The sequence below is a fragment of the Malus sylvestris genome, chromosome 12 (genome assembly GCF_916048215.2).
Source record: "Malus sylvestris chromosome 12, drMalSylv7.2, whole genome shotgun sequence".
NCBI classification, from domain to species: Eukaryota; Viridiplantae; Streptophyta; class Magnoliopsida; order Rosales; family Rosaceae; genus Malus; species Malus sylvestris.
Window position 1 is genome coordinate 21,130,936 of NC_062271.1, and position 69,120 is coordinate 21,200,055.

The 69,120-nt window shown below is 36.1% G+C and overlaps 8 protein-coding genes across 24 annotated transcripts; 5 read left to right on the top strand and 3 right to left on the bottom strand.

Moving 5' to 3' along the window:
• The first annotated feature begins 7,503 nt into the window (after nt 1-7,503).
• LOC126593277 (oxysterol-binding protein-related protein 3A-like) lies at nt 7,504-12,430 on the top strand. Its single transcript, XM_050259300.1, has 10 exons — nt 7,504-7,754; nt 8,202-8,295; nt 9,194-9,310; nt 9,408-9,480; nt 9,587-9,705; nt 9,901-10,022; nt 10,120-10,296; nt 10,879-11,023; nt 11,385-11,563; nt 11,902-12,430. The coding sequence occupies exons 1-10, from the start codon at nt 7,651-7,653 to the stop codon at nt 12,146-12,148; spliced, it is 1,377 nt and encodes a 458-aa protein (XP_050115257.1). The 5' UTR covers nt 7,504-7,650; the 3' UTR covers nt 12,149-12,430.
• Nucleotides 12,431-14,431: 2,001 nt separating this feature from the next.
• LOC126592505 (telomere repeat-binding protein 5-like) lies at nt 14,432-19,776 on the top strand. 7 transcript variants are annotated; one of them, XM_050258198.1, is made up of 12 exons: nt 14,432-14,568; nt 15,186-15,275; nt 16,147-16,283; nt 16,388-16,754; nt 16,839-17,162; nt 17,365-17,556; nt 17,686-17,739; nt 17,832-17,911; nt 18,509-18,744; nt 18,901-19,215; nt 19,310-19,373; nt 19,474-19,776. In XM_050258198.1, exons 3-12 carry the CDS (start codon nt 16,203-16,205, stop codon nt 19,624-19,626), a joined length of 1,866 nt encoding a protein of 621 aa, XP_050114155.1. In that variant the 5' UTR covers nt 14,432-14,568; nt 15,186-15,275; nt 16,147-16,202; the 3' UTR covers nt 19,627-19,776. The 7 variants fall into 7 exon arrangements, with proteins under 7 accessions (XP_050114155.1, XP_050114156.1, XP_050114151.1 ...); XM_050258199.1 differs by having other exon boundaries at nt 16,851-17,162; XM_050258194.1 differs by having other exon boundaries at nt 16,388-17,162.
• A 2,520-nt stretch (nt 19,777-22,296) lies between these two features.
• Nucleotides 22,297-25,751, top strand: LOC126592504 (scarecrow-like protein 9). Of its 2 annotated transcripts, none has more exons than XM_050258192.1 (3): nt 22,297-22,460; nt 22,787-25,229; nt 25,341-25,751. In XM_050258192.1, exon 2 carries the CDS (start codon nt 22,902-22,904, stop codon nt 25,155-25,157), a length of 2,256 nt encoding a protein of 751 aa, XP_050114149.1. In that variant the 5' UTR covers nt 22,297-22,460; nt 22,787-22,901; the 3' UTR covers nt 25,158-25,229; nt 25,341-25,751. The 2 variants fall into 2 exon arrangements, with proteins under 2 accessions (XP_050114149.1, XP_050114150.1); XM_050258193.1 differs by lacking the exon at nt 22,297-22,460 and adding an exon at nt 22,498-22,663.
• Nucleotides 25,752-25,946: 195 nt separating this feature from the next.
• Nucleotides 25,947-27,266, bottom strand: LOC126592508 (UPF0161 protein At3g09310). The gene is made up of 4 exons (XM_050258203.1): nt 27,017-27,266; nt 26,892-26,951; nt 26,442-26,582; nt 25,947-26,329 (listed from the first exon to the last, which is right to left on the bottom strand). Exons 1-4 carry the CDS (start codon nt 27,201-27,203, stop codon nt 26,262-26,264), a joined length of 456 nt encoding a protein of 151 aa, XP_050114160.1. The 5' UTR covers nt 27,204-27,266; the 3' UTR covers nt 25,947-26,261.
• A 2,327-nt stretch (nt 27,267-29,593) lies between these two features.
• LOC126592507 (uncharacterized protein At5g02240-like) lies at nt 29,594-33,602 on the bottom strand. The gene is made up of 7 exons (XM_050258201.1): nt 33,241-33,602; nt 31,170-31,441; nt 31,021-31,057; nt 30,835-30,932; nt 30,625-30,686; nt 30,052-30,175; nt 29,594-29,905 (listed from the first exon to the last, which is right to left on the bottom strand). Exons 1-7 carry the CDS (start codon nt 33,497-33,499, stop codon nt 29,786-29,788), a joined length of 972 nt encoding a protein of 323 aa, XP_050114158.1. The 5' UTR covers nt 33,500-33,602; the 3' UTR covers nt 29,594-29,785.
• A 6,470-nt stretch (nt 33,603-40,072) lies between these two features.
• On the top strand, nt 40,073-44,459 carry LOC126592509 (protein BREAST CANCER SUSCEPTIBILITY 1 homolog). 8 transcript variants are annotated; one of them, XM_050258207.1, is made up of 6 exons: nt 40,073-40,593; nt 41,242-41,282; nt 42,376-42,509; nt 42,664-42,717; nt 42,854-42,924; nt 43,986-44,459. In XM_050258207.1, exons 3-6 carry the CDS (start codon nt 42,442-42,444, stop codon nt 44,033-44,035), a joined length of 243 nt encoding a protein of 80 aa, XP_050114164.1. In that variant the 5' UTR covers nt 40,073-40,593; nt 41,242-41,282; nt 42,376-42,441; the 3' UTR covers nt 44,036-44,459. The 8 variants fall into 8 exon arrangements, 7 of the variants coding, with proteins under 7 accessions (XP_050114164.1, XP_050114161.1, XP_050114162.1 ...); XM_050258204.1 differs by lacking the exon at nt 41,242-41,282 and having other exon boundaries at nt 40,073-40,274; nt 40,367-40,593; nt 42,376-42,505; XM_050258205.1 differs by lacking the exon at nt 41,242-41,282 and having other exon boundaries at nt 40,073-40,274; nt 40,375-40,593; nt 42,376-42,505.
• Nucleotides 44,460-44,849: 390 nt separating this feature from the next.
• On the top strand, nt 44,850-47,610 carry LOC126592511 (proteasome subunit beta type-7-B-like). Of its 3 annotated transcripts, XR_007612661.1 has the most exons (5): nt 44,850-45,684; nt 46,290-46,378; nt 46,667-46,771; nt 46,940-46,989; nt 47,295-47,610. XR_007612661.1 is itself a non-coding variant. In XM_050258211.1 (4 exons), the coding sequence occupies exons 1-3, from the start codon at nt 45,506-45,508 to the stop codon at nt 46,732-46,734; spliced, it is 336 nt and encodes a 111-aa protein (XP_050114168.1). In that variant the 5' UTR covers nt 44,851-45,505; the 3' UTR covers nt 46,735-46,771; nt 47,295-47,379. The 3 variants fall into 3 exon arrangements, 1 of the variants encoding a protein (XP_050114168.1); XR_007612660.1 differs by having other exon boundaries at nt 44,851-45,684; nt 46,667-46,989; XM_050258211.1 differs by lacking the exon at nt 46,940-46,989 and having other exon boundaries at nt 44,851-45,684; nt 47,295-47,379.
• Nucleotides 47,611-51,448: 3,838 nt separating this feature from the next.
• On the bottom strand, nt 51,449-54,189 carry LOC126594238 (suppressor of disruption of TFIIS-like). The gene is made up of 8 exons (XM_050260452.1): nt 54,032-54,189; nt 53,179-53,249; nt 53,023-53,088; nt 52,788-52,885; nt 52,556-52,681; nt 52,120-52,443; nt 51,953-52,018; nt 51,449-51,775 (listed from the first exon to the last, which is right to left on the bottom strand). The coding sequence occupies exons 2-8, from the start codon at nt 53,237-53,239 to the stop codon at nt 51,623-51,625; spliced, it is 894 nt and encodes a 297-aa protein (XP_050116409.1). The 5' UTR covers nt 53,240-53,249; nt 54,032-54,189; the 3' UTR covers nt 51,449-51,622.
• Between the last annotated feature and the right edge of the window lie 14,931 nt (nt 54,190-69,120).

The following is a 69,120-nucleotide window of genomic DNA, read 5'->3' on the forward strand; positions in this document are numbered from 1 at the left end:
AAATTGTCTAAAACTTGCCTCGACTGAATTTTCAAGTTTTTCTAATCCATTATGTCATGTTCATTTAACATTGGTTACTCATGTGCATGCATTAATTTTGATATATAATTGCATGAATTATTTCTTAATTTTCCATGTGATTTAATATAGCAATTAGACCCTAATTTTTCCAACACTTATGTGCATAAAGAGTACTGCAACGTGCGTGGAGCTGCCTTATTTTAGATTTCTAGCAATTTTTTTTTTTTTGGTATACAATGATATATTCACACGAATGAGTGGAGAGGTTTAAATCAATAAAAACTCATCATTCACGAGATTAGAGATTCAAGTTATCTTGTGAATTAGATGCACAAAACCAAGGTTTTAAAAGACACTAAGCGCTAGTCGGATGGTGGGTTGGGGTCTAGTGCCTAGGCAGACTATGCAAATTTAAATAAATCTACTATATTTCGTGTAAATAAATGTCTGTTTATACTTAAAATATATGTAATTTCATCATAAACTACAAAATAGAATGACATATATATTATGAAGTATTGGAACATATTGAAAACATGGGTAACGAGCATATAATGTATGTTCATTTAAGTATTCAACAAGTCTCTTACAATTTATTGAAACAAATAAAATGCAAAATGAAAGTTATCTATTTTCTGTCTAATTAAGTCACAACCTAGGTTGGTGCCTAGGCGGTTTAGGTGACACACCCTGACCCGAAATGTCCATAAGGACTTCGAATCGAGTTGTGCTAGCCGACACTTGGAAGGTGACGAAGTCATAAAGTGTGATGATGTGGAAAAATATGAATAAATTTGAACCTAAGAGTGCCTAAATACCAGAGTGCGTTTGTCACATCCCGCCCTGGGCCCCCATCACATCCCTGGCTCAACACCACCGTAGCATGATATTGTCCGCTTTGGGCCCCAACCACGCCCTCACGGTTTTGTTTATGGGAACTCACATGAGAACTTCCTAGTAGGTCATCCATCATGGGATTACTCTCGTGCAAACTCACTTAACTTCGGAGTTCTGATTGAACCCGAAGCCAGTGAGCTCCCAAAATGTCTCGTGCTAGGTAGAGATGAGAATATACATATAAGGCTTACAGGATCCACTCCCTTAGGCAATGTGGGATGTTACACTTGTGGTCTGTACGACAGACTGGGTGTAAATAATTACGCCCAAGTGCTACGATCACGTGAAGGCTGTGTGAAGTATCGCAAGTCACGTACGAGTCGGAACCACCTAATGTGGTATGTACAACAGGCTGGCACCTACCTTAAATCCAAGATGAGCATGTGGTGCAGGAGGTGAACGATCACGTGAAGGCTAGGTCCTGTTCTCGGGCGAGAGCACAAACATCGGGGTGCAGGGTTATGAGCTGTAAATGTATCTAATATGGCATGTACGACTTACATACAACCTGTACGACCATGTCTGAGTTGCTTAAAACATAAATATAGTCATGCCATCACTCAATCATTCCAAATAAAATATAATCTTAACCATGCATCCCACATTTCACAACATATACTCACCTAAACTTATTTGTGCATCATGCGTTCACCTTCGTACTTTAAAGCATTCATAATAATTATGCGCAATAATATACTTATGGACATGCCCTAATGCAATCCAAAACTTAACCATATCGTAGTGCTTCCAAATATATATATATATATATATATCAATAATGTGGCGTAAAACGCACAATCTATAATGCCTTACTCCCGAACTATTAATTGTCGGGAATAATTATCGGTGACAAGCTCAACTAAACACTAATTTGACTAACTATCAATACTTACAATTCTTTACTTCAATTTCTCGATCATTCACACAATGATTTATGATCAACATCCAATCACTAAGTTATAAGATTAAACCTCACATTTTCCACCAATGTCCCTCATATTGCACATTTTCCCAAATAAGGCTATTGTCTCAATTATTTAGTCTCATTTATGATATGGCTGCATCTAATGTCTCGTTAGACTGCCTATGTACCCTAAACAGGAATCAAGCCATTTGTAGTTCGCATTAGTACTTCAAGGCATTCATAGTAATTATATGCAATAATCAATTTGTAACTGTTTGTGGAATTATCAATCATATATATATATATATATATATATATATCTATATATATATATATATATGTACGATAGAAAGGAAAATACTCACTTACCTGAGGTCCTCGCTATGACTTCCTAGCACAAATATCGAGACGTCACGAACCATCGTCGCCTAGAACAATTATCAAATCACGTCTCAGAGTTCTTACCGATAGAATACATAATTTATATAAAACACCTCCCTACAAAATTCAATCCGGAAGATCTGCATCACAGAATTTCGATTTGTTACTTCCAAAGATCCACATTATGTTCTTAGAACAACGTCCAAATGTTGCATTACGATCCAACGGTCGGATCTCTGCCAATTGCTAAAATCAAGTGGCGGTCAATATTTTATTTTATGAACTTACAAATCCAATTCGGGAAGCTCCGTACTTCGGATTCCTGATCCATAAGTTTCTATGGTTCTCAAATATTATGTACTATAATGTATTAAAGTTTGGTGACGATCCAACGGTTGGATCATCAATTCATACAATGACCTATTAATGTACTGTAGAGATTTTAGGTTCCAACCATCAACCTATGTCATAAAATTACCAAAACTGAACTCAAGGCATCTAATTTAACCTAAAATTGACATCGATGGTCTCCTGGCCACGCACCGCCGCGGGTGGCGGTTGGCCACACCAACTCGCTGAAAATTTTAATTATTTCCAAAAATTACCAAAATTTACAAAAATGAAGATCTCAATGAGTAGAGTAACTTTCATACTTGTGGCCATGGCCAATTTGGCCTGGAAGAGCCCTGATTTTGATAAAACCCGTCGGAAACCCTAGTTTTGGGTGCCCTCAATTCGGCTCCATAGCAACTCCAACGCCCCCAAACTTGTTTGGACTTTGTTCCTGAGCTTCAGAGGAGTATTTTTGTGGTGGTAATTTAAGGGTTTTGTTTCAGAATTTGAGGGATGACCACCACGAACCCTTAACCCCGCCGTCTGCTTTTTGATGAATTTACACCCAAATTCCTTCAAATTTTAGGTGGATATGGAAGAGGGAAGACTAGGGAGTAGTTTCTAGGTAGTGGTTTGCTTTGATTTGTCAGAAAAATGATCGAATTTAGCCGTGATTCTCTTCGGGTCGCATGGGTCATGGGATGACCCATTTTCCCCTTCCTTTTCTCTTTTCCTCCTTTCCCTCCTTTCTTCTCTTTCTGATTAGGCAGTTTCTTCCTCTCCCCTCTCCCAATTCGTCCATCTCCCTCCTGTGCTCTCTTCCTCCCATCTCCTTTTTCCTTTCTTTCTAAAAACTCATTGGTTCCTCCTCCCACAATATGGAAGTTCAATTTAATTAACACTAAACTTAACATAACTAATTTCAAATGTTCGTAACTATACCGATATAAACTGAACTCGCAAACGGCTTTCGTCTATGTGTTCGTACCAACGGGTACTACACAAATACGCTAAAAGAATAAGTCTTACGTTTCTCTAGACGATGGTCAATGCAAGTCAAAGTCCTTGTCTCTAGGGTATTTTCGTCAATTCCCTCGATTAAAATAAATAAAAACGTAAATTTAGAGACGGGTTGTCACACCAAGCGCCCCTTCTTAATTTTTAAATGTCTGGGCATTAATTGGGACGGTGACTAGCCGCCTAGCGCCTTTTAGAACAGTGCATAAAACGAATGAAATTGACATGTTTGAATAATAGTCCACAAAATAATACTTCAATCAAAACTTTGTTAATCAAATCTGCTTTACAACTAAATGTGTTTTTTTTTGGCTGAAAATGAGGGTAAAAGCAAGCGTTCAAACAAACTATTAAATAATAAGGATAATGCCAAGAAGATCAAATTTTTATGTGTCATCAACATGAAATAAACACGCTAATAAAAACTTAAGCAATAATCTAATTATTAACATACACATAATTTGGTTTGCAAAATTTTGTTTAGAAATTTCGTATCCCTAGCATTACCCCAATAATAAATCAAGAAGGGAATATCCCAAGTCGATTCTCATGAATAAAACTAACTGAACAAGAAGGACGAGTATCAAAATAAAATATCTTAAATCAAAATCAAGACTATAAGTCGCTAAACTATCCGCTACAAAATTATTTTCTCTATAGACATGACGAAGTTTGCATTGCCAAGGTCTTAAAAGTAATTATCAGTAGGCCAAAACAAGGGGACCTAAAGGATGATTATTGTCAGCAGCTTACAACACCAGATGAACTGTGACTACAGAGTTTAATTCTGTCAGTAATTTATCAATCCTTAATCTCCATGCCAATTGTAAGCCTAAGTAGAGACCCTATAGGCACAACTTTTTTTTGGGCTTTTTATACAATTGGACTTCGTCATTTGTAAATTTTAGTGTGTGTGTGTGTGTTTTTTTTTTAAATAATAAATCTACCGCTTTTACAAAAAAGCAAAAAAGTATACTTTACAGCAATGATCAATTACAATTTGCAACATGTATCAATCGGTGACTTTACTGATCACCAACCTTTGGAAGATAATATTGATAAAAATGAAAGGGAAGAAGAGGACAAATGCTCGGTTGCTTTAAATTGAGGTTTAAGGTTGAGAGGAAGCACAAGTAATCATGTTTTTTATTAGTCACCAAAACAAGCCAACCCCATAACTGTATTATCCATTGGTGGCAAAATGATGTAAGCTTCTTCAATTCGTTCGATCTGACGGTCAAAAAGTGAGAGTGATGTGTAAGAAATAAAAATGGGTGTATGGATAGCATTATCCATATTGAAGTTAGTTATAACTGAAACAAGGCAAAATTAATAAAAGTGGGAATATGAAAGCAATGTAATCGTCAAACTAATCATCCATACCCATGAGAACAACTTACGTAAGACGAGTTCACTTTTATTGTAACACCTCGATTCAATATTGAATCCCCTTGTCCATACCTAGAATTCCCATTAAATTGTCTTGGTGGTGGTGGTGCGTATATTCATCAAATGAGTTTGCCCTACATTTTCTCCTCTCTTTTGGACGAAGAGTTCGGCCTTTGCATAAAAAAGGTAACCAAAAAAAAGAAAAAAAAGGCCGATAAGAAATGGGCCTTAGTTGATTGAACGGGCTATATTCCGGCCCAACGTTTTCGTATTTTAAACCCTGTTTAGGCCAGCCATTTAGTCCACCAACCCAACCCATTTTACCATCTTGATTCCCTGCCGGTGAGAACAAAGCATGGTGATCCAATTGCATGGTAACAAAATAAAATGGGTAAATTACATAGTAGCCCCTCATGTTTGAGGTTTATTACAACCTCATACAACATCTTTAAAACATTTCACTTTCATACCTCAATTACTATTTTATTTCAATATAATACATCTATTAGATTTTCCATCCATTAATCCGTTAAGCGCTGACATGACTGCCACATTTGTGCCACGTGGCTGCCAAATGTGTGTCATGTGGCAAAAAAAAAATTTTAATTTTTTTTAACCTGAATTTTCTCAACCAAAAAAAAAAAAAATTAAAACCCATCCCATCTCCCCACAACCCCCACACCAAGAACAAACCCATATCCTTTTTCCCCCACCCCCACCCTAACCCACCCACCTCACAGAAACCTCATTCCTCTTCCTCACCCCCTCATCCTCTTCTCTTTTCCCTCATATTCATCTTTTTCCCCTGCAACCCAGCCTAGCCCACCCCCACCTTTCCCGAGCGCACCCTCACCCACCCTCTTCCCTCCTCTACACACTCCACTCCTTAAATCCACACTCATTCCTCCCATTTTCACCTCACGAACCCGACGATGGTGGATGGGATATGGGTTTTGTTTTGTTTTAATTTTTTTTCTTCTTCTAGGTTGCAGGTAGGGGGTCAGGCGCACCCGCACCCACCCTCTTCCCTCCTCTACACACCCCACTCCTTAAATCCACACCCATTCCTCCCATTTTCACCTCACAAACTCGACGATGGCGGACAGGATCTGAGTTTTTTTTTTTTTTTTTTTTCTTCTAGGTTACAGGTAGGGGTTGGGGGAAGAAGATGAAGATGGGGGAGAAAAGAGGGGAGGAGGAGGGGGGAAGACGAACTTAAGGGGTGTTTTTTTGTTTTGTTTTTTTTTCTGGGTTGCGGAGAAGATGAAGATAGGGAAGAAGATGGGTGCGGTGGGGCGTGTAGAGGATGGAGGGAGGGAGGGAAGACGAAGTGGGTTTTGGTTTTTGGTTTTTTTTTTTTTTAATTTTATAATTTATTTAGAAGATTTAGGTTTAAAAAAAAAATTAATTATTTTTTAGCCACGTGGCACACATTTGGTTGCCGCGTCAACATTTAACGGATTAATGAATGGAAAATCTAACGAATGTATTATATTGAAATAAAATAGTACTTGATGTATGAAAGTAAAATGTTTTAAAAATGTTGTATGAGGTTGTAATAGACCTCAAACTTGAGAGGTTACTATGTAATTTACCCAAATAAAATTGACTCTATTTTATCAACTCGAGAGATCTCTAAAATCCGATGTCGTAGGTTTACATCCTACAAAGCGTGATTCTGTGTCACTACTCCCTATATTTCCAATTAATATAACAGAATCTTCATTTTCTTCACGACGTCATAACAAATTACTGTATGTCTAAAATCTAACAGGACCACAAGTATTCCACATATCTAATTTGTGTTGTTTACCCACATGGCCTAATAACACGTTCAATGATAATGGACAACGGGGCGGGGCGAGCCCAGCCGATTCTTCTAATTTGCGCCCACGTGTCTTGCGCGTCAATACACAAATCTTTCTTTGCTTTGCTTGCGCTGCCGGCTTTCCAGTGTTGGGACTTGGGACCTGGATCGATTTGATGCTTCCGCCAGCCGCCTTTATGGATTTCTTTCCCACCTCCCACGCTCTTGCCCAAACGCGTCGCCTCCGCAAATTCACTTATACTTTTGTATCTCTTGCTAATAATTCATTGGCAACAAGTCATAATAAATTGAATTTTCATACTTAATTTATTATATTTGTACAATTTATGTTCACGTGAATCAAATATAAGATATCTTTTAACAAACTGAAAGTAGACTGACGAAGCTAAAATAACTAATAATATGTATACGTCGATCGCCACATAAATATTTTCACAATGAGTTGTTGATTTGTTCATAACAAATTACAAATGAACCACAATTTACCATTAAATGTTTTTTCCAGTATACTGGTCCATAAGATAAACTAATATTTAACGACTAATTTGAGGCTGTTATAATCTAAACAATGTCAAATACACCGATACGTTGTAAAATTTTCAAAATTGAAAATGCGCGTACTCGTCAAAAGTTTGAAATAAAATTCAAAGGGAGAAAATATCTTTTCGTTGAAGTTGACTTCAAACACAAGTAGCGCCACCAGGAGTCGTTACAAATCCTCGCTGTTTCCGCTCTGAATTTAAAATCTTTGGAAAATCCAACATTTCCACCTCGCCCCTCTCTTTCTCTCCCTCTCTCTCCCTCGCTCGCTCGCTTTGTATTCCTCTTCTCCATAAGCTGCTGTGAGAGCAAACCAGAATCTAGGGTTTTTACATCGGCGATGGCTTCCAATCCCGATGATCCGAAGCAAAGCGGAGGTTTCTTCGCCTCCATGGCTTCCACTTTGACCAATCTCGGTAGCGCCATGACCAAATCCGTCAACGGGTATAAGTCAAATCCCTTTTTGATTTCATCTTTCGAGCTGATTTGATTCGTTTGGAGTTTTTGGGCACGGGGATTTGGATTTATTTTTTTGTTGAATTATGCTTTCTTGGTGTCACTTTTTAGCTTTGTTAGTGTTAGCTGTTAATATGTGCTTCCAATCTGATTCAGTTAGTTACTAATTTGGGATTTCTTTTGATTTGTTTTAGTGTTTTGATCAAATTGGGTGTCTAGTTTGCTGGATTTGGGCTGTACTTGGTGCTTAATTACTTGTAGTTCTGCCTAGTTTTGAATCTAATGTCTGCCAAATCGAGGTTTTATGTTATGTGGTTGCTCCGTGCGGTTCTGATTCAATAGCTCAGAAACTAGTTTTTGATGTGTATTGATAAACTAGTTTTTGTATGTATTGAAGATTCAGATTATGACAATCCCTGGTGTTTCAATGTGCAGCATAATGGGTTATGAGGGGCTGGAGGTTATCAATCCAGACGGAAGCCATGAAGATCTTGAAGACGAAGCAAGGAAAGGAAGATGGAAGCAGGAGGTACACTATTTGTCATGCAAATACCAATTTCTCTATATGATAGTAGACATAAAGTTAATGTCTTGGGTTTGTTCTAATATAGGTGTTAAGGGTGCAATGAATATGTTACATTTGCATTTTGAGCACGATGGTCTGCCCTCATAGCTCGTCTTTCATGGCCTTTGAAGCAGTGTTATTACAGAGGACCATACTGTGTACAAAAATAATCACATAGGTGATTTAGTACACCTCTAAAATCATGCATCATGACATTTCTAGTTTTGCATTGGAGAAGGTGGAGTTTCTTCTTTATTAGGTGACTCAGAGGAAAGTTCTCGGAAGAAATGAAATACCCAAAACTAATGATAGATCACCTATGCATTAAGCAGAAATACAATTATTTTAATACTAAAGGAATTTTAGTATTGTTTATCTCATGACGAGGACAGAGCATGATCACAGATATTAGTTAGCCTATCACCATTAGATTGTTTTTGTTTTGGCTAGATAAAATTAAGGGACACAACCTTCGCTAAACCTGGAAAGTATTTCAAAAGATTTGTAAATGTATCTACCAGCAGGCTGCCCTCATCTGGGCTTATCACATTTTTTACTTAGCCTGTTTCATATTATTTTTTTTCCTTCAGCATCAAAACCATTTTGCTGTATTCTCTCTTTGGAAATGACCTTTTATGGCCTTGAAAAGTTTCCAGCTTAGTCTTTCCAAGTCTAGTAATTCAATCAGAGCAACAATAAAGCACATAAGATGTCATTTTATTGTATGGCAGCTTCTATGTGTCCCATGGATTACTTTTATAGTAAGATCGTATTGGTGGTGAAAAAACCTATAAAATAATTCTTTCATATGCGTTCATGCATACTCATACAGAAGCTCTTCCCCTTTTTTCTTTTTTTTCAGGATCGGGATAGTTACTGGAAGATAATGCAGAAGTATATTGGCTCCGACGTCACCTCACTGGTGACCCTTCCAGTACTTATTTTTGAGCCCATGACTATGCTACAGAAAATGGCAGAGGTTTGTGTTATCTGTAATTAAATGGTACTAGAAAATCTTGGTTCAATCCAATACTGTTCTGCCCAGGAAATCTCACAGTTTTCCAATCATGTCACAGCTTATGGAATACTCCCATCTGTTAGATCTTGCAGATGAATGTGAGGATCCATACATGAGATCGGTATATGTTGGTATGTATTCTCTCTCTCCGTGTGTGTGTGTAGACATAGTTGTTTTCCACTCTCCTCTGTTTGGGCATGCACTGTTTGGTGACTAACTTATGATTGCTGTTTGCAGCATCATTTTTCATATCTGTCTACTTTGCCTATCAACGAACCTGGAAGCCATTCAATCCAATACTTGGTGAGACTTATGAAATGGTTAATCATGGGGGCGTTACATTTTTATCAGAACAGGTGTGTTCTAAGCACCAAAACTATCAATTCTATGTTTACTTGAGATTTATGATGCTTAGGCATGGAAATAAAGGAGTGTATTTTGTAAATGAATCTCATATTGTTTGGTTTGTACTTGAAGGCTTACTGTGATCATATAATTGTTGCTGCAATTTGTATTTTATTAAACTTATATTCTTCTCTTATTCCTCCCAGGTCAGTCATCACCCTCCTATGAGTGCTGCTCATGCTGAGAATGAGCACTTTATTTATGACATAACTTCAAAGGTGAAAACCAAGTTTTTGGGGAACTCAGTTGATATCTATCCAGTCGGAAGGTAACCCTATATGATCTTTCTCCATGGAGCTGAAATTGCATAGTGAGCATAATCTTTAGTAATAACTTATACAACCTTTAAATGTTTTTCAATGCAGGACGCATTTGACCCTCAAAAGAGATGGTGTAGAATTTGAATTGGCACCCCCTCCAACAAAAGTTAACAACTTAATTTTTGGACGAACATGGATCGATTCACCAGGAGATATGGTTCTGACCAATTTGACCACGGGGGACAAAGTTGTGCTGTATTTTCAACCATGCGGTTGGTTTGGGTATGACATCTTTCTATTGTAGTGCTCATCACTTGTAACATTGTTTGCATCATATGAAAGCTTATTGGGTAACATCTTGCGAGAGGGTATTTTGGCCATACAGTCAAAGTTCCAGGTCAAAGGATAACCTTATAGCCTTCTATTAAAAAGACGTTATTCTAAAATTGCGAGTCTACCTTGATATTGTCATGTTAGGTACCTACTCCAAATGTGAACAGTTATATATAACTATTTTCCTTAAACACCATGTATAACTTCGTTCTTCCTTTGGTCGTGATTGTGTTATTCAAATTCATGCACCATACGATTACTTATAGAGCATGACTGGTAAGTCGCACTATTCACATGATGCCATGATAAGAAACAAAAATCTGCTAACGCTACGATTTTAGACAAAATTGAGTGGCAGGGGAAAATTCCAAGGATTGAGGACCAAACTGATTTGAAAAAGACATGTAACTAAGCCCAGTCTTTTGGGATGAAGACTTGGTTTGGGTTCAAGGATTTTAATTATTAGTTATCAACTAGTGCATGCTCTATGTTAGTTTCACACTTCTATCTGAAGGAAATTTTTGGTTGCAGATCTGGTCGCTATGAAGTAGATGGATATGTTTATAGTTCTGCCGAGGAACCTAAAATATTGATGACCGGAAAATGGAATGAGTCAATGAGTTATCAACCCTGCGACGCAGAAGGGGAACCACTTCCTGGCACTGAACTGAAAGAGGTTTAGTTTCTTACCAGCTACACGTTGCAGCTTGTTGAATCTTATTTAGGAAAACCTGGAGTGAGCTTCTGTACTGTGCTTGTAAAGAGGAATTGCATGCACTGACTCCTAAAGGAATTGAAAGCTATATTTGTCCTTTATATGTCTGGTGTCCAGTTCATGTATGAAGTTGTAGAAACGAATAAATATTTACAGTTCATAGGTGCTCCTAATGGTTTTGATTGCCATTTTAGAGAACATACGTTAGCTATTTATAAAGCTTCGGTTTGTTTCCGATAGGACAAAAGAAATGCTAGGAAATTATTCTATTTTTTCAGTTCAGGAAGTTATCCTAAGAAATTATTGTATACCTCCATTACAGGTTTGGAGAGTGGCTGATGTTCCACAGAATGACAGTTTCCAGTACACACATTTTGCACACAAAATAAACAGCTTTGACAGTGCCCCTAAGAAGTTGTTGGCATCAGATTCTCGCTTGCGTCCTGATAGATACGCACTGGAGCAGGGTGACCTATCCAAAGCCGGTTTTGAGAAGAGCAGGTCTTGATCTATCTTTAATTCTCTCTCTCTCTCTCTCTCTCTCTCTCTCACACACACACAGACACACACACACACACTCACTCTCTCTCTCTCTCTCTCTCTCTCTCTCTCTCTCTCTCTCTCTCTCTCTCTCTCTCTCTCTCACTCTCACACACACACACACACACACACACACACACACACTCACACACACTCACAAAATACAGTACTGAAGGGATTACGGATATCCACAGCAAGCTTGATGCTTATTTTGACTGTACAATTTTACATCGATTTAGTAACACTAACCCGAATGAGGAAACTGACATCTTAAATACATCTACCTGCTCTTTGACCAGTCTGGAGGAGAGGCAGAGAGCTGAGAAGAAAAATCGACTGGAAAAAGGACACGAGTTTACTCCAAGGTGGTTTGACAAAACAGATGAAGTCTTCAAGACAACATGGGATAACATGGAAGTGTACCGTTATAATGGGAAGTACACCGAACACCGGGCTGCAATAGACAACTCAGACAGCGTCGAAGCGATTGACATCAAATCAATAGAGTTCAACCCCTGGCAATACGAGGATTTGGCTGCTGCTTAAGGTGTATCGTGTGATTGTTTTGCCTGTATAATATTTTTTTTCTTCTTATTTGTTATTCTTACCTCTAGCCGACCTCACTTAGTGGGAAAAGGCTTTGTTGTTGTTGTATTTGTTATTCTTACCTCTGCTCGCTCCCATTCGGAGTTAGTATCATGACGATGGAACTATAAGACCCACAGGCTTTTCCGACTATGATATTGCTGTGTTGTGGTGTATCTCTCGCGATCGTTTATTTATGAATAGAAGTTAAAAAAGTGAAGCCTGACTTCTTGTTTGCCTGAATTTCTTGAAATCAAGTAGCATTGTCTGGTGGGAGCATTTTAGCTCACCACCTTAAATGCAGGTAGGTGTGTATGACTATATGAAGATCCTTGGCTGCTGCATGGGTGGTGTTTTGCCTTTTCGCAAGTCAGTTTCCTGATGATGGTTATATAAGACGGGAGAGAGAGGATTCTCGCCGGATCCTCTTTGGGAGGTTCTGGGGATCTTTCAATCACATCCGTTCATTGTATATCGTGCAGTCGGTTTTTGTTAGGTATTGTTTATATTCAATTTTAAATAAAAAAAATTACAATGATTTTTGACCTTACGATATATGATGAACCGATGTAATTGAAGGATCCTTGTCTGGTAAGACGGGAAATGATTTATGTACACATTTTTTCTTCTTATACACATGGATGGATAGGCTTTTCCTGATATGACACGTGTAAGACAGCGAGCTGCTTCCAAAGTTCATGGCGATGGAGCCGTTTGTTCAGAGAAAGATTAGGGTTTTGTCTTTTGGGATGTCTGATATAAAAAGAGTCGAGAAAGCGGGTGGCCATGCTTTCTTTCTCTTTCAGTTTCTTTGTCCTTCCTGTGACTTCGTTCTTTCTCAAAAGACCTTTTCAGAGTTTTGCTTTCATCACTTGGTCCTCCCTTATCCACTCTCTCTCTCTCACCACAAAAAATTAGGCCTCCCCTTATCCTCTTGTTCTTTGCCTTAAGTTGTGAGCTTGGACCTCATTCTATTGCAAAATATAATGTGGATTCGCGGTTTAATTAGGCTCGTCTGAAAGTGTTTTTAAACTCAATCATTAATAAAAATGTAAGTGAATTATGAAAAAGCACTTGAAGTGTTTTTGAAATCCAGAATTATTTTCTATAAAAATGATTTCGGTCGTTTAAAAAACATTTTCTATAAAAACATTTTAATTTGTTCATATTCACCCGCTACTCTCTTTCTATTAAATTCTTTAACGCACATTTAACAGTTAAATTCAACAATGTATGTCATACATGCATTGATGCACACTCGAATTTTTGTGTGTGGGCATTGGGTTTCGTGGAACTTTCATATATATTGACAACCACATTAATCGCATATTGATAATTGTAAGGCCGAAGTGCAGGCATTATCAATAGTTTCAAAAGTATTATTCAAAAAGTACAGCAAAATTCACATTGGATAATCATAATGATCAATCCACAACCCAAACGTGAAATCAGAAACAAAAGCACAATTTAATTAAAAAAAAAAACGAAGATATTGACAATAAGAGTTTAGCTCTCATAACTCAATGCATGTATTTGTTGAATTATTACCCATTTTCTTCCTTTTTTTTTGGGTAAACGCAGTTTTATCCATTTTCTCCCTTTCTTTTTACGATAGAATTTTTAGTATGATTGGCAATGGTAATGTACCATCCGTACTTATATAACTTAAAAATTAATAGGATATGTGTGTTAAAAAATTATTAACTTTAAAAATAAAATTTTTCACTACTTATATAAAAACACGTAATGTACCATCCGTATTTTCGTCACAGTGAAAAATTTCTCATTTTTTACACATGATTGGTTGGTCAGATCAAAAACGTGGAAGTCGGAGGAAGAACCTGAACAAGTGCAGCAAACGTCGCCCCCCACGTACGTATAGTAAAAGTATCCGTACAGGTACAGTAAATTTTACATTATTTGCAAGTACAAATTTACCACAAAGACATGACTTTGCGACGTGATATCACGCATTCTATTTTACTTCTCATACATCTTTTTAATTTTCGACCTTCAGATTAGATGAATTAAAAAAGATCAACAAACAGAAATTATTAAGAGATGTGTGAGACGTAAAATGAGATATGTGAATAGCACATCCCATGATTTTATGTGAACAAGATAAGATTTTAACCCAGGAACCCGGAGACAGTTACACGTGTCGAGGACGCAAGTGATGTGGCTCAAACGTAGGAACTGGTCCAAACAAGTTTTGGTTTACCTGTGTAGCCGGTAAAAACCCCCACCAGTTACCGGTTGGCTCTGAAATATGGGGACGAGGTCCAAAACTTTATTGGGGGTTTAAGAAACAAGAGAAAAAAGTCGGGTGGTTTTTGTGGGGGGTTTTTGGTGATCCGACACAGACAGACCCATTTTCGTAGGTGAGAGCATTTGTGTTTTTAGACACGGATTTTTGTGTCTTTTTATGAAGAAACAAGTATAATTCTCTCTTTTGGTGCAGAGATTTTTGTGTCTTTTTGTAATTCTCTCTTTTCTTCATGAAAATGAAAACCCAGATCAGATTTTTGAATTTATTTATGTAAAGTTGATTATTTTTTTTGTTTAATTTTGTTTGCTCTGATGTGTTTTTGTGTGTTTGTACATTTGAATTTCTTGGAATTTTTGTCTGCCTAAATCTGGTCACCCTGTCCTTCTCCTGTCAAAATTAAAATATATGAATTCTAGAAACTCTCTCTCTCTCTCTCTCTCTCTCTCTCTCTCTCTCTCTCAAATATAAATATGATTTTCGAGACTGAGCGTAGCCAAGTTGGATAGACGAGGAGAATTCGGATTAGATAAGAATATTGCTCAAATAAAAATATGTAAGTATAATTTTGTGATCTGCCATTTACATTCTGACAGGGTTTAATATTTTGGTTTCATGCTGTGTTATTAAAATATTACATCAATATATATATATATATATATATGTATATATTTTTTTAATTGTTGGTTGAATAAAGAAAGGTGTGATCTTTCATTTTTGTTGGTTTTGCAGAAACTGAGGGTTCCATATCAGGCTCAAGTTATTATATGTTGTAATCTGCAATGGGTTGAATTGGAGGTTTTCCAACTACCCCTTTTACCTGTAAGCCTTCTTTTACCCTTTCGAGTTTCAACTGTCAGCCTTCTTGCCTGCGTTGATGCATTTTGCATTAATTTTTCCTTTTTTTATTTTATTTTTATACAAATGATATGAATTTAGGTCCTAATTCCTACACTTACTTATTTTTTTCCTTATTCTGAACATCTGGAAGTAATAAATAAAATGTTTGGTCAAGAATTAAAACTGCATTGAATCCTTAAAATGCTAAAAAATAAATAATTAACTTCCCAGAGTAAACGAGAGGGAGGCAGGAAAACTACATTTGCTTGCACAGAAGTTTTGGAATTTATTTTGACTATGATCTTTCGTTGTTCAGTGCTTTACTTGGTTGAATTGGTCCCGAAATTAGTCTTCTGTTTGTTTCAGAGCTCAATTTGGCTTTAAAATGTCGGGTTTCGCAGCAATTGGGACAACCACTTAGGAGCATATAAGAACTTATCTACATTATATCAGTGTTGTTAAAAAATAGTATGACTTGTTTGATATATTTCTGTCTTAGTGTTGTTAATCAATTTCCTCTCGAACTTGGTGCGTATCTATTTCGATTATTTGGCACAAGTTCTGTTCTTGTTTCATCAGGATAATCCCGCAATCCACTGCCCAGCTTCACACCATGCGTTTATGATGTGTCCTATCTATGGAACATGACAGAAACGTTAACCTATATTCCGAACGTTAATTGCTGATGAACTTCTGTGGTCTTTTTTTTTTCTTCACATGCATTTGATGCAGGACTTTCCTGGCTGCTAATTTGCTAATTCTTTTGTCTCCAGTTTCTGTGTGTATCATCATTGAATGCAGATGTGAATATCAGGTCATTACTCTTATCATATGTTTTTTTATGTTATTGCAGCGGAGGATGTTACTTTTAGCGGATGACTCTTTGTACTTGCGATGAATGTCTGAGATATGGTATTGCAGCGGAGGTTGGAATATGGCTTCAATGGCTACCGGATGCCTGAGGTTCCTCGAGCTTCTAGATCAGCTAGGGTAAATAAAGGCTCCCATGACCCATCTTAGGGTCGTCTATTGACAATTTTTTTCATGTGTATAAGGAGTCCTGATCGCATTAGTCATTATTATCTTTATTTTAGGGGAGGGGACCTATCAGGAGTAAACTTGAGGCCAATCAGATTCGTGCGTTTGAGAGTTTGGCTAGTGTAGCTGGTAAACTATTGCAGGAGAGCAAAGACCCTCTACCAACTAATGATTCTTGTGGAAAGGACCCGCATTTCAAATTTGACGTTATTACTAAAAGCGAACAATGGGATAAAGGAAACTTGTTGAAGGAAGAACCTTGTGAGTTGGGAAGCTGTGATGAGGAAACCTTTTTATACGTGCACGGGTTGCCAGAGCGCCGAGAAAGCTATACATTGAATGGGGTTTCACATTCTCAGGAAAATTTTAGTTACGAGATCAACTCGGTGTCAAAAAGTTTAGATTCAGAGGGAATGAATATTGGTAAGGGATTGGGTGCAGTTGATAGTAGAATTTTTTGTGGAAGCTATTCTAACAAAGTAGTCAACGACTCTCCCTTGTCTGGAGAGTCCATTGTAGGTCTACTTAAGAGGAAGCGAGCGACTGAACCATCACAGGATACCAGTATAAAGGAAGACAGAATCGAGTTTGTAGGCAGTTCAGAGGATGTAATGGAAGTGGAAGAAAGGCCTCATGAGCTGGTCAGTTCTGGACATGATGTGAAGACTCTGTTTTCAAGGGACTGCAAAAATCAAGGTCCTTTTCTCCGCCACCGTTCTAATATTAGAGTAGTTAATAGAGATGATGACAAAAACACCATGATAAAGGAATTTGAACACCCACCAGACAACGGTGATAGGACAATAATGAATCTGGCTGCATCCGGGCATGGTAATCGGCTTTACAATGCACTGTTGTTTTTAATGTAAAGTAGGTTTTGGGTTCTGTGGTAGCAATTCATGATCATATCAGTGTTCTTGTCTTACAATGGAAACTCTTTTTCTTGTGTACTTTCATTGTAATCACCAAACCTTTCTGGATTTTATGTTATTTATGATAAATAATAGCTCTGATACCGAATTGATGGTTTCAGATGGGAAAATAAGGCAAGTTAACCGCAATTGGAGAACTTGCTACGCACATCAAAGGTCACAAAAGATTTATCCTTTCAAAAAGAGAAAGCTCTTTAATTGGAGTCCACTTAATACATCTGATAGAGGGTGTAACTGTGAAGACATATTCAACTCCCCCGACAAGATAGTAAATGGCGACAACTGCTGCGCAGGTTCAATGATCTGTCTGCTTTCCGTTTTCAACATATGTGTAGATAGTGATATACTCTGCATTTACGTTTAGGGTTTAGATTTTAGGATGTATTCAAGTTTGGCTGAAAAGTCCTAGTTCTTGAGTGCAGCAGTTGGATCATCCTCAACGACGGGTCAGCAAGTGCCTCCCAAGTCTAACAATTGTAATGTTATGAATGTCTGCAGTAAAGCTCTACAACATAATTGTCGTTTTATGTTATGATTGTCTTACACACTCATTTCTTTTGTTAATCAGTGAAGCTTAGTATTAAATCCTTCAAGGTCCCTGAGCTCTTTATTGAAGTTCCTACAACCGCAACTGTTGGTTCATTGAAGGTTTGTGTTATTGGCTTTTCTGATATGTTCATACGTAAACTTTGTGTGCATATTGTTTCTTTAGGCCTAGTTCTATCTTTTGAGGGGATGGCGGTGGTTAAAACTAAAACTACTGTGTGGTTTTTTGAATTTCATATGAAACATCAAGTCAAATCAAATGTGTTACACCCGAGCGATTGAAGATTACTTCAATTTTTGTCATACGATTTTTTGACATTATTCTGGTTTTCCTTGAGCTGGATAAATTAAGCATGGTTGTCATATATTGATGTGGGTGATTGTAATTTCTTACACCGAGCAAGGTTGGTTGGGTGGAGTGTATAGTTTCAGCCCTGGGTTTATACTTTTTGGGAGCACTAGTGGCTGAAGTAAGGAGGCATTTCGCTTTTTTGGTTGTTCATTGCTGGAACTTAACTACTAGGTTATGATTAAGAATCTGCTGAAGGTATGCAAATTCTTTCCTTGTTTGCGTATTTGATGTGGCATCTTAATTGTGTAGGGGAACAAAAATTGATCCATAATACGGTTCAAGATATCTTGTTCTATCATTTTGTCTAGATTTATTTGGTGATATCTAGTTATGTAATTTTTCTGCAGAGGACAGTAATGGAGGCAGTAACGTCAATACTCGGAGATGGATTACATGTTGGCATCCTGGTCCAGGGAAAAAAGGTCAGAGATGACAACAAGACTCTACTTCAGACAGGGATTTCTCAGGATGACAAGCGACATAATTTGGGTTTTATATTGGAGCCCAAACGGGCAAAGCTTACGTACCCTCCATTCAGTGAAGATCCATCTTTGGTATCTGGCAGGTCTCAGGAGTTAACCAGGTGACCATATAAAAATGTGTTAAAACTTATGATTTAAATCATCATATAGTAGTTCATGCCCCACACTGGGTAGCTCATACTCAGAATTACTTCTGGTTTTCAAATCTTAGATTTAATATCGCTGCTTATCTTTATGCCAGTATGTTTTATTGTCAGGCATTCGACATCTTTGGTGTCACAACCGGGGACTTCAGATGTCTCAATGAATCCTCCAGTACTCAGTTTGGGTGGCTGCAATGATGGAGACTTCAAGGAAGTTCCTTCTCTTGCTAGTACTTCGATTGGCAAAACTCCGCCAACATGCCAAGCTCTTGTTGCAGTTCCACCAATTAGCATGAAGGCATTGGCTGTGGTTCCTTTCCATCGGAAATCTGGGCATCAAGAGTATGTACAGCGCCGAATGAGGAGACCTTTCTCTGTTCCAGAAGTAGAAGCATTGGTTCAGGCTGTTGAGAAACTTGGAACGGGAAGGTTGGTTTGAACTTTTATTATAATTATTTCTTTTGTTATGGCTGAGGAAAATTAGTAGCACGATGCTGATTGTGAGAATTTTCTTCGGTTGCAGGTGGCGTGATGTTAAGTTGCGTGCTTTTGAAAGTGAAAAACATCGAACCTACGTGGATTTGAAGGTTGGTGTTTATCTGATAATTTTTTAGTAGAAGCAAAAAAACGGAATGGTTTACAACATTGTTGCCATTTAACAAAATGTGGAAAATGGGAATGGGGCAGGACAAGTGGAAAACACTGGTGCACACAGCAAGGATCTCCCCGCAGCAAAGGAGAGGAGAGCCGGTTCCCCAGGAGCTTTTGGACCGGGTCCTTGCCACCCATGCCTACTGGTCTCATCGGCACGCCAAGCAGCAGGCGAAAGCGGCGGTCTGAGCCCGGAGCTTTGTAAAAGAGAACTGGAAGGAGAAGGGTATATTGTCTATATGTAAAGATTACAGACAGAAAACTTGACATGTAAATGTGACTTGATGTAAAATGCTGCCTTTAACTTGACCCACAAGACACCAAATCTTTTTAACTTGACCCACAAGACACCAAATCTTTTATTTCCCAGTTAAGTAGTGTCTTGTGATTCAATGCACAATTAAATTTTCAAAATTTTGAGGGTTTTGAATTGTCAGGCATACCTTAATCTTGTTGTGTCTACCTAATACTTTGTTTTCTAACCTGTCTCCCTAAAAGTCAATTTCGTCAAGCCATTTGAAGTAATAGTTTTTGAGTTATTCTTACACTTGAAAATTCGAGAGGTACTCTTTTGTAATTAATTTGTCACGGAGCAAGTTTTTATTGGACAGGTGGTTCGGTTTTTTCAACACGTGGCAAATATTGATTGGTTGAGTGACGTTACGAAATTTGAGACTATGAATAGATCATAAGATTGAAATTACGTGTTCATAACATTAAATCAATCAAATTAAACAGTTGATAAGACGGAAGCCTAATCATCAACAGAATCACAAACACACATTATTAAATACATAACTAAGATCTATAAACAAGAATCCTCAGGGTGTTGTACTAGATACACGTGGTTCACCATTGGTGAGACAAAGGAGCATGTGAAGGAATTTCAATTGGTGGATTTCTCATCTGTGTTTTGGGAATCCCATGTGCTTAACTTGAGTTGATCACTTAATTAAGCACTAATTAAAACTAGAATTATTATTTAAATTGAGTATTAGGTAGGATGATCCATAATTAATAATTAGAGGATTCGTTTATAAGAAAGTCTTGTGTATTTGGTTAATGGAAGTTGTGTATAATGCATTGAACTTATAAATTTGATAAAGTATTAGAGTTAATCTTTTGCATCTGCAAATCACGGTTAAATTGTTTGTTTGTGATGAGAAATTTTGTGTAACGGTCACACTGTTACATGGATGCTATTGGTAGTTTGATACGTGTCTACTCCACTTAGTTATGCGGTCTGGTGATTTTTTTTTCACTTGCACTTAAGAGATTTTAGCTAATGAGAGACATTCCGATATCATAACATGAACCGAAAAGCAAACTCTAACAGACCTTCTTCCAAATAACATAATTGTTTTTTCTTCGATCTTTTCTTCTTATCTTTTAATTTATGTATCTTATGTATTCATCTTTTATTAATTTTTTTATTCATAATATTTCTATTTTTGGTCTCATAAATGAAATGACGAATACGATTTTAATTTATTCATGTCATCCTTTAGTGTAAATATATTAGTGTATAAAAAATGTGATAGTGATTAGACACAAATATAAAAATTTAAACTGATCGAATAATAACAGATACAGTGGTGAACAAAAATATTCTAAGTTGAAAACGGCACTAACACTTTTTATCCTATTGCATTTGCCCTTTTGTTTTTAAGTGCAGGATCGAACAAATCGATGAATGATGAACAAAAACCAAAAAGAAGTGCACAGTACACAGACCACAAACGCACAAACGCACAAACGCACAAACGCACAAACACACAAACACATGACCAATCCAAGTGAACGAGTCAACCTCCGACGGGAACGCTACGTTGTGGAAAAGCATTTTCTATCACCTCACCGTCTGTCGATGAGAATTAAAAACTCATCCTTTTCCCTAGGTGCCACTTTCTGTTTGTGCTTTTTGAAAGATAGCCCCATCGTCATTTCTCCTGCTACTTCCACTTGCTATTTCTTTCCAACCAGTTACAAAATAAACAATTTAAGTTGACAGGCTGATAACATAGCTTGGTTACTGTTTAATTAGATAAGATGACGTCATTAAACGACACGAACATGACAAACATGATTATTGCCAAGTTTAATATCATTTGTATGTGCATACACACAACTAGGGAAGGTCAAACTGTATTGGGATCCTTCACTAGATCCCTTTCACCTTCCCTATTACATGAAGTCCTTTTAAATATTGTGTGGGCGTATGAATGATCTAGTTCTAGACCTTAACGCAAGAATTTCTCGATAAATAGAGGGTTTTTTTTTTTTTTCCTTTCAAAAGTGAATGAAACGGGAGAGCAATTTATAAAGATGGGTTTGTTCATTTTATGGTGTCCTATTTCTCTTTTGACCATGTATTATTAGACCAAAACACGACATTAGTAGTATATTTATTTTATATAAGTCGTTCAGGATTTTTTGATGAATTTTTATCCAAAGTTGAAAAGAGTAATGAGCCACGTGGGACAACTCTCTGTTTTCATATCAACACGTGGCCACTAGGAATAAACACCGTAGTTGAAGTTTACGAGAGATTTGAAATGTGCTCTGAATATGAATACGGATGATATACATGTCATTACATAATTGGGGAGACATAGAGAACGTTTGGATGTTTATATATGCTTTTAAAATGACTGAAAGCGTTTTTGGTCAAAATGTTTTTGAAATCAATTTTTAGTAAAAATGCAAGTAAATTCTAGAAAAACATTTAAAGTGCTTCTTGGAAGAAGTACGTAACTAAGGTTTTTGAAACTAAAATACATTTTCTCTAAAAACGCTTTTAATCATTTTAAAAACACGTTTAAACGAACCCATAAAGTATAAAGCAGAAAACTTTTCTCCATTTACATAATCACCCGTCCAAGTTCAATGGACTCCAAATCGACGGTTGCTGTTCCTCCATTAACCCACAAAGGACAACCTTAAAATTCTAAAACCCAATCCTCAGATTTTTCCCTCTCTCTCTTCTGTAATCTCTCAGCGAGCTTAAGAGCTGGAACTTATAGGTAAGTTTTTGTTAATTTTGTTGTTCAATATAATCATAACCCGTTTAGCGGTTTTGTTTGACCAGCATTCCTGTGCATTTCAAGCTTGTTCTGTTCGTAGTTGACTTAATATTGAATTAATTAATTAATTCTGTTTTTTTTAATCGAAAAGTTTGGTCCTTTTCTTCTCATATGCATTTGTCAGTGCTTTTCATCTGTCAAATGTAAGGTTTCTGCTTGCTTTTTATGCTTTAGTTTGTGAATTTCTGAGGTTTCAAGGTTTCCATGTTTGTAGATTTACTTGCAGAGGTTTTGATTTTCATTTTTGTGTTCTAATGGATTTTTAGGGTTGAAGAGGGAAACTGATTTGGTAGGAAATTCTGCTGCTTTTTGGGATTTGGGTTTTCTCTCTTAGTTGAGATTCTAGAGAGAGAAACTGTAGAGAGAGAAATTACAAAGTAGATGGCAATGGATCCTCGTCTTAGGGCTTTCTCTGATTCTTTCAATGGAGTTCAATTGGGGAACCAACCTTTACCCATTCTTTCACAACCAACCGTTGTAGCCGGATCCCGATTCGATAGTAAAACCTGCTTGGACAATAATTACAGAAATTTCGATTACCCTCAACCCGGTCTTACCCCGAATAGTGTATCTTCGTTCTCGAGTGTGAGTCCTGAGGATGATTCTGCCGAAGATTGTGACTTTTCGGATGTAGTCTTGAAGTACATAAACCAGATGCTCATGGAAGAAGATATGGAGGAAAAAACCTGCATGCTTCAAGAGTCGTTGGAGCTTCAAGCGGCCGAGAAGTCATTCTATGAGGTCCTTGGAAAGAAATACCCCCCCTCCCCTGATTTATACCGGGGTTATGCCAGTCAATATGGTGAGAGCCCGGGTGAAAGTTCATCTGGAACTTGGAGTAACTATATCACTAGTAGTTGCAACAGTGGTGGTTATTTCGGTGATAATTCCTCGATTCAAAGTCCAGATGGATATTCGTCTCAGTTACAGGGTCTTCAGGATTATAGCGTTTCTCAATCATTTAGCGGGTCTTCAACTAGGGTCAGTAGCCTCGACGGGCTGGTGGATGCTCCTAGTAGTAGTATTTATACCCCAGATTTGAAGACTGAGAGCCAATCTATTTGGCAGTTCAGGAAGGGGGTTGAGGAGGCTAGTAGATTTCTCCCTTCCGAGACTAATTTGGTTGTTGATTTGGAGGCAAATGGGATGTCGGTACGCGCGCCAAATGTTGGGACAGGTGCGCCATTTGTCAAGGCGGAGAGAAAGGATGGAGGAGGATATTCTTCTGGTAGGTCAAGGGGAAAGAAGAATCTATATAGGGACGACGAAGATGTAGAGGAAAAAAGGAGTAGCAAGCAAGCTGCTGTTTCGTCTGAATCTCCTCTGCGGTCAGAGATGTTTGATGTTGTATTGCTTTGTAGCACAGGGGAGGGTCGGGAGCGTTTGGGTTCTCTTCGTGAGGCCTTGCAAAATGGAATGAGCAAAAGTGTGCCACAGAACAGGCAATCCACAGGATCTAATCGAGGAAAAGGTCGTGGTAAGAAACTGAGTGTTAAAAAGGAGGTGGTGGATTTGAGAACCCTCCTAATTAGTTGTGCACAAGCAGCTGCAGCTGATGATCACAGGACCGCAAATGAACTGCTAAGGAAGGTCAGACAGCATTCCTCACCTTTTGGAGACGGGACACAGAGACTTGCTCATTGCTTTGCTAATGGCCTTGAGGCACGCTTGGCTGGTACTGGTAGCCAGATTTATAAAGGTCTTGTTAGCAAAAGGACATCGGCTGCCGATATCTTGAAAGCTTATCATCTGTACCTTGCTGCATCTCCATTTAAGAAGATGTCTAATTTTGTTTCAAACGTCACAATCAGGAATTTAGCAGAAAAATCGACAAGGCTCCATGTCATTGATTTTGGTATCCTTTATGGTTTCCAGTGGCCCACCCTTATTCAACGGATCTCATGGAGGGAAGGTGGACCCCCAAAGGTTCGGATTACTGGAATTGAATTTCCTCAACCAGGATTTCGGCCAGCTGAGCGAGTTGAGGAAACAGGAAGACGTTTGGCAGCTTATGCTGAGAACTTCAAAGTGCCGTTTGAGTACAATGCTATTGCAAAGAAATGGGAAACCATTACACTTGAGGAACTCAAGATTGACAAGGATGAAGTTCTTGTTGTGAACTTTATATATCGGGGTAAGAACTTGCTTGATGAAAGTGTGTCTGTGGATAGCGTAAGAAACAGAGTTCTTGCTTTGATAAGGAGAATCAATCCAGACATTTTTATCCATGGAATTGTTAACGGAGCGTACAATGCCCCCTTCTTTGTTACCAGATTTCGAGAGGCGTTATTTCATTTTTCTGCACTGTTTGATATGCTTGAAACTGTTGTTCCACGCGAGGATCAGGAGAGGATGTTAATTGAGAAAGAGATCTTTGGTAGGGAGGCTATGAATGTTATAGCCTGTGAGGGCTGGGAGAGAGTCGAAAGGCCAGAAACGTACAAGCAATGGCAAGTTCGTAACTTGAGGGCTGGGTTTGAGCAAATACCTTTTGACCGAGAGCTTGTAAAGCGGGCGGCTAAGAAAGTGAGCTCTCTTTACCACAAGGACTTTGTCATTGATGAAAATAGCCAGTGGCTGTTGCAGGGATGGAAGGGACGAACCGTCTTTGCCCTCTCTGCTTGGAAACCTGCTTAAGAAATGTCAAACGCTACAGTGCTTATAATCTGCTTCTCAGCTTCTTCAACACGGATGCTTGGGGAATTAAAGGTAATCATGTTCCTGGATTTATGTTTTTGTAATCTTTAAATCCTCGTCTCTCCCTCCCTAATCCTCCTCTCTCTCTCTCTTCCCCCCCTAACATATGTTAATTTGTGGCAGGTAAATGGGGTTGCTGACTTTAATTGTTGATTGTTAATTACGGATCAAGGATGCTAAGAGATGTTCATTAGAGATGCTTTGTCTCCTTGGTAGAAATCTTGGGGAATTATCGAGTAACTCTTCTCTTCGGTCAGTTTGGATCGTGCGATGCACTCTTACCATGGCGTCTGATAATCCGATAGACCCCTCCAGCAAATTACAAGTTCGTCGCATGTTCGCAATCTTGTTCGATTTTAACAACCAGAACAACATAATGTGCAGTTTTACACTAGTTGTATTAAAGAAACTCTTTACTTTTGCTCATTAGTCTCCTTCCTCCTTTGTGTTTTTAGTTAGAAAGGAGTGCAGCTGCCTATTTTGAAGTGTCAGTAACAACTTTCGTAACGTATTAGTATTATTATTATTATTTTTGGTACGTCTGGAGTTGTCCTGCATATAACATTTGGTATAGTAGTTGGCATTTCCCTTGTTTCTAAACCCTACATGTCACGGAAGTGATTGTCGCACGCCCTTTGATCTCTATTTTTGCTTTTGGATTGAATAAATCAAAAGGCAGACAAATAGAAGTGAGATTTCCAACATCACAATAATAAAAGAAGCCAACTCTTTTGGGATCAAATGCAAAAATGCCACTTTGATGGAAATTTAATTAATCCTTCACTTAGTACATGAATGATAAACAACTGTTAGTGACTATAATCATTTTGTTAGGAAAACCCATAACATAATGCAATGTAAGCTCATCATTTTACATCTCTTGGTGTGTCACTTGGATGCGCCAAGGGTGTCACACTGACGGTAAACTTGTTCTAAGAAAGTCATTCTGCTTGGACAATCAACCACAGGTTTCCATGTACGAAACTTTCTAATATTTTGGGAGAATCTGCGGTCTTCCGATGTGTATACACCAAAATCTCTATCTCACTCGTCGAGTTCTTCAGGCAAACTTGGCTCGTCAAACCATCGAGGAGGATCATATCCAGTCCCACCTAAGAAAAATGAAAAATGAAAAATGAAACAATTCACCTAAACTTAAGAGACCCACAAAAGGATTAAATGAAATCCCAACAAAGTTAATTAGGAAAGTATTAAGTTAATTACCAAGAGGATTACAACGACAGATTCGCCAAGCAGTCAAGATGGAACCTTTTGCAAATCCATACTTCTTGTAAGCTTGCATCGAGTACTCACTGCAGGTTGGTACATAGCGGCAACTCTTCAACATCAGAGGTGAGATTTCCCCTGCATTTTTTACCCAATTAATTTACTTCATTTTTCTTTTGACAAGCGATATTCTAACTACTCTAATTTAAGTCGAATGGGGAGCACGAACTGCTTTAGCCAATTGGTCTAACCTGAATCGGCTATTAATTGCGTTTTTCTAATACAATTAGAGGTAAGATTTACGCTAAGTTACGCAGTGCATCAACCATAATTTGGTATCGAAGTAGAGTCCATCGCGGCCTATTAGTCTTAGCGAAGAGAAATATCAATAACCCGTAATTCTTACGTTTTAATAAGCGATAAATAATAATTAGAAAAGAAACTTACTTCTGTAGAATTTGAGTAGAGATAGTGCAGCTTTAACCCCCAAGCTGTCCACTTCCTTATCTGATTACAAGCAAACTGCCTTCTGAGCACGGAAATGTTCAAAAATCGAGAGAGAGAGAGAGTACCTTGTGGATTGTTTGGGTCGGACTGCGAGTCTCCATTGGCTCCATGGATTATTGGGCGACGACGAGCCGTACAAGAATTGTATTGAATGGGGTAAATTTTGCGGGAATTGAAGCTAGGGTTTTGGGATTGGGGATGAACAGCTATAGCCAGAGGTTTATGGTAGTTAACCAACATAACGACCGCCATCTTCAGCTACCCTTTTCAGTCATGCGTGCTTATGATATTTTCTTCCTTGTCTTTGTTTTTATCACTTTTTTTTTCAATCATAAATATCAATATGAAATTATTTGGAGAAACTTATTTGAATTTCTTAAATAGTACATAATATTGAATGATACAAGAATGAGAATATATTTTATGGTGCTTTTAAAATGACTTAAAAATGCTTTTAATGAAAGTGATTTTGAAATCAATCATTACTAAAAATACAAGTGAATTTTGAAAAACATTTGAAGTAATTTTTGTTCAAAATGCATTTTTAAGTACTTTTGGAACTCAAAAACACTTTTACCAAAAGCACTTCAATAGTTTTAGCACTTCCAAATAAATCATGAATGGCTGAAACTGAAAATAAAAGAGCTTTATAATAGAAATTAAATTTAACAGTTAAAACACTTTTGGTATTGTATGATAATGTCTTTAAATATTATTTACAACAAGTAGCAAAGAGTTGTAGCCACGAACAACAAAAGGCAGAGGCCGACAAAGCTTCACCAAAGTGGCAACAAAAGACGGAAAGAGTACACCAAGTAAAGCGCAACAGACAAACACTAACTATTCATGGAGGTATTCCATTCCCATGAAATAATCTCATTAGCAACGGAATGGGCAATTTCAAGAAACTTATCAATACTCTAATAGTGGATCTAATTCAGTTGAGAACCACAGCAGTCGGTTGACATCTATTCTTGAATATACGTTTGTTCCGCTTCCTCCAAATATAAAAAACAGTAGCAGCAAGACACAAATACAAACGACAATAGAGATTTTTCCTTTCAACTGTAAGCAACCCACACAAGAAGAGGAGGCCAAGGGAGCTTTAGCCAATACAACACTCGAACACCGCCGAATACTAAATACCATCAATATAAGGACACCGAAAGAAGAGGTGGCAATGAATTTCTGTAGCACTAGAGTAGAGGACGCACACGTGATCGGAGGCAACATAGCAAAAATCAAAATCCTATCCATAGTGAAAAGCTTGCATTTAACGGCCAACCAGAGAGAAGAAACTCGTCTGGGGAATATTTTGATTATACCAGACAAGTTTAGACCAATATACATTAGGCTTAGACTGCCAAAACCTATCCAAAGCAGAGTAGATGCCAAAGGACAAAGGAGTCCATTGAATCATATTAGCCAAGCTAGGATTTTGAACAATATTAGACAAAAATTTGAATTTCCAACCACTCATGAGAAGAAGTATGAGTTCAACACAAATTAAAACCATTCAGAATATTACAAACCAAAGCAGTTTTAGGCAGTGCGGAACACAATGATATTGCAACCCGACAATTTTATAAAAAATATTTTACCTAATGTGAGCTTTTATATAAATTTAGTTTGCTTAATTATTTTTCTCTCTCAACGCTCAAGGTTGAATATCTTTGCTTAAATGAATATCGTATTTGTTAATAGTGGCATACTATGAAACCATTTTATGGCGTAAGCTTAAAAAGGTTTGTTTGTACCATATTTCATTAATCTTGAAACTATCAAGCACCGTCAATTTTATATGTTTAAGGACCCATTGAAGGATTGTGTTGAGGCACTCTTGCCGAAGCACAATAGTTTCTCTCCAACACGAGACCAATCACAACACAACACAGGTCAACATTAGAATAAAACTCAGTCCCACATCGACCGTGAATGAAAGCCGAAGACCCTCCTCATCTATAAAAGGAGATCTTTCTTCCTACAATTAAGGACAAATGCCATTATTGTACTTAAACTCGTAATTAGAACTCACTAATGATGATAATGCTTGAATGTATGTATTTTGTAAACTCTTTACTATTAATGAGAGCTTTACTCCGTGAACGTAGCCCAACTTAGGATGAACCATGTACACTATGTGTTTGCTTTCTTATCTTTATCCTTCTACAAATTCACCCACTTAGTGACCGGAGCAACTGTGCGAAGTCGCAAACTTGACACTTTACGTTGTTCCAAAGTCTCACCAATTTTGTGCATCAACAAGGTTAAAACTTATTATTCCCAAACACGACCACATCCTACATATTTTAATAAGTAAGTTTAGGGCTCATTTGGTAAGTGCTTTTAAATGATTAAAAACGTTTTTAGAGAAGATTTTGGAACCAATCCTTATTAAAAATGCAAGTTAATCATGGAAAGCCCTTAACGGGCTTCCTGCAAGAAGCACATAATTGATTCTTGCAAGAAACACTTCAAATGCTTTTAAAAGTCAAACATTTTCTCTAAACGAGCTTTCAATTATTTAAGGCACTTCCTAAACGAGCCTTTAGTTCTCAATTGGTAAGGCAGACAATAAAGGAGAAACCAAGGTTTCCCTGTCAAAGAACACCAAAATTCATAAGCCAAAATAAGAGAAAAGGTAAAAACAAGCTCTGGCGCATTATTAAAAGTGCAGGCACAGTGACATGCTAGTTCCTTGATCCCTACATAACAAATTAAAAACTGTTCAAGCTACATACACATATGCTACTTCATTTTCTACCCTTTTTGTCCCAGTATAAACAGAAACTCATACGGGGAGATGTTCGCTTTGGCATTACAGAAGCCAAAAATCAAAATCGGGTAGTGATCTGGGAAAATAAAGCCTTAAAATCCTTGGTTGGTGTCCCAGTTCCCTCCGGCTTTGAGGCCAAATCAAAAGCCTTGAACTTGGCCTCCTCGAACTGCAGTGCCTGATCAAAATATAACACGCAAACAGTTCAGTACAATGCATAACAATTGCCCGAAAAGTTGATACTGAGATGCATGCTAGCTTTGAGGTAAGCAGAGAAAAAGGAAACAAAGAAATAATTTATTCGCACACCCCTGTACACAATACCTGAATGCAGACTTCTGCGACATCAGGTCTAGCAATGGTTCTTGTTTCGGTCTTAAGAAGCTCGTCATCCTTCCCTATAAGTAGTTCACGGTTGCCTCCTTCTTTGTCTTGCAAGCCTCCAGCCCTAGTTTAACCATAGATGTCTAAGTCAGTTGGCAGTGAAGGAAAAAAAGGAGACCAGATTGAGGCATAACTAGGTATAGAATTTAGTGATTTGAACTTGTGTTGACACTAGACTGATGCACATAACAAGCAGACAATCTTGAGTAGGAAATGAAATCTAGGTATCGTTCCAGCAGACAAGATTTAGTATCCGTATTCATGAGGGATCACAACAATAAAGGGCTGTTTTGGTGTTTTAGAAGTTCTCAAACATTGTGTTGGATAAAAATATAAAACCCAATGCAAAGTAGCATAAACAATGGCTTCGTATATCTTCATTGTGAGGGTTGTTGTCATAAAAAGACTTCTATTTTTCCGGTAACAGTAGTAAGGAAAGCAACCAGTGATGTTACAAAGTCTATTCAATACAAACATATTGTTTGAACCGAGTCTGAATATAACTGGACCAACCTTATGATTGTGTATGGAATTCCGGAGTCAGCCAAATACTGCTCAGCCTTCCTCTTCCAAACCTGTGTAGTAATATATTGCATAAACATTTATATTTAACATATAAGCAGGAAGGAATAGATCAGCAAAGTCAAATTCCATTTCCACAAACAGAAGGCCGAAAAGCAACCACAAAAGGTGGTAATTCAAATGTAGAAAGGGATTACTAACCAATATGTTGCCATTACCCAATTTGTTCAGGGGATTGTTAAGATCTGTTCCACCCATAGACCCAACTAACACAATCTGCTTCGCTCCCGCAGCCTTAGCTGTTCACATTTATCATATAATTCAAAACTTACGAGTTGAAATGAACCATGTTTCGATTGAATGGAAACAAACAAAAAAAATTCTCACCAGCATCTATTTGGTTCTTCTGTCCAATCCAATCAACCTAAGATGCAAACCATGTATCAGAACAAGGAGCAAACCAGAGATTCTGAACACCACCGTTGTAGAACCACCTACTTACAGTGTCCTAAAGTCATAAAAATGACAGAAATTACCTGTTCAGGATACGACCCGTCTTCAAAATAGAACTCAGGCCTCCCACCTTTGGTTGGATCAAAGCCAGGTTTCATCTTAGGCACAGCGCTTGTAAGGATTATGAGAGCATCAATGCCTTGGATCGCAGGTAGAATGCTGTCAGCATCCCTTATATCTCCAACATAAAGATCATCTGATCCGCCAATGCTCTGTTTGCTCTCTTCAGTCCTAACCAGACCCCTAGCAACATACTGGTCTGACCTCTCCTTTAACTTCTTATAAACTAGTTTACCTGCCAAGTTTCCACCAATAACACATTTCAATCAGAAACCTATCCTTAAACAGAGTGGAAAGACAATTTCCTATCCTGCTTCCGTCGCCATAGATGTTGAGCAAATAAAACCCAAACAAACACATTCACAGTAACAAAACATACTTCCGTTGCCATAGATGTTAAGTCAACTCAAACTACACACATTCACGATAACAAAGCACGCTGACTGTTACCAAAATCACAAAACCCCAAACCCTAAACCAGTCACCTTACGCTTACAGCGTGCAACACACCGGGCATCTCTGCCACTCAACAGACATGCTTATCCACAAAAAACACCCAATTATCTCACACATTTCTGCTCACACTAAGGGACTGCACAGGTCCCATTACCCCACCATTAATCCCACATCCCAAATACTAAAATACACATCTTGTAATGCTTTGTACTAAAAGTTCTTAAATTTATTGAGTCCATGACTCACTCAGGATTATAGATTCATAATCTAGGAAATATAAACAATAATCCACTCGAATTTAGGGAGCTGTTACGCACTCCAAAAATCTCATTTTGCCCTGTGTATTTTTCTTTCTAAATGTAAAAAGTTTGGACGGCTAATAACAATTCCTAAATTTATTGTGTTACAATTTATTAGTTTAGATAAATTTAGTTTAATTATCTTATCGTTTATAAAAAAGAAAACTTGAATTGAGATTAAAACTAGGGATACTTTGAATACGGTCTCTAATCCTTAACATTCTTTGACTAAAACCTTAATGGTACACCTCATTATATTACAATTAATATTTTTTATTTTTACAATTTTGACATTAATTGTTTGATATTTTATGAGATTTATAATCCTATAAATTTAAAATCCCTCGTTATAATACTATTAGAAACGGTTACAATAAAAATATTCAAACATTTTGATTGAATAAATGGATAAAAACTATGTAAAAATAAGAAATAATAAATGGCAAAAGAATGTATCCATAGTGTTAAAAAAATTGGTACATTTCACATATAACAAAGTTGTACATTAATAAAGAAGAATGAGTATATTATAAATAAATTAGGGTACACATAAAAGATTAAAAAATTAAGAGTACAATTGATTTTTTTTTAAATATAAGCGCTAAAAGAAATTAATACATGGTTACAAAATAAAACTAAAAAGAAAATACTATAAATTTAAAAATAAGTTGCAAATTAAAAGTGGGTACAAACTAAAAATATAAATATATGATACAAAGTTTAGGCATAAAATATAAATATACGATATGTAATTTTTCTTTCATTGATTAAATATACAATGTCACGTGATGGTATACACATAGGTACAAACATAAATAAAACTTTAAAAAATATGGGCACAAAAAGAAACTAAAATATGGGTACAAATTAAAAATGAAAAAAAAATTGGTACAAACTAAAAATAAAAATATATGATAAAAATTTAGCCATAAATATAAATATATTGATTGTAACATTTTTAACACTAAAGGAATATATTTAAAAATAAAAATATTTTATTATTTAAATAATTAATGATGTTATTAATACAATGATCTTGATCAAAAATTGAAAATGAATAAGATTTTAATCAATAGGATAGCAAAAAAACGATTACGAACCTAATTTCTCCTTCAAACTATATAATCTATAAAACCGAGCGCCCAATCAACACTTATTAATTAATTAAATTAATTTAACACAGTCATCTTCATGTTTAAAATTCTTGTTCAATAATTAACAATTAAAACTTGACTATGAAAAACTAATTAAAAACGAGAGAGAGAGAGAGAGAGAGTACCAGTTCTACCACCAGCTCCAGTGACAAGGACGATGCTTGCACCCGAATCCGCCATGGCCTTCGTGACAACTCCTTCTCTCCCAAAACCCCTTCTCGCCCTTATATAGATAAACAAGGATACAGCAGAAAATGAAGTGGATTGAAAAGAAAGGGTCGATCTTTCTGGAACTGCCACCCAACTACATTTTTGACATTTACGGCTGCCATTATTAGAGATAACCAAGGGGACACGTGGTGCCACCGCCACCGTTGCCATCATCACTGATGAGACCCAAAACTTGGTTGTGTGGACCAGTTTCCATGCACCCTTCGTCACTCGCAACTGCCACCAGCTCCGCCAGAGAGAGACTGAGGGATTTGCTGAATTGTTCTTCACTGGTACCTGTTAATTCAATGAGTTCGGTCGGTGGGTTGCTTATCCTTTTGCTCTTGTGAAATTTTATTACCTTATTACGCGCCTTATCTCTTTGTCATTTGGTCATGGTAAGATTTTTAATATAAAATTACTTATTAAATAGAGATACATTGTGATGATGAATTTAACAAGGTTTTTATTTTTATTTTTTATTTATACGATTTAGGATGATTTTGTGAAAAATTAATAAAAAGTTACAATATTAACAATAGATTAATAATATTATTGTTAATTATAAATAGATCAATCATGTATTATGATACTTAATACATTTAAACTAAACAAAAATTATAAAAATGCCATTACAGCTGGTATCCACTTCAACTAACACTCCATTTCTCATAGTTTTATATTTGGAATAAGTCAATAGGATCATACATTGCAATGTAGTGTCCGTTTCCTGATTCTGCTTTTGTCATCATTCACATGCCTCTTACATGTCATTTGTACATTTGGATTCAGACACTGCATTGCACTGTCCGTTTTCTGGTTCTAATTTTCACTTTTGGATTTAGACTCCTGGTTCTATTTTTTCCATCATTCACACGTCTCTTATACTTCACACCTCATTTCCTGGCTTTGTTTTTTACATTTAGATTTAGACACTGTAATACAATGTTTGTTTCCTAGTTCTGTTTTTTTACATTTGGATACAGACAATACAATGCAATGTTCATTTATTGGTCCTGCTTTTTTTTACATTTGGATTCAGACATTGCAATGCAGTGTCCATTTCCTAGTTCAATTTTTTACATTTGGATTCGGACACTGCATTGCAGTGTCCATTTTCTAGTTCTTTTTTTTTTAGTTGAATAGACTCCTCCTTGTCAATGAAGGGCGAGAGAGAGAGTGATAGAATATACATGTTCTAACTATTTATAGGATTAAGTCTTCTCAAGATTAGTTCCATAGGAATAGGAATTCAACGGCCAAAGCCTCTTCCCCGACCTCTCTTCCCCCTCAACTCCTATTTCTCTCTCGCACCCCCACACCCCACCATTGTTAACAAATCCAATTCAATTGCAGGTCATCTGTGCTCTAAGTCTAATTTATTTTTTCGCTATCCCTTACTATTTTAGCTTGTTATTTGTCATCTCTTTCTTCTTCTTCTTCATTGAGATTTCTCTCTCTCTAATTCTTCCATAGTTATGAAAAAGATCCCTGCAACTAGAATACATTGGTTTGCGCGACCCATCTCTTTGTTGTTTCGTTAACATCAACTGAGATTTTAAGGTCAAGGGATTTGCAATTGAGGGATGTGGCGGTACTTGGGCTGATTTTTGAAAGGGTAAGGTAGGACGGTTGTGGGTTGGGTGGGTTGTGGTAGTGTTGTGGCTGATTTTGAGGTAGGGTTGAATTTAATTTGGAATTTGAAGAGTTGATGGTTCGAGGTTGAAGGCTTTGAAGTGAGGGAGAAAAAGAAGTGTTGAGGGGAAAAAAGAGGAAGGATAAGACATTTTGGTCGTTGGATTTGTATCAATGGATGAGATCATTCGGTCTGGAGAATCTCCACAAAATTAATCCGGAGAGGATCTAAATCTGTATATATAATAGTTTAAACTCATATGACATTTATAGAAAGAGAAAGAGAGAGAATGATAGAATAGTCAAATTCTAACTATTAATAATGACTTAAAGCCTATGTGGTAATGCATCATTGACTTGTGCCTAACTAATAAAAATATATTATTATTAAATCCAAAACAAAAATATGGCATTGATATATGGCTTAATAGTAAAGTTTTTATTAACTTTTGGCTAAATTACCTTACGATTTATAATCCCATTAACAAGTTGTAATAGAGAAACAATCAATGACAGATCTAGAGGGTCCTCTTGGGTCCCTGGATCTTATGAAAGTTGAAAAATATTGAGAGAAAGTCACTGGTGGAGCCTACGCTTATTTAGTATGGGACTTGAGCATGTCCACAAACTGTTTGATGAAATGCTCCTTAAATAGAATTTGACAAGTTCTGGCAAGTGATGCTCAACTGACTTTAGGTGGGACAAGCCTTGACAGGTAAAGCTTGGCATCATGCCTTGGAAGTTTAAAATAGAATATAGAAAATAACGAAATGGCCACTAAGTGTAAGACTAAATTTCTCAATAAAAAAGGTGAAAAAAATTGGGGTGCTAAACACGCTCGAATCTTATACTTTGGGACCCTATGAGGTTAGAGTTCCAGATCTTCCATTGAAAACAATAATCAATTAGATGCAAGTTAATTGGAAAATCATATGAGTCTCATTTACTTTTTTAGCAGAATATGGAAGTTACACATTTTCACACAATTTGACACTTTAGCATTCTTTTTTTGATGACACATTGCGACTATTAAAATCCTCAGATCTAGAATGGGGCAAGGTGAAAAATAAACGGAATCAAAGTCATGCTTGAAGAAAGAAGTTTGGATTGACACTAAGATCTGGAGACCATTCTAGACACGACTCGTCACTTTCTCATCTTTAATCCAATCAATGCATCATAGCAAGTTTGGAGCAAAGGATTTTTCAGGGGTTTTAGACTTGGCACCGGAGTAGGGTGGTACTCTTATTATCCTAGTGGAAATCTTTAAACTCTTAAGATTGGGTGGTAGCATTTTTTACCGAGGGGAGTCTAAAGCTCTATCCCGGGCCTACAAGCTTATTCCTATTTCACTTCATTACTCATTTTTTGAAGTTAATTTATTTCAAAAAGATTGTCAGATTAAACTATATTCCGCAATAAGGAAGCAAAAGACGAAAAGTTCCAAGTGTTTTACTCTAACAAGCTTATTGACTTGAGTAAAATAAACTTAACAAAATATCTCCTAAGGCATCTAAGTCATTCCAAGAATATAAAGGTGCATTCCGCTTTGCATCTAGCTTTTCAGCTATGCATGTGGAACTCTAATCATAGGTCTACAATATAGTTGGGAACTCCAAAAGATCAAATCTTTGAGAGACAAGCAGAAGGATGAACCAGAATCGGCTAGCTCTAAGTCAAACAATTAGTTTGAAGGTGCCACGCCCTGGACCCGAGGTTGGTGGAAAAATAATCTCAAAGTCGAAGCAATTAAAATAAATAAAGAAATATAAATAACGGAGTGAAAAATTAATTCCTCTTATAAAAACAAACTCAAGAAATCTTTACAAGGCCACAAAGAAAATAAATAAATTAAACTTCTCTGTCTCACATCTAATCCAATCTCATCCCATCTATCCTCTTAGACAGTTTAGTTCGTAAACTTACATAAGAATAGAAGAGTGAGCTTCAACAGCTCAGTAGGGATATAACCTTATCACAGTAAATTGACAATACTAAATTAAGTGTGTTGAAATCATATAACAAAATACCAAATTATTAGCAATAACAATGCATGAGTGCAAATGCAAACTCTTCAACTATTCCTGCTAATTCATATAATAAAACACGTGGATCTGCAGGTCCTATACTGTGCATTTTACCTCTGCAGTGGTGATTCGAATGTTCTATTATACAAATTAACCCCATGTAGCTCAATCATCTCAATTTCCCTTTTTGTTAGTCGTCTTGCAAAACTCTTTGTCGCCAATCCCCAATTACCCTAAAAGCAACTGTGCATTGTGGGCTCACTTGAGACTTGTTACCTACTAAGAGTTTGGCTCAACTACACAAAAGATCATTTCCATTACCCTCATTTCTAATTCCATTCTCAACACAGAAGCTCCAACCACATGACACATCATGAGTGATTTACAAATGCTTTCATATCATCATTCACATATACCACAAAATATTCTCAACCAAACATAATTCCCTAGTCAATAACAAACATACAACCAAGAGAAACATTTAACAAATTAGAATCAAATCACATTAATCAACCAATAAGATCAATAATAATAACATAACACTTCGCGAAATTTAATATAACCAATCTCCATACAGGTTTACCGTATTTCCCCTACTTGGGCTCCAAAGCATTGCACAACTCTCTATTACAAGAGTTCACCACCTTGATAAAATCCTAAGATTGTAGTACTCTTCTCCATATATCCGTTGACGAAAACGAAATCAAATTTGAGATGAAGTATGGTTAGGGTTTGGGATTTTTCTTTATTTCCACTTAAAGAGCATAAGAAAGAAATGAGAGTTTTCTCTCTGATCGAACTCTCTCTCGCCCTCTCTCTTTCTCTCCAACTCGACAAGGGTATATATAGGCATCATCATCTTCTTGATTTGCACTGCTTGCAACTTCTTATTCCTTTGGGTTCAATCATCACTTGCCATGTAGCTAAATTGCCACTAACCTAATCAGAACAACCCCCTTTACTGTCTGATTCTAGTTGCTGTCACGTGGCAAGCTAGCCACTCATTGGCTGCCACATGACGCTTATTTATGGCCCAACACGTATATTACCTAAAAATTCTTCAAGTTAGGAAAGGTAATTGAAAATAGGACAAGGATTGTCTGCCTTCCTACTTCCGATGCCCTTTCATGCCTTTCTGTTTGTATGGTCATGGTTAAGCCACGTCAACATTTTATATTACTATTTATTTTTGTCTTATTATCTCTATAAAAAAATATAAAATATTAATGTGACTTAACCGTGATCACACAAAACAGGAGGGCACAAGAGGGCACCAAAAATGGGAGGGCCGACAATCTTTGTCCTTGAAAATATGCCAAGAACTTGTATTAACGTCCACTATCTTTTTATGAATGCCTTCTCAATAAATAAGCTAAGCATATTTATTTTTTTCAAATATTTCTCTTCATTGTTAATAAATTCTTGGGATCTCACAGAAGGTCATTTTGTTACTCATTCCAGAGAAGTTATTCTAGGATAGTTCGCTCATGGTCAGTTGGAAACTATCTATCTTCGAAGTAGAGTACTCTCAGAAGCATAGTTATAGGTGGCAAGAAAGGCACCTCGGGTGGCAAGAATGACCGTAATGCACATAGCCCATGAAGTTCAAACGGTCGGACTAACTAGGCTTCCTAATCCGAATCGGAGTAAGGAATTCGAACAGGTTGACTAGTTAGAGGCATAGTCAGACATCCATTTCACAAGTTGCATTACTTGTCTCAAGTACGATAACTCTAGTTCAAGTCCAATTAGGGTATCTTGGTGATTAGGCAACTTAATCATTATCCTATGAGGATTGGATTGCTTATCCTAGACTCCTTCCTAAATAGTCTCCCGATCTAACTGGGATTACTTTCCCTACAAGGACTCCCAATGTCTCTATAAATACCCTAACTTGGGTATTTATCAAGGGGAATCAATCACATCTGAAGATACATCTCTCTTGTATTCTCTCTATGACTAACAGAGGCTCATCTTTCTACACGTTGCCATCTATGCGTAAACACGTCCACGAAGAACTCATCTCATCACGCCCTTCCATAGGTTATTTGTCAAGGATGTATTCTAATGTATCATACATCATACTTACTCCTTTCTTAGAACTACATTTGTAGTTTTATTCTCCTTCAGAGATATGTAGACAGTCCAATCAACCACACCCCCAAATAACCCAATTCTCCCCTTCACCAGAGATCATGGGCCATTCAGCCTAAATCCCAACTCTGTCAATGAATGTACTCGATTTTAGTTCCAACAATGAACCCTATTTATAATTGGAACCATAGTTACTTGCTAACTACTCACACAAGCTTCATTATTTATCCGGATTTTTATTTTCCGGTGCACCATTCCTATGGTGTAGTATTGGTTTAGTCACGAGGGACTTCAAGTGCAGTTATGTTGGAGTTGAGCAACTGAATTGACTAGGATCATTGCCTTTAATTATCATTTATTTCAGCACTTCGATTTGCGAGCCTACTAGCTTGTTTATTAGGTATTTATCTATGTATTTTATTAAAGGACTGTATCAATTTGAATTTTATTTTAGTTATACAGTTATGTCCTGACTCACATATCTATCCTCAATATATCTCGAGATCAGAGCATGACATTTGGTCACCCTTGAAAGGGTGGAAAGGTTAAATTCAGTTACCTTTTTTCGCTTGTCTTTTTCTTTTCCAGAAAGTTTGAGGTGTTTATGTTTCACTAAATAAGGTTTAAGTTTGGATGGTATTAGTCGTCTATATATACTCTTATCCACTTATTATCTATTCTAAAATTGAGGAGGAATTGACTGTTCATTCAGCTATAGTCAATTGTTTGCCCTTTGATTTCATCTCATTTACAATAAACCATGAGATTTAGGCTGGGTTTGAAGGGTATTTATTAGAACTTAGAAGGGTAATTTTGTCCGGAGGATTTAGGATGGATTACCCCTTGATTTCACCTTATTTACAAGAAACCCATCAGATTTGGGTTGGGTTGGAAGGGCAATTTTGTCATCTCGATTTTGAGCGAATTCGGGGGTTGCCGTTTAGGTTTTCATTTATTGTCATTCAATGAGGGTATCGGGGGGGGGGGGGAGGATGGAGGCTCTGACAGAGAGAGAGAGAGAGATAGAGAAAGAGAGAGAGGGGGAGACAGACAGAGATCGAGATAGATGGCGATGGAAAGAGAGTGAGGGGGATAGGTATGGGTGATGGATTTTAGAAGTGGGAGAGTAGGGATGGTCCAAGAAAACCATACGGGTTGTTCGGATTTGCCGATGCATGCCTGGATTTCCAAAGGTAAGTTCATTTTTTTAATTTGTTTTTTTACTGTTAGCTTAGATTGTCATCGTTTTTGCCTTTTTGTTGTGGATTATTTTCGATTTTTTTAGTGTTTTAGGTCAAGTTTTGGGGGATTCATCAGAGAGAGAGAGAGAGAGAGAGAGAGAGAGAGAAAGAGAGAGAGGGGGAGACATATAGAGATCGAGATAGATGGCGATGGAAAGAGAGCGAGGGGGAGGGGTATGGGTGATGGATTTCAGAAGTGGGAGAGTGGGGATGGTCCGAGAAAACCATACGAGTCGTCCGGATCTGCCGCTGCATGCCTGGATTTCCAAAGGTAAGTTCCTTTTTTTAATTCGTTTTTTTACTGTCAGCTTAGATTGTCATCTTTTCTGCCTTTTTGTTGTGGATTATTTTCGATTTTTTTAGCGTTTTAGGTCAAGTTTTGGGGGATTCATCAGAGATATTAATTTCCCTTATTTGTTTTGTTTTCTCTCATTTTGCCTTTTTGTTGTGGATTATTTTCGATTTTTTTAGTGTTTTAGGTCAAGTTTTGGGGGATTCATCAGAGATATTAATTTCCCTTATTTGTTTTGTTTTCTCTCATTTTGGACATTCATCTCTCTTTTTGTCTGTTTGTTTTTTGTTTTAAGGTCGGTTGCTTTTTTTTATTAAGGGAACTTTAATGAAAAGCTCTTGGTACTGTTCACTTTAACGAAAAACCATATTTTTACACTAAAAAGTCAATCCTGGTACTATTCACTTTACCCTTTATTTTGTCCTTATCGTTAAAACTCAAAGTTTTAAATCCTTTTTTCATTAGTTTTTTTTTATTTTTTGGGTTCTTTTATGTGGCTTTTTATTTATTTTTCCAGGTTATAGATCTTATGGTTTTTTGTATACCAATCTTGGTTTTGTTTTTCCTGGAAAATTGTTTTTATCTGATTGTGGGTTCATGGGTTTTAATTTCTTTCGTTTGTTTCAGGTTGCAAAGCAGGAGGTTCTGACCTGAGGGTTTAGTTCAAGGTACTGTTATTATTAATTTCAGTTCTTATGGTTTAATGTTTCGAACTGATGTGATGATTTGGTTGTGAAATGTGGGGCTTCTGTTCGGCTTCTGTTGCCTATGTGATGTTCTCTGTTTTTATTGCTGGGTAGAGATTCCATATATTCTAGGTCTATAGAAAACACCTCTTTAGTTCTATGAGAGGAACTAAATAACACATTTTTCCTGAATCCCATAAGCCTGCAGGAAGCAAAACAAGCTAAGAGTCATTTATACAAGAGTATACTGCCGATTTGCCCCCTGAACTATCACCCAACTTTCGATTTCCCCCCTGAACTTTTTAATTGGAAAATTAAGGACTTAAACTAATTTTTTTGGCCAATTTGCCCCCTGCTGTCAATTTTTCATTCATTCCATCCAAATTTTTGTTAAATGGAAGCATATGCACAACATGTGTGGGTAGTTCGGTCGCTTCATTCTTTAAAATAATTGAAAACCTTAGATTTCTAAAATATAAACCTATGCAAATATGTGTGATTCTATAGCTTTTGTATCTAAAGGTCTAGTGAAATGACACTTTTGTCCACAAATGAGAGTTACGTGGTTTGCACATGATAAGAGTTAACGTTAATTTGGATGAAATCTATGAAAAACTAACTGTAGGGGGGAAATTGGCCAAAAAAAATTAGTTTAAGTCCTTAATTTTCCAATTAAAAAGTTCAGGGGGGAAATTGAAAGTTGGGTGATAGTTCAGGGGGCAAATCGACAGTTTACTCTTTATACAATATAAACACATGAACTATGTTCGAATTCTTACTCTTATTCTCTTTATTTTTTGGCTGTTTAGTTTGGACTCCCATCGCAGCGTCATCATTTTGGTATGCATATGTGGTTCTTGGCTTGAAGAACAAAAATTACCTTTGTTTTGAAATTGCAATTTAGTTGCTGTCTATGTCTGTGTCTGGTTGCACCTTAGGGAGTGAGTGAGGGCACACAGTAAGCAATCATGGGACGCACTCCATGCTGTTCTAGGAGAAATGAGAAAAGGGTTTTATTTTCTTTGCCAATCTCTGTAAAAGTTCTCAACTTTATTAATTTTTCTACACTTTGTAGGTCTGAGGCGGTACGGGAAGAGCTGCCGTCTGTGGTGGCTAAACTATCTGAGGCCAGACATCAAACATGGAAGCTTCACTGAAGAGGAAGACAACACTATCTGCAGCCTCTACAACCAGATGGGAAGCCGGCAAGTAAACAAATTTAAATGGTTTTTTTTTTTAATTTCTTAATTTATAATCCGCAACATTTAATTCCTTTACATGATTTTGTTTAGAATTCGTTTAAAGATTTAAAATTTCTCTTCACTCTGTTAATGGATTTGATTTTTCCCCATCTGTTTTGCAGTTTGAGTCTACTGAGTTCTGCGGATTCACTCAATTGCAACCATCTCTTCTGCAAGTAATCTCTACCTTCATTGTTAGTTGTATTAATACTTGGAATGTGGTTGATCATATTGCCATCTGTTTCGCAGTTGGATGTATTAATACTTGGAATGTGTTTGATCATATTGCCAGTGTTTGCTTATTTTTTACAGCACTTGCACTGTGAAGTCGATGAAATCGGGTTCCTTTTGTCCAGTTTATAAAATTCCATATCGGCGCAGAGGTATGAATCATGATAATTTTATGTTTGTACTGAACTGTTAGAGGCTACAATTGTTTTATGTGAAATCATTTACTTTCATCATAATGAGTTTACTTCTAGGGCAGTGCAACCTTTAAAGGGAAAGGATACGTTTAGACCAAAAAAAAAAAGGGAAGGGATACATCCATTCTTTTGTTTAAGATCAAAACTATTTATGAGTCATATTTATAAGCAAGTGTTTAGATTAGGAGGTAGTATGTTGACTAAGCTTTTCAGTTAGAAGGTGGAGGTGTCTTTGAGGTTTAATACAATACATAAGTGGATTCTTTAATGTTAGATTAGATTTTTAAATTTTTTAGTACGTTATGTCCGGTTTTGGGGGATTCATCTCTCTCTTTATTCTCTTATTTGTTTCATTTTCTCTTATTTTGGGGATTCACTCTCTGTTCTGTCTGTTTGTTCTTTGTTTTAAGGTCAGTGGCTTTTTTTTTTGGGTTTTTTTTTTATGTGGGTTTTCAGTTCGTTAATTTGTTTAGTTGTTGTTAATTTTACAGTTTAATTGTTTCCCGTAATCTGGATTGTTACGTTTTGGACGTTTTTTTATCCCAAAATCCACATGAACTGAGCTTTAGTGCTTAATGGAGACCTGGTTTTATTTTGTGCTGGAGTTTATAATGTACTTAGATTGGGAACACAGTCTTTGTTGAATTCTAAGTTTTTATCCACTTTTGCTTTTTTCCCCTTCAATGGTTTCAATTAATTGTTGTTTTAGTATAACTATTGCTCTCTAGGCTGCGAAATTACGTGTAAGAAAATCTTTTATTTACTTATATGGAATTATTGATTTCCATAGAAGCTAAGGATATGTATAATTGTATTCTGGGCATTTGGATCTATTGGCTTTTCTGTTTTGATCAAAATTGTTGATTTCTTTTGTGGAATTGGGTTTTAGCCTCGAATCGGTGACGTGGGTGCTTGAGAACGTTTAATTTTACATGCATTGTAAAGTGTTTGTAATTGTAAACATGTTTGAATCTTATACTTTCTATTTTTCTTTTTCTTTTTTTGTTTGCATTTTTTAGGCAAGCAAAATGATGTAAATTGGCGATTTACGGTGGCTTTGAAAGGGTGACTTACTCTTATAAAGTTCTGGAAGACAAACTGCTTTGGAGCCAGAAGCACTCAATAGCCAGAACAACGACCTTTCTCTCCCTTATCGGAAAATGGGTGCTTTTAGGGTGAGCCACAGTGCTCTTAATTTCAAGTAATGGGTTTGTGTTACTGTGCAGATCTGCCGAACTTTGCATTTAGTTTCTTGGAATTGTTATTTTTTTTTTCAATTATATATTTTAGTGCTTTTATGTTTGTCGTTCAGTGCTGGAAAATTGGAAAGCTCTTGAAACAATATAGTTCTTGAGCTAATGTGAAGATTTTGGGTTGAATACTTTGATTCCGTTCTTCTATTTGCACTTAGAAAAACAGAGGATTGTGGTTAATTATTGTGCTGTGAAGCTTCTATTTTTTCTTTTCTATGAATATTATTCATGGTTTGAAAACCCGCAGCAAAGCGCGGGCATTCTTGCTAGTTAGTTCTATAATTGTATGATGGGCTTGATAATTATTTTAAGGTTGTGGATACTTTTGTGGATTGATAGAATAAACAAAATTGGAGTAAAAAAAAGACCTAAACCCAAACCATCGAACGAAAACTGGAAACAAAAAAACCCAAATTGTACAGTAATTTCAATTCGATTTTCGGTTTTGGGAAAAAACCGAGTAGATTTAAACTAAACCAACTCTTACTGGTTTGTAGGAATTGTAAGGGATCATTCACGGACTATTGAACAATTAATCTAATATAGATGTATTGGTCTGTATACCCCTTGATCTTGTACATCATGTCAGTTTCTACTTTGAACTTTTATTTGGCTAATTACTCTCGTGAATGTTTATAAATAGTTAATTACTTCTCCACCATTAGACTACTCAACATTGCATCCAAAATTCCTTTCATCTTTATCTTTTTCACGTGGCATCACGTGAGCCAACTAAAAGGGTAAAAAACGTGTCATATTTAGATAAGCCATTGTTATATAGGGAACTTTAATAAAAAAGGTTTGGTCCAACTTTATTTTAATAAAAAAGCACATTAAAATTTTCTTTAACCAAAAGGGCTTAAGTATTAACAAGGACAAACCCTAAAATTTGAACACGGGCTGAATTCTCTAAGCCCAAAACATTAAAAAGTCAATTTACAAAAATATCAGCACAGCCAGCTTAAACTTTTATATATTTACAATACTGTCGTCCTCTAAATTCGCACAATCAATTCCCACCAAACTCAACCCTTAAAAATGCCTAAAATTTGAAAACGGTTATTCTTCCACTGTAAACTATCCAAAAAACCCTAAAATTTGAAATTTGAAGCTCAAAATCCAGCAACATTCAGTAATCGGAAGAACAAAATCAAGTTGAATACCGCTAAAAGTCATCAATGGCTGACCAATCGCCCAAAAAAAGTCGAACAAAAGCCAGAATTTTCATCTGAGCACACCAGTCAATGAAGAGGTATATATTTGAATGTTTGTGATTCGATAAATCTATGAATTTTACTTCAAAAAACACTACAAAATCGATTAATTTTGTTTTTGAGAAGATGATGATGGATTTCCACAATGACTTAGAACTGCAGAAGAGGCAGATTGTGGAGAAAGCACAGGCTGAGATAGCTAAAATACAGCATGGCGATAACGAGGACAATGATATCTGCCGAAAATGCGAGTGGGTGATATCAGTATCTATTTGTAATATTAATTGGTTATGTTAACTGCTACCTGTTGTTGTAACAATTGGGAAAGACTTTAACCCCTTTCTATATCTTTTTGTATGTTTGTGATTGATACAGTGGGCAAATATTTCTTTAAATAACATGCTTCTACAAATAACTACTAGTTCTCTGTATAAAAATTACATTGTTCACTTTGTCTTCTCTTTTCTTCATGACTTCATTAAATTTTTGTAGTTCCATAAACACTGTTGTATTATCGTTCAGTTTCATAAATAGTGTAGCCTAGTTCTTAGTCCAGTTCCATGAACAATGTGCAACTCTTGTTTTGGTTTCATAAATAGTGCCTAATTTTTGGTGCAGTTTCATAAATAGTGCATATTTCTTGGTTTAGTTTCATAAATAGTGCCTAGTTATTGGTTCAGTTTCGTAAATATTGCCTAGTTCTTGGTCTAGTTCCATAAATAGTGCTTACTTATTGGTGCAGTTCCATAAACAGTGTGGCCTACTTCTTGGTCAAATTCCATAAACAATGCCTAACTCTCGTTTTTGTTTGTTTTCATAAATAGTGTCTACTTATGTGTACATTTTGTTTTCTCAGGAGACACAAGGAATTCCTGATGAACCACTTGGTGCCCACCCCTCGTACCTATGTCAGTGCAGAAGTCTATAAGTTTACCAAGAAGACCGGTAAGAAACACATTTCTTTCACTTGGTTTTTTCATCATTCAACTACAAATTGTCGATCAGCCTTGCACCATGCTTGCCTTGCATATTGTAAACTTGGCATCATTCATCTTTTCTATCATACATGAGAAATTTCATGCCTCCATGAGCATTGCATTGTGAAATGGTTTGCAGCTGTTATGTGATGTGAGCGCGCCCACACATACATATATATAGATAATTAGTTTTAGTCAATTTGCATATCAAGTGAGTGAAACGTTTTATGAATCTGTTGTGTTTTCTTTGGTGCAGAGGTTCTCTTCACAAAGATCATTCCGCTGACTCAGAAGGTGGAAGTGATAGGAGCTGAGGAGGAATGAAATGACCACTTCACAAGGAGAGTATTCAGCTTCCAAGGTAAAACCTATGTGACTTGATCCCAACTTGTTATGGCTTTTCTCCATCCATGTGGATTTATCTCCATACAGATTTGGCAATCGCTAATTTTTTGTTGTGAACTCTTTAAAAATTATTATTATCATTAATATTCATCTTTTTATATTTCTTTGCTCTCGGACCTGCTAGGTTCTTATAACTCGATGATCTAACAAGATTTGAATCACATATTTTTAGAGGTATGCAATCACCAAGACCTGCTTCTTGTTCTAAATCCACACATATGTTAGCATATCTTTACAATATTTATAAGTCCATGTATCAGGATTCTATGTGGTTGGTATTTTTTTGTTGAGTGATCTAGTGGCATATCTATTTTCATTATCTGCTTCTTGTTCCAAATACCTCTTGGAATTTTCCTCTGGTTGTTTCCCTTTTAATTCAACTTCCGCTTAGCAAAACATGTCTGCTTATGTTGATTATATGTGTAGTCTACTTTGAGGTATTTTCATCATTGAGTGACTTTTGATTTGTATTATTACAGTAAGTGAGAGATGAAAATGAAGCGGCTGCAGGGTGAAAGGGCAGAGAAAAGTCCATTCAAGAATAAGAAGAAAGGAGCTCCAATCGCGTATCTCCAATATCACTGCAGCATGACTGGTTTTGTAGATTCAATGCAGTTGTACAAGCCGATGCTTGAATAACGCCAAGATATATGTGAACAGTAGGCAACAACTCCATTTTGGAGTCTCATGAAGCTTTATAAGGACAGTAGTGTATAAATCAGTGTTTCAAGCTTTATCTTGAGGCTGATAAAAAATACAAGCCACCTATAAAAATTATATGATCATTGACACTGATGTACCTATAAAAATTATATGATCATTGACACTGATGTAAATTGGTTTTTCAAGCTTTTGTTTTTATACACTATCATTGAAGTAGGGATACAAAAAAAGATGGGCAAATTCGACCTCGAGAGTTTATCTGGTTGAATGTAGACTCTGTTGGGTTTTTGGCTCAAAATTAGGATGATGCAATAAATTAGGTTTGTGTTACCTATTTGGTTTTGGTGTCCTATTTGGGTTTGATTTTGACTTCTTAGTTAGTTTCCTTGGTGGAGAGATTTTGTTAATTACCTATTTGATTAGGATTTGAATTTATTTCCTATTAGGATTCTTATTGTAACCTAAGTCCTATGCACTATAAATAAGACCTTAGGATTAGTGTATTTAGTGTGGCTCATTCGTGTGACAATTTGGTGAGAGTCAATTTGTGAGTTTGTGAGTTTGTGAGTTAGAGAGTAATTTGGGAGAATCTTCTCCGTTAGTTTTGGGTTCTCTACTCGTTTGGTTTAGGGTTTGTAATTTGTGGGATTTGGGTTGTGAGAGTTTAAACACTCTTTTGTAATCTTCGTTTGTTTAGTGAAATTCCTTGCAGTGCTTCGCTCGTAGACGTAGGCTTTATGCCAAACCACGTAAATCTCTTGTGTTAGTTTGAAATTGTTTGTTTTAGCTTTCACCTACGACGTTGATATTGGTACTTTGTTAGAATTCGTTTTCGTTTGCGCATAAAAATACAACATACTCAACTGTAATAGAACTAACGATGGATACACCACTATAAATGAATTGAGCTAGTTTACCATTCTTCATATCTAATAAACACAAAAAACAAATAGTTACAAATCATTGCAAATATAAAACAAATTACCAACAACAAAATGCAAAACACAAACAACAAAGTTTCTTAAACTGTCCAAAATAGCCAATAACAATCTATAAAACAATATACATATAAAATGAACATAAAACTAACACTGTTTATGAAACTGAACCAATAACAAACACTATTTCTAGAGCATAAAACAATAACAAAACACTACTTCTAAAACTCAATGAATAACAAACATTATTTATTAATTTGAACCAATAACAGAACACTATTTATGAAGACTACAACATTATTTATGAAACTGAACCAACACTATTTATGAAACTGAACCAACACTATTTATGAAACTGAACCAACACTATTTATCAAAACTGAACATTATTTATGAAACTGAAACAACAGTATTTATGAAACGTATATACAAAACAGTTTCAGAAAATATATTTTCAAACACAAAATAATGGACGAACATATTTATAAACGATAAATATACAAGAACCAGCGATCATAAATACAAAAATGCATACAATAACAAACGAAAATCCAAAACAAATCGAAAATAAAATACAAAGAGTGAATCAAAACTTACCTACAATGCCTTATTGATGATAAAATGGCGATAAAGATCTCAAAATTCCAAAACTCAACAGTTGAATCACATGCAAGCCGATAATTCCAAAAATCCAGAAACTGACAATTGAATCACGTCCATGTAGAAGAAATAGCTCAAAAATTTCAAATCGGAACACAAAATTCACTATTCAGTTTTCTACAAAAGTCGCTGATCAAACGAATTGCTGAGTATTGAAGCATGAATGATCAACCTATGGGATGTTCAAACAGGATCGAGCTATGGGTTGTTTAAACGGAATGATGTGTATTGTCTGAGCTGAAAACACTAACGGAAAAATACAAACATAAAATAAAAAGTCGTCAGGGGTAAATTCGGAAAAACAGCAAGGTTTATTTATGTTGGGCTTTGTACTAACCATTAAATAAAGGGAACTTTAACGAAAAGCACCCGGTACTGTTCACTTTAACGAAAAACCACATTTTTACACTAAAAAGTCAATCCTGGTACTATTCACTTTACCCTTTATTTTGACCTTATCATTAAAACTCAAAGTTTTCAAGCCATTTTCATTAGTTTTCCTTATGGCCTGGTTTTTTGTTAAAACGTAAATTTTTGGAACCATTTTCATTAGTTTTCCTTTGTTATATACTATATAGGGATTGATAGATCAAGATGCCTACACAATCTAAATGGTTGGATTTACTGTGGGGCGAATAGTCATTTTATGCTCATAATTTGGTCATAGGTTGTGCACATGACAAACATGAACGAAATGGTGAAAAATTTAAAAATCTGATGGCGATGAGGAAATTAACTATTTGAAAAAGTTCAGAAGATGGTTAAAATAAATTCAGGCTATTAACCAATACGACAGATGATTCGATCACAACGATAGGAAAAAAGTGGAGAAATATTAATGCAAACTTCTGAATACTCTGGGATACAAACTTGGGATTTGCAATCCCAAGTAAGACCGGTATGTAATCATGGGGCAATTTTCTCTTAGATAGGAAGGGCTCTTGCACAAAATATATGTTTAAGTAATTGTTCTATAGGCCTATATGAAGAAGAAATCATATAACAAAAGAGATTCTCATGTATTCAAATGGTAATTCGAACTTGGAACGAGCATGAAAAAAATTAAAAATACTTAACGTTGACTTAAAAATTCAAACCATATATATAGGCGAAAATGCCTCTAATCTAATCTAGATACCAAACAATAACCCCTAATATTTTGAAGTTATTATGGGCTCACTAGTACATGACACTGGGTTATCTTGTCTTCCCAACTGCCATGTCGTTTCCTTTCCTACACGGCTAATTCTCTGATGAGAAAAGGAAGCTTTTTCACAGTATTCATCTGAAATTGAGGACACATAACGCAGCTAATTCAATTTCTCTCTTACTTTGGCTAACTCAGCAGATTCATGTGATTTTCCAAGTCAATGATGCCAAGTGTGAAGTGTCTAGTAGTAGTATCAAGAGACTCAAGAATATGGTGATACTATTGGTAGAAGTATATTACTAATATAGTAATAATATGATGAGTAGACTTTTGAAACAGTAAACGCATATAATATTCACCTGTAATCTTGAACACATCATTTTCCCACACTGTTTCTTGCGCATCAATTATGCTACACAATTGAGTTGTTAATTATAATTAATATGAGTTTATTGAGTATGTCCCTTTCATTACAAATGTCAACTAAAATACGTACACACACACACCTTATGATTATTGTATACCTAGCGTGATTAGCATGCAGTTCCACTAATAATTGTACTAGTGATTAAATTTTGACTCCCATACATCAGGAGTAAGAGGTACGTGATTTTCCTAACCACAACAGTGCGGTATACGTTAATGTTATGTTATTAAATTATTTAATTAGACAGATTGTTATTTGAATGTTTTTATTCACGGGAATGTGATACACGTTAACGCAAAGTTATTACACTGATTGACTAGCTCTTAATTTTGTGGTATTTCTGGTTTTTTTTTTTTTAAGAACGAAATTTTTAAGTGAGTCGTTATTTGAATTTTTCTAATCATGAGAGTGTGACATGCGTGATGTTATTAAACTAATTGATTTGGTATGAGCAAATGTAGTGGCTCATAGGCTTGGAAAGTATAACTATTTTAAAGGTGTTTTTTTATGGGATGTGTTATCCACACACTCCATTTTACTTCTCACACATCCTTGATAATTTCTGTCCGTTGATTTTCCTCAATTCATCCGATCCAACGGCCAAAAATTAAAAAGGTGTGAGAGAAGTAAAATGGGATGTGTGGATATCACACCCTTTTTTTATCTGTATAATGTGCCCCCTTCATTTTATTATTAAACAATTTTGTGAATCGTCATTTGAGTTTGTCATATTATTAAATTGATTCATCGTGAATCGTTATTTAAATTTTTTTAGTATTAAATGTTTGATTCAAATTTACAATACGAAAGCATACAATATATATATTTTATTATAATTAACATCGGATCACAATGAGACAAGGAAAATGAGATTTTTTTTTTTTTTTAATGATGAGGAAAAATGGGATGGTAAAATCCCAAAAACATGAATATTTCCTCATAAAAACTTAGTGCATGTAGGACACAAATCTAAGCTGTGACTGATGTCTCCACTGCAACCTTCCCAGAGTAACCAACTTTAGATTTCCTATCAGCCTCCCAAAGCTCTGGTATTGCCTCCCTGAGGTTGTGAATGCTTTCCAAAGCATAATCTGCACCTTTTACTCTCTGAGATGTGCCAACCTGTAACATTCAATAGTGACAATAAGATCGCATCAGCTTATGACCAACTTTGCCAACCTGTACTGCTGTACAAGTTGATTGATGATTATTTCTTTCGGAGTTCTGATGAGATCCATTGTATGTGAATTAGTATAATCGCATCTGAATATTTTTGGTATAAAGTTGTCAATAGCTTACCAATACAGTTTGAAGTCCCACTCTTTTGCCAGCTTGTATGTTGCGGACACTATCTTCAAAGAACAACTGAAAGAGCCAAAAATACCAACCAAATATAGGCATAAGTGAATAATCTAAAGAACCTGGAGATATTCAAATTTTGAGAAGAAAATAGAAAAGTTTCTTACTGTTCTCTGAGGGTTAATGTTGGCTATCTTGAGAGCCCGTTCGATGGCATCTTCGGATGGTTTGCAGACAATTGGAGTTTTGGGTAGTTTGGAAGTGGGGTTTGGTGTAGCAAAATGGCCAATGATGTCAAAAATCTGGGAGCTGCTAGTAGTGGTGGTAGTGCTGCTTAATCCCACGAATTCTATGTCATCTTCGTCGTCAGAGACCGTGTTTTTGTGAATCGGATTGAGGGTCTCAAAGCAGATAATCCCTTCAAAAATGTCTTCCAATCCAAGCCTGCTTAGTGCTTTAGCAGCATGGATCTTGTCTGCATTTGTGAAAATCTGTTTCACAAATAAAACAGAAATAATTAGCATAAAGAAAAAAGCTTCAAACTCTTGTCACGTGATGTGAGAGACAAGGGAATAAATAACCGGTTACACAGTAGGTGCTTACAATTTTCCTGTAAGGCAGGTTCAGCAAGAGGCTCCTCAAAACCGGGTCCGGTTTTATGTTCTCATAAGGTAATCTTCCATGGACAAAACTGTGATATTCATCGTAGTCAAAGTCATAGCCAATTGCCTGCAAAGAAGGACCCCCAAAGTTATGCATAATTCATTTGAAAAGCGTAGAAATAAATTAATAAAACGCCAAAAATATGGGAAGAATTTAGAAAAGAAAAAAGTACCCTGAGACCAGCCATTGTTGTTCCATAATTCTTGTACAGAAGGTTACCCAACTCAGGGATTATGCTCCTGTCAATGCCAAGCTTTTCAACCATATAATCTGGAGGAAAAGAAAAAGGGAAATCATCGGTACAAATTATATTGATATGAAAAATGCGGAACGGAAGGTTTCCTGATCAACTACCCTAGTCATCTGGCCTAACGTTCCAAGGCCTAACTTAGAATAAAAAGTATTACCTTCTATATTGATTCTGCATGCTGTAGCAATGCCACTACTATAGGGATACAGTGTATCATCAAGATCTGCAAAAGTTCAAACAATAGTGGTCTAAGATGATTGCTTTACAAGTGAACTCGTATTCGTACATAAATTTCCAGAATTAAAAGGCTTACCGAAGAAAAGGCAGTCGAACTTAGTCCTCTGAGCCTGCATGAATCGATCGTCGAATTCCATTTCAGGAAACCTTCAGAAAACGGCGAAGAGAAGTGAACACTAAGTTCCATGAAAGCTTAAAGCGACACAAGTTTATATCAAGTTTCATTTTCAGTCTCAAACTAAACTTATCCATCATCATATATGGATGACAAAAAAAAAATTTGTGGCCCCAATTGACTCAGATTACCACCAAAAGAAGAAAAGGGTTTTCAAAGGTGAGTAATCTGAGGCCAATACCTAATAGCTTAGCTTGGAATTGGATAAGGGTTTCTTAATTTCTGAATGGACAATCCACAGCCGCTACTATAAATTGAATCAAGAGAGAAGGTGGACCAATGCCTTTATGGGAATTTAGGTTTGGATATAGATTTATATTACAACCTAGTAAAAGTTGTATTTGCTTTGTAAGATCAGGCGTTAGATTAATGCATAAAGCTAAAAACGAAAGTAAATTTAAACAAAGTTTGATGTGATTATTGCAAGCACTTCCCGTAGTGTATCATAACTTTAGGGAACAAGAACAACTCATTCAATAAATTTTTAGAACTTAAAACTATATTTAATTTGAAGCACAAGAAAAATATTGGGTTCATTGGGCGAGCCGCAATGTATGAATTGCTTTAGATAATGATTGGGTTCATTTGGTGTAAATTGGATTTGATCTAAGAACCAAAAATTTTGTGCAAGGTGGATGTCATATGAAATGAAATGAACCACTTTTGCTTATATAAATGATGTTTGAAGGAAACCCAAATCTCCAAAAAATGGGTTGGAAATGCATTTGATCAAAAGATTGAATATTTGACTTACCAGATTAGAATGCCAATACCAAATTGATGAACTAGAGAGAAAGAGAGAGTTTCTTTCTTGCAAGAAGAGAACTCTGGGAAGAGAGAGAGACAGAGAGCACAATGCTAAAGGTATTGAAGAACGAAGGAGTGGGAGGAGGAATGAGATGAGAGGAGGTGGGTTTAAATAGGCAAAACCGTTGAGAAATTCCCACGAGTTTATGTATTTTAAAATGTTTAATTAGATTATTAATTTTTTTTTTCATCTCAAATCACGTTCAGTCAAATTAATTTTTAAATGTCAAGACTCAGAGAAGTAACAAGAAAATGAGAAAGAAAGAAGGTAACAGGAAGAAGGCAAATGCAACCGGCTTCCAAGGGTTGAAAAGGTTGAACCAAACGTTGTATTATGTGGACTCTCTTTGTCCAGACATTTCCAGTTTTGCCACAATCTCCATCTCACCTCCCTTCACGGGCCAAATTTACCCTTGTAGTTTATTCTCAATATTCCACAAATACCCCTGCATTTGAAAGCTAGTAGTAACTGGTAACTTGTTTTTGAAACAAGTGGATGCCAAAGATTGGTGCCAACAATGATGACAAAGGTGGTGGGAAGGTGCATAGTATCCTTTGGTTTGATCTAAACTCTCTAAATTCAGCAATCTTGCTAAGAGGTATATATGCCAAGATAAATATTAATGAGGTTCTTTCAAAAGTGGGACTTTTTATGAATTATGCCACCTCATGTTTCTAGCACAATATTTTATAATGTTGACACATGTTGATGTTAAACTGTGAGTGGCGGAAAATTCATGAAAAAACCCACTTTTAAAACCCTAGTATTTCTCGCTTATCTAATATGCTAAGAAACGGCTATTCTAATTTGGGAAGGAAAAAATTGAAGTTGCTTACAACATACTCAATAGGATCCCAAGTATTCTTATCTTATCCATTCATATGCTTGATTGTTAAAGGTGTAATAACTAATATTTATGACTTGACGGAAAGATAATTGGATTCATTAAAGTTGTCAAGGTGATCCTCTTAGTTTATACCAGTTGTGATTCATTTATTTTTATCGTACACGTATTATAATTTGAATTGATTATTTTCTTAAATATCATTTAAAGAACAATTTTGACAAAAAAAAAAAAAATCAATGAAACGATAAATTATTTAATCTATGTATGAGCAAATTCATGGTATTTGTAATAATTAGGAACTTTAGGATGAACCAGCTATTTTATTTGATACATATCGATGATTACATTTAATTGAATTTTTTCAGCGATGTTCTTCAAATGATGTTTAAGAAAATGAAAAGTTTTATTATGACATTTGTACGATGAAAATTCGTTAATCACAAGTATTTCTCTAAGGATAATAATATTAACTAAAGAACAATAGTTATGTGATTTCAGGACGTACCTTATTGTTTACCTTGTTGTGATCAACAAATTTTCGATTATACATATCAAAATCGAAACCGTTCATGACACACACAAAAAAAAAACATTTCTTTGTTTTAATAAAGGTTACGAAGAAATTATAGAGCAATATTAGTAACAATTGTTTAGTTGCCATTTAGTATTATGATCTAGTGGTACTTTTCTTCACTTGTAAGTGATAGGTTTTAGGTTTGATTCTCGTCAAAAATGATTTCAACCACATTATTACTAACTTATTATGATGCTTAACTCACTCTCTTAGTGTAGATAAAATCGTTTGCTAAAAAACAATTTTTTTGTTGACTAAAGTAAATTGCAAAATAAAAAATTGGGGGTTCGCCGATTTAATTGGTACCCAATAATCTAGATGCTTCTGGACACAGGTTGCATCTAGGTGGATCTGATATTTATATATATCAACAGCTAAAATGAGCTCTAGTAAGTAGTAGAGACAAAAACCAGCCTATGGGATGGTCTCTTTCATTCTCCACCTCCACTCATCACAGCTTTAACTTTACCTAAAACACTGGTTGTGCGAGCTACAATTATGAGCCTGGACACATGTCATTGCATATAATTTCGTTCATACTTTTCTCTTTTCATTTTTTTTTTCTTGAAAGAAGGCAAATTTCAACAAGGCAAACAATGATATGAAATGGAGTCTAAGGATTAACTTTAGGTCAATCAGAAAAATGATATTTTGTGCATGAAACTAGACAATCATTGAGGGTGCTAATTAGTACATTAATTGGTTTAATTAATTATAATATTTGTGGTTGAAAATGCAGCTAACTTCCACCATTTGTGGTATGCATATAGTGATGATGTTTATATAGTGTGTCACACTTTTTTCATGATTTACAAATCCCTCTAACTCTATTTTTTTAATTAGTATTCTAAAAATCGGTTTTGGCATTCGCCGATGTCTAAGCATAAGAGTTAAGCGGTGATTAACTACCGGAATTAACTTATTAGTGAAAGAGAAAAATGAGAAAAGAAATCTGACAGTCGCCTAAAAGTCTAGATGAGCGCCTAGACGACGTCTAGGAGGTCTAGGCGTGGTTGAAAACTCTACGAAAATCAGAGTACCATCATTATGGTTTCAAGATTTTTTCAGAAGAGAATTGCGCGCAGAGCTTCTCTCTGCCCATTTTGGGTTCCAACGTAGAGGACAGAGAAAATGTGTATCTCTCTCCAATTCCCACGTGACCATCTCTCATCCTTTTCTCTTTTATATTTTAACTGTTATCCAATGAGGCTATGCCACCCAACATTCTAATTAACAAAAGGGTCAGCCACCTTCCACTCAGCCAATACTTTTTTTATACCACGTGTTTGATGTCGTTATTTTCTTAAAATTCACTATAAATGAATACATCTGAAATACATTTTTTAAAATATTATGGACTCGTAACCACTTGAACATTAAAGAAAAAATTTCAATAGTTTTATATGTCATATTTTAAATAATATTTTTTTTAGTACATCGATATTTTTACATTAGAAGAAAGAGGAGTTCGGCTAAGTCGCACAATGGGCAACCTAGTTTGGTATTGAATTCGTCATCCACGAGATTCGAACTTAAGACCTCTCACTTCTAAGTGAAGAGGAATACCAATAGACTGTAGTACTGAGTTGCTAATAATAAATTTAATTAAAATAAAAAAATTTGCCTAGAACTCGTTTAAGCCCTCGTAGGCGTTTAGACACTATTTTTAGAACACTATTTTTTTAATATAATGATATATTACACTAAGAAGTGCGGAATTTAGGTAGGATATCATAATAAGCGAGTCATAATAATTTGATATTAAACCAATCATATGCAAAAGTCGAATCTAGGACTTTATATTTACAAGTAAACAATAATAACACAAATGCTAGGTGACTACGTAACATGAAATTTAAAGCAAATCATTGCGTCATTTACATGATGAACACGCACTAGCTTGGTATCTGACACAAATATAAACAATTTGATAACTTGTATGATATGCATCAAATATTGCCCAAAATATTCAATATCAGCTTCATTCAGTGGATTGTGGAAGATGTCTGCATCTTCGATTTGTATGAATTATATACCATAAATTTGAGAGCCTAACCTCCATAATTGAGGGATGGTGGGGAAAGTCATATCCAATTTTTTTTTTATAATAATTATAGATGATAAATTGTATGAATAATTGTTGAAATTAACCTTTTAAATAATACAGGTGTCACCACAATATAGAAGATATACATGATCAATTTGGAATAATTTATAACTTTACATGCCCTTAGCTAGTTGTAAACGCAAGATATATTGGATTACTTTGTGATCTATCTTGCTTCCTTTAAATTCATCAATATATATATAGGTAGCTCAAATATATGTTAATTAATTAGTAGTTAGTGTCATGAGTTAATGTGACACTAACTACTTATTTTGGTGCACTCTAGAATATACTCATATGCTAGAACTGAATCGAATCTCACATCGGTCGTATGACTAAATAATGTCCAATTAATATTTGAGAGTTTACACCCCTAATATCATTGAGGCATGTTGTGATAAAACCACACACCTAGTAATTGGTTATGTTGAGATAATCGGTAATATTGGTGGTGAACCGTGCTGAGCCTATAAAGTTTATCAACACATACAGTTTGGATTATATGATCATTATTTAATCGTCAGGTTTACTAAAATTACTTGTTCGCCTATTAATTAGAAAACTAAATTATATTGTAATCTAGTATTGAAGTTTGGCAGAGTTGTATTTCAATGAGAACTAAAACTTAAACATGCAGTTTGAATACATTGTAAAACAATTATAAAAAAAAAAAAAAAAACGAGTGGTTAGCACTGTATTAATTTATTAACTCGTTTACACTTGAATGCTTAGCTATATATGTGTGCATAACATCAATAAACATTTCTAAGTTGGCCTTATTGAACTTTATTTTATTTCAATATATGATGTATGTGTATGTACAGACATGTATCTAAGATAAATAATATGGCCACTTACCATTGAAGCTTGTGCCGCCACTAATACTAATAAAGTGCAAAGGCCACCATAATTTATAGAGGGACCAGGATCCTCTCCTGAGCTAAGGATCAGGATCCTCCTCATCAAGGGATTGGGCCGTTGGATGAAAATCCAACGACTACAATTATTATAACTTTAAAGGGACCCCCTGTTTGTAGCCGTTGGATTTTCATCCAACGGCCCACACCAATTGATGAGGAGGATCCTCATCCTTAGCTCAGGAGAGGATCCTGGTCCTTTATAGAGGGCCATGACAGATGAGCCTCGATTTTTTAATGTGCCACGAGGAAATGATTGGATGTGATGACATGTTTCTAATTTTTCATGTAATTTTCTTTCCGAGTGTGTAAAATGATGTTTATGCCATTTTTGTCAAAAGTGGAACTTGACGTGGACGTAGTTATTCAGCTTCAAATTATTTTTCTCGTTATCGTAATTAAATATTACTCGTTGTTATGGTCGCGCGAAAACAAATTAGACCCGAATCGAACTTGTAACGAAAAAGTTACGCCTAGTTAAAATGAGTTAACAACAGGTAGATTTTGTACATGTGCGTGTTAATTATTCAATGTTTGAAAGCCACTATTTTTTTATAAGGAACATTAGATTTCGCGTGATTTCCGCTGTACAAAACCCTATCATTTTTCTCTTTAAAAATCTGACCCGTGCCTTGCTTTTTCTCACCAACCAATTAGCTTTTCTCCTCAAATAATACAGAGAATATTCCATTAAAGTTAACGAAATATTCTGATGCTGTTAGACTTAACGAAATATTCCGTCAGAATATGAAGGAATATTCCCTGGAATCTATCAGTTTTGCTAGTGCGTGGCCCGCACGTGTGGCCGTGACTTGGCGGCGCAAGAGGGCGCGTCCGGCCACTGGCCGACGTGTGCTTGACGTGTATGGATCCGTAACGTCGAGTAGAATGCTTTGGTATATTTAAACCCTCCATTTGAGCAAACTATGGGGGGTTTTTCCTAGCCTTTATGTTTATGTCCTTATTACTTAATTAGTTTAGTTATTTCCCGCATAGGTGAGACTTATCCCAAGGACGTACGAGGACAAGAAAGGCTAGGAGGCTACGATCCATCGACATATCAGTGAGTGGGCATTTGTTTTCATATATATATATATATATATATATATATATATTTTATAGTTTCCACAAATGCTTTTGGATTGATTTATGCCTATCATGCCATGTTTTATTTAATTTTAGAAATGTGATTACGTGATTGAGATTTATATACCGTCATGGCATGTTCATATGCATTTTACATGCTCATCATACATTGCGACACCCGGTGTTAGTGCTCGCCCAGGGCCAGGGCCAGTCTTTCACGTGTGTGTTCACATTTGCACTGCACGCTCGCCTTGGATCCAAGTAGGTGCCAGTCTTGTCGTACAGGTTGCAATAGGCAACCCTGACTTGTATGTGACGGCGAATAGCACCAGTCTTCATGTGATTGTAGCACTAGAGTGTATATTATGATTACACCTAGTCATGTTCATGTCAGAAAATCCTCTGCATGAACTCGTGTGTCATCATAGATTGATTTTATTATACTACTGTTAAGATATGGTGATTTGGCATACTTCTGGATTTACTGTTGATTTGCATTTGATTTCATACTTATATGTAGTATGATTTTCTGGAAACTATACATGTTTTACGGCAATGTGTTAGTATGTTCAGAAAATAAATGAGTTTTATAAACCTTTGTTTTTTCCGACTCACCCTTCTATTTTTCACCCATCCAGGTCCTAGTTAACTGAATTATTCTGTGGCGTATGAGGAATATCTGGCGGTTCTGACATATCCATAAATAATGTAGGGACTTTTCTTGTTGTGTAATAAGTACTTAACTAGTTTCGACTGCACTTCTTATGTCATTTATGCTCTGAACATTTGTGCTTTATGGGTTCTTCCCACTACTGCGCACTCTCTACTTTAGTTTAAATAATTGTTAGTTTTAGTTTAAATTTATCCATATTTTTATGCTTCACTTCCCTTTTTAGTTACGTCACCTTCGGATGATGGCCAACATGCCTCGACTTTGGTCGGGGTGTGTCATTGGAGGCCAAATATTACACTAGAGGGAAAAGAACAAAACAAGTAGATGAAAAGGGCTCCAAAGAGAAAATGGGTAGACCCTTGTTAAGTCATTCTTTCCCATTCACCATATCCTTAAAATTAAAGGGCAAGATCCTTACATATGTATTTGGGAGTTTCAGTCCTTTGAGAAACACTTGACACACTTTATGTCGTATTTTAACTATATAATTGGTTATTTATTTTAGGTCTTTCTTCAAAATTATCTCGGTTATAAACCACTTAAATTAAAAAATCCTATGACCATTGTTTTGAATAATAGGCATTTTAGTGTTCTTTGAAGTACAACATTCATCTATTTTCTTAACTACAACATGTATTTTTTTAATTTATTATTAAGGGAGAGGTGATGGTTCGAAACTATTACAATAATTTAGGGAAGATGAAAGTTTTAAACTCATGACGTATGGGTAGAAACTAAACACTCTATCCACTAAGATACTGGACTACATGCACTGCAACATGTATTGAATTTGTCTAATTTTTTTTTAAAAATAATCTAAGAATTGGTCAAGTTATAAATAACATAAAAGGAAAAAAATATTGCAGAACTTGGTGGTGGCTTACAACCAGATGGGTCTTATGAAAGGAGCATTTCTGACTCTTTCCCCCTCAATTATTTGAACTACCTGGGCTGGCGATGACCGACCCTTGTATTGTTGTTATTACTACTAATATACTATGATTTATAATAGTATAATTATTTGGACTCCTAGCCTCCAGTTGGTGAGGTTGTTTAGGAGAAAGCTACACCAACGGAGAGTTGTAAGAACCATGATCTGTCTGTCAATATTTTACTGTTGCATTCGTTTCTATGCACTCGATCTAGGAGTTGTTAGGATTTTTTATTTTTTTTTATATTTTTTTTTGCATAAAGCCAAACATGGTTCGCATAGTTTTTTGGTTCCTCTGCATATAATTTGGTTTCATCAGTAAATTTGAGAGAAAATTTTTAAAACTTTTCTATCACGTACGTCACTATGACAATATCAACTAATTGAACACTTTAGTTAAATTGAGCGGCAGGAACAATCCCACGTAAATATTTCTCTATACCATGAGATGAGTATCGTGTATGAACATATGAACGCAAAAACGGTAGCATACGCAAAAATATCTTGGTCTAAGGTCGTAGATTTATTGGCCTTATATCAAATGCATGTTTTGTACGGCAACACCAATAGCGAAAGGCCTTTCATTTCCAAAGTAGTTTATTGATTTCTTTAAGTGAAAAAATGGAGTTTAATATTTGATTTAGCGAGGGAATTTCTTTTGCAGAATTGAGAAGTAACATCGGGGTCAAGCTTTTACTAAATATATTTAACCAATCAAGAGCAGGTAGCATAATAACGATCAATCTGGATTTTTTTAAAGTATTTAATTTATTCTTGAATAGGCTAACTGTTGTCTGGTGCTGCATCAGATGAGAGGAGCCAGATATAGACAGCCAGCCTACCCGCAAGCGGTACGCGTACTCAGTTTTCTCTGATTCCATAGTAACCATACAGACTACAGAGTCGTTTTACTTACTAATATATTTCAAATTTTGAATTCTACGTACATATGTGTAAGAGGAATGTTATATATACCCGGTGCCTTGTAAGAAAGCGCAAACAGACTAAACCATATGATTCGCCTTCGAGTGTCTGTTTCACCATATAATCAAAGTTATTAATTTAGTTGGAGTGTTTAGATTGGCTCCTCCAAAATATTTGAGTTTCGAATATTTGTACTTTCGTGCAAAGGCTTTATACATTTAGCACTATCAAATAAGAAAAGAACTTTATCTGATTAAACATAAAAAAAAAGTGTCAATTAAACTCACTTATTTAAATTCTCCAATTATTATGAGAGTTTTAGAAGTGCTAAGCTTTGACTGTTGGGGTTTGGTAGATCAATATGTGTTCGGCAACTGGGAGCATAATGTAATGGTGCATGCCACAAACCCTACGATGTGCTCAACTGTTGAGATCACCGGAAACCCTAGGATCTGCTCCTTGACAATTATCATCTCAACCATTCAATTTCCCTCGACACACCATCATTTAATCCAATATATGATTCATTAACACTATTGTCCAATAATATTTATGTTCACTTGTAATTAAAGAGGTCATAAGTTCGACTCTTATGAATATGATGAGTTCGTAATCAGTTATTAATTAATGGTCCATTGTGTGACTTAACTCAATCCTCACACTAAAATCAGTGTATCAAAATTTAAAATGTTATTATCTTGTGTATATAAACTCTCTAATAAGCTCTTAATGATTTGATAATTGTGGTAGAAAAAAATATGTCGTTTTCAATTTTGACAAATTTGTACCTACAAAACAATTAAACACATTTGATCAAAGAACAACACCACAAGCCCACGGAGTGGGGAGAGGTGGGGGGGGGGGGGGGAGGGGGGGAGGTTTGGCCAATGAATTTATGATCCCCAAGTCAGTTTCTCTAAAAAAAAAGAGTTTAGGGCTCAATTACATATAGAAAAAGTTTACTAGAAATTAGTGTAGAATGTAGTATTTATAGGAGATGTGGCCGGCCATAAGGAGAGGGATCTCGAGCCATGTGTCGATGTCCAGTTGGCCAAGGTATGTCATCCGTTGGATGGAGGAGCGAATTATCCGAAGATATTATTTAATTAATATTATCTTAGAATTATCTCGTAAAATTCTTGATTAGATTTGATTGTGATTCCTTACTTGATTAGGTTGGTCTTTAATAAGGAAAGCTTAGAAATAAGGATTAGTTATTAATCCTATCTTTAATTCTCTTGTCTTATCTCCTTGCCATCAACAACAAAGCTTAGAGAAGTCGTAGTCAGTAGCTCAGAGCTTTTTGAAGGTTGAACTGCACATGGAACAAATGTGGGCCTCTAATTTAATGAGGGCATTCCAGTCACTTATGGGTAAGTCCACGTGTTAGCTCTTGGATTTTTTGAATTCTTTTTTGCTCCATGAAGGCCCCCACACCTGCCGTGCTATGCTTAGGAAGTACAAGAGGTGTAAAAATCCCAAGTTAAGTAGGCTTGTCAAAAATGGATTTTTCGATTGCATTGATTCTGAGCTCTAACTTGTAGTAAAAGTCTTCTAGGAGATGGAGTCCAATTGCCTGCAAAATTTATTTTAGGGGTTGTTGGATATTAGGGCTTAATAAGATGACTATTTGAATATAAATTGAAAGGCTTTATAATTCTGAATTGGAAATGGATCCTCTCTGGATCCCTTCCACCTAATCCTCATGACCCACAAATCTGGGCCCTTGAAATTTGATCCAACGACTAAAGTTATTATAACTTTTAATGAGGCCTCCTATTTGTAACTGTTGGATCAAATTTCAAGGGCCCAGATTTGTGGGTCATGAGGCTTAGGTGGAAGGGATCCGGAGATGATCCATTTCCTTCTTAATTTAGTCTTTGTTTAAAAATAGGTAGACACATCATCTACAATGATATCCATAGATTTTTCTATTATTTACAAGCATGCCAACCTAGTGTCATTAATGCTAGATTTTTAGTGGAATGCAGTTATATCCCAAACGTGGAAAGTATAATTTATCAAGTTAATGCAAGAGTAAATTTTCAAATTTAAAAAGAAAAAATTACTATATGTTAATGCCATATCTACTGCTTCAAATCTTTGAATACCTTTTTGCACTCTTCGTCCCACTTGTTCTTCTACACCCTCTTTAAAGCCTTGAAAAAGTGTTTGCACCAGTTAGTTGATCCTAAGAGGAGTTTGAGAACTGTTGCTCATCTAGTTAGACTTTGGTTCTCTTTTGAAGTTAATGGGGACTTCATATGCAGGATCGCTTGAATCTGCTCTAGATGTGCTTCATTTGTGGTCTCAATGCGTTGGAAGTTGAGGCAATGGTGCTTTTGGTTACCCCCGACGATGGTCTGCAGGTTTATATTGCTCTTCCCGGTATTCAACTCGTCCGTGTGTTGGCTGTGGTACACGTCATTTGTCTCTAGCTAGCGAGCAAGCTGCTCATGATTGTGTTTGGTGTTAAGCTCAAGTTGAACTTGAACCTGACTACCCTCGAGTTTCTTCATGTTCCTTGTGTTGCCTGCTCCGATGTGAGGTGTGAGAAATTATCTTTGAGCCAAGTCAAGAGTGGAAACTACACCTAGATTCAGGGTTTAAGCGTTCATTAGAGTGTGGGCCCAACCGTGAATGTACACTCGTTTGTGAGCCAAGTCGGTAATGAACACTTCTCAGCACACTAAGGCAGGAGATAATGTTTTCATAAGGGCCAAGGCGGGAGTGCACGTTGCCTAAACACCTAGTTCGTGGCTGGTTTAGTGGTTGCTTGTCAAGACACCTTTGGAAAGAAATATCGTCATCATCTCATATCCTGCTTCGGGTTACCTTGTCAAGAGTATGCTGCATTTCGATGTGCTTAAGGAGTAGACTTTCCAAGTCAAGTCTGCAACCTGTTGGGATAGTTTAGATCGACATTTAGAGTGCTGAAGCTCAATTGGTATGCATCTTCGTGAGTGATAGAAGTGTTGTGAACAACGGGCACGAAATTTAAGTCGAATAAGTCAAATTTTTCGAAATAACGGGGATCGTTAGTCTAGATCAAGCCTGCAAGTCCAGTCTAAACCAAATTCGATCTGGAGACCAAGGGCCGGTCCAGTTGAACCGCTTTGGGACCGAACCAGGGCTTGGGAACCAGGTCGAACACTCGAACGGCTGGAATAGGTCAGGTAGGCCCACTTGGCCTTGGGTTGGCACAACCTAGGCTTGTGAGGGTTAGGCTACGCTAGAGTTGTCTACGTGTGGACTTAGGCCTGCTGTGCTTGGGTTTCTTGTGTAGTTGTTGGAGCTGCTCCGTGGGCCTGCTAGTTCTAGGTTGTTGTTGTCTGCGCACGGGTCTGCTATGACTGCAAGTTTTAAGCTGCTAGAGTGGCAACATTATTGGATGTGGCTGGTGGTAGGGGGCGTCCAGCCACGAGAAGCAGCGACATGTAGCCACGTCATGTCCCTTATTCTCTAGTCCATGTCCATGTACATAAGGGATATTATTTATCATGATTTCAGAATTTTAAGTCATGTTTTCCTTCTCTAGGCTAGCACCCGAATCAAAGAATTAAAAATTTGAAGATTAGAAGCACCTAGAAAAATTCAAATAAGGGGAATTTTGAAAAGAATTTGCGTGAGTGCTTCTTTGAGAATTAAATCAAGCTCTCAATGAAAAGCACCAATTTGTGGTAGCAAAAATTCACTATCTTCAGTCTTGATTAGGAATGGGCAACGGTTATGGTGGGTAGGTAACCACAGTTATTTACCCATAACCGTTTATGCTCATACCCGCATAACTATTTACCCGTTGGGTAATTGCCTAAACGGTTATACCCATACCCATAACCATTTATAAATGGTTAACCATAACCATAATCGCATATCCATTTAACCGTAACCGTTTAATACCCGTTTATCCATTTACCCTTTTTAACCCGTTTATCTTTTTATTTTTTTTTACCATTACCCCTTTTTCACCCGTCTACATGTTTTTTAACAACTTGAAAATTAAAAAAAAAATTATCATAATTTTTTTTTTGACAATTAAACACCGTTATAAGTACATTCATCATACATTTCCGTATTTTAATTTTTTAAGTCCTTATATCATTCCAATAATTGAAATAATAGTTTACGGACGATATTTTTAACTGTTACCAATGAAGGTAAATATAATATTTGCTAAGTATTATTGGGTTACAAAAATTGTTTAGAAGACATTTATATCAAAGTATTTATGTCAATTTCACGGTTACCCGCAAGGAATTTAATTTAATTTCACGAATTCCATGATGATAAGAATCATCATTCCTGTAGCAGTGTTATTGAGAGAATGACCGATGAATTCCTTGCTAATTTATTGGGTGCTAAGTATTATTGGATCAAGAATATGGTTTGTGTTAGTTTTACATATATAAAATAACTGGGTAAACGGTTACCCATTTATAACCGCGGTTAATACCCATAACCGCCCATTTAAATTTTGCGGGTAAACGGTTATACCCATAACCGTTTATTTATCTAAACGGTTACTCATAACTGTAACTGTTTAATTTAAATGGACGAGTAACCGCGGTTATTCATAACCAATGGGTATTTGCCCATCCCTAGTCTTGATGAAGTTTTACCTATAAAACAATTAAATACTTTTGATCAAAGTGTGTGGGGTGGGGGGTGTTTTGCTAATGGATCTTCGGTACTTAAGTTAGTTTCTGTGAAAAGAGATAGAGTTTAGAACTTAATTGCATCGCAAAAGCTTACCAGAAATTAGTACAGAATAGTATTTATTGGGAGATGTGGCCAGCCATGGATAGAGGGATCTCGTGCCATGTACAGCATCCAGTTGGCCAAGGTGTGCCATCCGTTGGATAAGTTGGTCTTCAATAACGAAAGCTTAAAGATAAGGATTAGTTATTAATTCTATCTTTAATTCTCTTGTCTCATATCCTTGTAATAGGTAACATAGCTTGGAGAAGTCATAGCCAACAACTCATGTCTTCTTGAAGGTTGAATTGAGCGTGGAATAAATGTGGGCCTCGTTAATTTAATGAGGACATTATCATCACTTCTGGGTAAAAGTCTATGTGCTAATTCTAGAATCTTTTAAATTATTTTTAGCTCCATAATTATAATTGACTACAACTTTTGATATCATGATAACAGATAACATGAAAACTCATATGTTCATTAACAACTGATCATAATAATTGACATAATTAGTACAAATCAATAAGCATACATGTACCTAATCGAGTAACGTGATCCGTTAGTCTCAAAGCATATATCGACAACTCAAATAGATCGAGACTGACATGCAATTAGATGATATGTCAATTTGTCAATATTACTAGCCACACAAATTATTGGTGATGAAATGTTGTGATCACCATCTTTGTTTGCTTTCCAACAAGGAGGCCATTAGGGTTTGGATTTTGATGAGGGTTTTTTTAGCCTCAAAAGCTGAAGTAGTTTGTCTATTTTGATTTACCAGGAAGCCAATCAACAACCTTCATTCTATCTAAAGTCCCTAGAAAAATGAAAGTTCCACACAATTGCTATCATGCATATATATATAGATTGTGGAGTACAAAAACAAATGCATGCAGTTCTATCGATCCCCGATTCCCATTTGTCACAGTCTTTTGGTTAAAAAGGAAAGAGATCCCTCATCGGTTTTATTCATTTACTGATCTAGGTCAAATACATGCAGCTAATGCTCCTTATTGTGAATGCAGTGTCCCTATGAAGTGTATGTTCCTTGTTACAAGAGCCCGATCAGAATCAAATACTAACCAGATAATTATTGAGTTGGGAGATGTAAATACTTGTAGGATTCAATAAATCGGAACGAAAGGTCAATTGATCCTAGAGAACAAAGAATCTCGTTTGGTAAGCATAATTAGATTGAAATTCCGAAAGGTCACTTGAAAGACATGTTTGAAGATATTACAACAAGCCGCATATTTGTAAATTTACCATCAAACTTCAGGACCTAATGAAAACAGCTGTATGAGACACACTTTTGTTATATTATATGTGAGCTCAACATCACAATCAACATGTAAAGTCGGTTCCTCCCAAGTAATTTAAAAAAAAATGCATTCGTCCATTTCTCCACTAAATAAAGGAGAAAGCAACAAAGTCCTATACAGTCAGAATCATCACACATTCACTATGAAAGATGCCTGAAAGGGACTGCCCTCTCATCCAGAAGAAAAGAACAAAGCAAAGAAAACAAAAGGCAGTACCGCCCGTCGCTCCTCCTCCATGAAACTCAAAGTCCATGCCTAGATTAGTAGATTCTGACTTCTAATCCAAGTGTCAAGTCCTAGATCTACTGCCACAACGTTCACACTCATATAAGCTCTAAGACGACTATAAGTCATCATGATCCATGAGACATTTCGACCCAAAAATAGAACGATCCATGAGCTTGAGAGCTCAAGCTCGACGATCGGTGTCCAAGGGCTTCAAGTTATGAATAAATGTTTTTAGAGAACTTTAACGAAAAACTCCCAGTACTGTTTAATTTGACAAAAAACCATATTTTTACACTAAAAAGTCTATTATGGTACTATTCACTTTACCCTTTATTTTGTCCTTATTATTAAAACTCAAAGTTTTCAAGTAATTTTCATTAGTTTTCTTATATTTTTAACCACTTCAATTACAAATTGTCTAGAATTTAAATATTTAGAATTACTTTTGGGAGGTTCTATGGCCACCCCCGAACCATTAAAAACACTCTCACACTGTGGAGACACTTGTTTTCTCTAACATGACATAACTATGGAGGTCATCATGAGTCGTAGTATTTGGTAGAAACCGTATGAAATTATGTAATAATTCAGTAGCCAGCGAATAGAAAATCTTTAAAAATTTTGGTTGATTTCCTTTAATACTAGAAGTCCAACACGAGTCATTCAGTAGCAACCAACCGAAAATTGTGCACATGAATCGTAGCTAGAAGCTTAGTATCCTCAAA

Excerpts from the sequence above, each read along its gene's own strand:
- LOC126594238 (XM_050260452.1), bottom strand. The coding sequence starts at position 53,239 with ATGGAATTCGACGATCGATTCATGCAGGCTCAGAGGACTAAGTTCGAC. Across the intron at positions 52,444-52,555 it reads ACCTGCCTTACAGGAAAATT|ATTTTCACAAATGCAGACAA; the intron begins GTAAGCACCTAC and ends TTTGTGAAACAG. Across the intron at positions 51,776-51,952 it reads TGGGACTTCAAACTGTATTG|GTTGGCACATCTCAGAGAGT; the intron begins GTAAGCTATTGA and ends TGAATGTTACAG.
- LOC126592507 (XM_050258201.1), bottom strand. The coding sequence starts at position 33,499 with ATGATGGCAACGGTGGCGGTGGCACCACGTGTCCCCTTGGTTATCTCT. Across the intron at positions 31,442-33,240 it reads TGGAGCTGGTGGTAGAACTG|GTAAACTAGTTTATAAGAAG; the intron begins GTACTCTCTCTC and ends GAAACTTGGCAG. Across the intron at positions 31,058-31,169 it reads ACGGGTCGTATCCTGAACAG|GTTGATTGGATTGGACAGAA; the intron begins GTAATTTCTGTC and ends TTTGCATCTTAG.
- LOC126592511 (XM_050258211.1), top strand. The coding sequence starts at position 45,506 with ATGAATTTTACTTCAAAAAACACTACAAAATCGATTAATTTTGTTTTT. Across the intron at positions 45,685-46,289 it reads GATATCTGCCGAAAATGCGA|GAGACACAAGGAATTCCTGA; the intron begins GTGGGTGATATC and ends TTGTTTTCTCAG. Across the intron at positions 46,379-46,666 it reads TAAGTTTACCAAGAAGACCG|AGGTTCTCTTCACAAAGATC; the intron begins GTAAGAAACACA and ends TCTTTGGTGCAG.
- LOC126592508 (XM_050258203.1), bottom strand. The coding sequence starts at position 27,203 with ATGGCGGTCGTTATGTTGGTTAACTACCATAAACCTCTGGCTATAGCT. Across the intron at positions 26,952-27,016 it reads CGACCCAAACAATCCACAAG|ATAAGGAAGTGGACAGCTTG; the intron begins GTACTCTCTCTC and ends GCTTGTAATCAG. Across the intron at positions 26,330-26,441 it reads CTGTCGTTGTAATCCTCTTG|GTGGGACTGGATATGATCCT; the intron begins GTAATTAACTTA and ends CATTTTTCTTAG.
- LOC126592509 (XM_050258204.1), top strand. The coding sequence starts at position 40,467 with ATGGCGATGGAAAGAGAGCGAGGGGGAGGGGTATGGGTGATGGATTTC. Across the intron at positions 40,594-42,375 it reads GCATGCCTGGATTTCCAAAG|GTCTGAGGCGGTACGGGAAG; the intron begins GTAAGTTCCTTT and ends TACACTTTGTAG. Across the intron at positions 42,506-42,663 it reads TACAACCAGATGGGAAGCCG|TTTGAGTCTACTGAGTTCTG; the intron begins GCAAGTAAACAA and ends TCTGTTTTGCAG.
- LOC126592505 (XM_050258194.1), top strand. The coding sequence starts at position 16,203 with ATGGTATTGCAGCGGAGGTTGGAATATGGCTTCAATGGCTACCGGATG. Across the intron at positions 17,740-17,831 it reads GCCTCCCAAGTCTAACAATT|TGAAGCTTAGTATTAAATCC; the intron begins GTAATGTTATGA and ends TTTGTTAATCAG. Across the intron at positions 18,745-18,900 it reads AGGTCTCAGGAGTTAACCAG|GCATTCGACATCTTTGGTGT; the intron begins GTGACCATATAA and ends TTTTATTGTCAG.
- LOC126593277 (XM_050259300.1), top strand. The coding sequence starts at position 7,651 with ATGGCTTCCAATCCCGATGATCCGAAGCAAAGCGGAGGTTTCTTCGCC. Across the intron at positions 9,481-9,586 it reads CATGAGATCGGTATATGTTG|CATCATTTTTCATATCTGTC; the intron begins GTATGTATTCTC and ends TGCTGTTTGCAG. Across the intron at positions 10,297-10,878 it reads CAACCATGCGGTTGGTTTGG|ATCTGGTCGCTATGAAGTAG; the intron begins GTATGACATCTT and ends TTTTGGTTGCAG.
- LOC126592504 (XM_050258192.1), top strand. The coding sequence starts at position 22,902 with ATGGCAATGGATCCTCGTCTTAGGGCTTTCTCTGATTCTTTCAATGGA.